The following is a 60,566-nucleotide window of genomic DNA, read 5'->3' as shown; positions in this document are numbered from 1 at the left end:
GGGTGACAGAGCGAGACTCTGTCTCAAAAACAAAACAAAACAAAACATGGCCGGGCGCAGTGGCTCAAGCCTGTAATCCCAGCACTTTGGGAGGCCGAGACGGGTGGATCACAAGGTCAGGAGATCGAGACCATCCTGGCTAACATGGTGAAACCCCGTCTCTACTAAAAATACAAAAACAAAAACAAAAAAACTAGTCGGGCGAGGTGGCAGGCGCCTGTAATCCCAGCTACTCGGAGGCTGAGGCAGGAGAATGGTGTAAACCCGGGAGGCAGAGCGTGCAGTGAGCTGAGATCTGGCCACTGCACTCCAGCCTGGGCGACAGAGCGAGACTCCGTCTCAAAAAAAAAAAAAACCAAAAAAACCCCAAAAAAACAAAACTTAATTTGGAAAACAAACACTTCACCCTGTTTTTTTAATGGATATATTAACAACTGAATTTAGTCACCAGCATGGATGATTTTTAATTGATTGTAAAGATATTGGTTGTCAGGGTAGCTAAATATCCTGTTCATTAATGAATTCAATGACTTTTTAAAGTCTAATATAAGAAGGAAGAAAACCATAGAAATTACACATGAGAAATTTTTGTGGGATATTAATTTGGTCTAGATTTTGTGTTTTGCTGAGACAGCATTGTAGATAAACAGAAAAAAGGGGTAACAACTTGGGAAATATTTCATTTTAGTCTTTTACTTTTTAAAACCATTTCTCTGCTTTAAGAAATAACAGAACCAGCCATTACAGTAAAGCACTCCAGAATGTTACCAGTTAGTCTATCACCATGGTAGCAGCATCTGGGGAACATTCAAGATGTATTATTTCAGAAATCCAGGGGTTGACTTCTACATTTGTACAAGAAGACTTGTTTATCTGAAGAAATATATAATCAGTTCTCTTTGTACTCCTGAATTGTATGTGATGTTAACTCTTCAGAGAGAAGATACGAGTGTGTAAAGTTCCAGAATAACCTAAAGATGCCCAACATCAAGTAGCTGCAGCAATAAAATCAGTGTTGAAAAGACAATAGGATGGAGAATTGATCATTTAAGCTTAAAAATTACTTAATGCTTTGGTATCATATATGATGCTGATGCTAGAAATGATGATGATGATGATGATGATGATAATGACCATGCTATTGTGAGTCAATAAGGATAGAATACTTAATGTTAGTATTAAACACAAGTGTTCAATCATTTCAGTGCATTTCTTGTTCATTCTTAAAGAACAGTACTATTTAATTTTCATGTGAGATTAATGCTACTTTATAGGAGTCATGTTTTTTGACTCATCTGTTGTGGTGAAACATGCCACAGAGTTACATAATTAATTTTAAAGAACTACTATAAAGTAGCGTTTTTGCTACCTTTTTCTCTGCCATTTGAGATTAGGGCTGAGATTATAGCATGAAAAATATTTGTGTGAAATATGAAAAATTCAGTCAAATGACAGTTTATCTTTATGATGTCAAAAGACTGGTTTGACTGGTTTCATGTTTTTGTTTTTTGTTTTTTGTTTTTTTCTTTTTTTTTTTGAGACGGAGTCTCGCTCTGTTGCCCAGGCTGGAGTGCAGTGGCTCACAGTCTCTGCTCACTGCAAGTTCTGCCTCCCGGGTTCACGTTATTCTCCTGCCTCAGCCTCCTGAGTAGCTGGGACTACAGGCGCCCCCCAACCACGCCCAGCTAATTTTTTGTATTTTTTGTATTTTTTTTTTTTAGTAGAGACGAGGTTTCACCATGTTAGCCAGGATGGTCTCGATCTCCTGACCTCGTGATCCACCCACCTCGGCCTCCCAAAGTGCTGGGATTACAGGCATGAGCCACCGCACCCGGCATGTTTTTGTTTTTATAGTAAGGATTTTATCGAGTGCTCAATATGCCCTGGTCACCATGCTGAGTACTTTATGCACCACTTCGCATTTAATCTTCAAGCATAGGAGGCTTAGGCTATGCCCAAAGCTATGTTAACTATGTTTAACTGACTTGACCAGTAGTTACTTGACCAAATTGTTTCCTTTGTTATCTTGTAGACACAATTTATAATAAATTTAATAACCAGCTGTGTGGGACTGTCTTTAAACTATTTGTTCTGGCAGAAGGAGGGAATGTGAGAGGTTGGTTAATGGGCACTGTTAAATCAAGATTAGCCTAAAGCTGCCTCCGTACATGTTTTAAGTTCAGCTTAAAGGTTTTTATGTACATCATGAACTATAACTAGTGGAGCTGTAAACAGACCGAAGCCTACTTGTGCCAATTACTGAGTTTTGGCCAATCAAATGTAGCCAACTGTTGGAACCATGTTCAAATAAGGTAAGTGCCAACCTGTAACCAATCCGACTGTTTCTTTACGTCATTTCAGTTTTCTGTATGTTACTTTCCTTTTTCTGTCCATAAATCTTCTCCCACTACGTGACTACGCTGGAGTCTCTGACTCTACTCTGGCATGGCAGGGTGCTCAATTTGTGAATCGTTCATTGCTCAATTAAACTCCTTTAAATTTAATTTGGCTGAAGTTTTTCTTTTATCAGTACAAACATTGAGTTAGAAGGAATAAGTTTTAATATTTGATAGCAGAGAGGGTAACTATAGTTAACAAGAACACAGTGCACATTTCAAATAGCTAGAAGAAGAGACTTACAATGTTCCCAACACATAAAAATGATATCCTGACTTGATCATTACACATTCTGTTCATGTAGCAAAATATCATACATATCCCATAAATATGCACAAATATTATGGATAAATAAAAATGATTCATTCACCCACTTTTAATAACAGAGTTTCAGTAATGAGGTTTTCCACTGAATATCTAGTCCAATTACTGTAAGGTAATAAGAAAAATTCACACAGTGGTATCAACTTTTAGTTAGGCCTTAATTTTGACCGACAAAATGAATTGTGAATGACAAAAAGACGGTTGAGAATTCTTTTCTTAATAAAGGAGATGATTTCTGTTTTTAATTTTGTAATTATAATTCATATTATTCAGAAATTTTATAGAACAAGTCACTATTATCTTACTTTGTCAATTCTTCATAAAAAAACACATTTTTATCTGTTAACATCCCAAATATCCAGAAGTGACAATATTAGATTATGCTAAGGCATACTTTAATTTTCCTTAGTGAAATAGTCACCTGGTGCTCTTAGAAACTTTATTAAGGGAGGAATCCTTTTTTTTTTTTTTGGACATTAATATTCCTTAAGTCTCTTACCTCCAAAACTACGTGCTTAGATTTTTCTTTACGATTTCTATAAGTTTGTAAAACTTCTTTCATTTTATGAAGTAGCATAGTATTTGGCCTCCTGGTCAAAAGTTTTATACTCTGTTGAAGTTTTCCAATCTTTAAGTGTTTTTTTTTTTCTAAAAAAATTTTAAGATGTACTTCCAGAATATCTATTTATCAACTTGAGGCCTAATTTAGAGTCTTGTAATATTATGATGTCTATTATTTTAGCAGCGATTTTTAACAAGTCACAGTCTAATGACATACTTACTTGTTTTATGTGTCAAAGTTTTGTGTATCCCATACAATATTTTCTCTATTATTATCATTATTATGGTAATAACTATTACTTTTAATAACATTAATAGAAATAGATATAGTAATTTTCATGGTTTTGAAAATTGTAATTCAAAACTGTTTCTCATATTATGATATGATTATTTTCTTGCTTGCCAACCAACTGAAATGTTTGCTATATACAATGCAGTCAAGTTGCTATCTCTTACTTTATATTTTCTATCTTTCAAATGTTGCATTTTGCTAACATTTATAACGTGTAGAAAGAATATTTTGTTCTTTTATTCCTTTTGAACACAAATATAAAATGAGTCAAAAATATGGCTTCCTTCTCATACATTACTGTTGGAAATGAAAATTGGTACAACTTTTTTGGAGGGCAATTTTGTTCTATTTGTCAAAATTAAAAATGCTCCTCCTCTTTGACCTAATAATATCAACTCTCAGGTATTTATTGTATAGATAATCTTGCATATGTGCAACCCAAAGTATATGCAAATAAAATATTTGTTGCAGAGTATTTGCAATAGTAAAAGATGAAAAAATGTCTAAACACTCATCATACAGACTGTTTAGATGAATTATGATATATTCATACACTGGATCACTATGCAGCCACTAACTTGAATAATGACTTTTATATATACTGATTTGGAACAAAGGCCAAGAGTGAAAAATCAAGGAACAGAGCAAAATATATGATACACTATCTTGTGCGTGAAAGGACAGAGTCAGGGGTGAGGGAGAGGGAGAGAAAAAGAGACAAAGAGGGAAAATTTATGCAGGTATGTTGGCAAATGAATAGGTTGTCACTGGAAGAATCTTCAAGAAACTGGGTATAGTGTTTGCTTCCAAAGAGGGAAAATGAGTAACTTTTTCCCTCTTTGGGAAAAGAGGAAAAAGTAGAGGAAAGGTAGAGAGATTTAGCTTTTATCACATATGCTTTTATATTTTGGTATCATGTGTATGTAAATATATATACGCACACATATAATTTTAAAAACTAAAAGAAATATGGCCTCATGACCTAGAAGTAACACACTGAAATGAAATTCATTTCCTCCTACCATCTCCATTACTTGAAAAAGACTTGAGTTATTTTATTAGTTGAAAAAGAATAGATATTTCTACCTTTACAACTAGTCTGCACAATCATTGCCAAGTAATTAGAGAAGACTTGGACCTCTCAACCTCAACATTTAAAAAGTGTTTGGCTTTGTAAATATGCCAATGTAATTGAGTCTCTCCGATCTAAAGAGAAGTGGAGATTTGATAGTTACTAATGTAGAAAAAAATCCCATTTGGAGGTTGCAATTGTTTGTGGTCCAAAGTGAGTACCTGCCACATAGCTTCAATGTACGATGTACACAGTCTCAGAATGATTATCTAATAGCAAATTGTAATTAAATTTCTGAAGATGATTAAGTGCGCACCATATAAAATATGTAAAACATTATAAAATATGCACTATATATGTAAGACATATTTAGAGATTAATGGCAACAGGTTTGAGAACTTATGTCAAAGCTTTAAAATAAGTTTTTAAACTTTACAAGTGGGCCGGGGCAGGGGCTCACATCTGTAATCGTAGCATTTTGGTAGGCTGAGGCAGGAGGATTGCTTGAGCCCAGGAGTTTGAGACCAGCCTGGGCAACAAAGTGAGACCCTGTCTCTACAAAAAATTTAAAAAATTATCCAGGCATGATGGAGTACATCTGTAGTCCCAGCTACTCGGGGGACTGAGGGAGGAGGATCCCTTGAGCTCAGGAATTTAAAGTTACAATGAGATATGATCATGTCACTGCACTCCAGCCTGGGTGACAGAGCAAGATTCTCTCTCAAAAAACAAAAACAAACAAAAAAATGAAGTAAAACAGAAAAAAATGTTAAAATTTCAATATGGAAAAAAGAATAACAAAGACACTATAATGCTTTGTAAAATGCTATCTTGCTTATAGGCAAAGACTATCTCAAATCCTATATTTTGTTGCCATCCCATTGACACTCAATGAGAAACAAGAAAAGTAAAACTTTTTTCCTCAAAATAAATCTTAAGGATACTAGGAAAAAAATCACATGCTCATATGGATTCTCACAACACAGGCACAAATGCATGCAGATCAGTTCAGTGCCAATTCACTAATGTTTTTCCTTCTCCATCCCCAGGAATTCATAACTGTTCCTCTTCTGAGGATGTTTACATGACTGGATAGTTATACAAATGAACTGGCACTTAATCTTCTAGAATGATTGTAATAATACATACCCCCAGGAGAAGGTCTTTGTTTCCTGGATCTTGGAGTCCTACAACATATGGTCTGACAGATTTTAAGCTCCAAGTATCTATTTTTAGACATGATGGCTCTTTACCCTTATCTTTTAATAAAAGAAAAAGTATTTATTGAGCAGATACTCGCTTTCACAATATCATTTTAGCTAGAAAGCAAGTGGCTTTGTCAGTCTAGAAAGTTTGGTGAGATGAATAATTTAGTCTGTAGGAATAATATGTCTAGGGTAGAAATTTAAGTAGGGGTTTAAATAATGCAGGCAATTAATTAAATGATTTTAGTATACTTGATTCACAATGGCTAATTTGAATATGTACTAAAAACACATACAGATCACAAATCATGATTGCATTATTTTCAACGGCAATACAGAACATATACTTCACTGCATAATAGAAAAAATTAATCGTTTATGTGCTTTCAAAGTTTTATTTTATTTTTTTGGTCTTCTGCTAATGTTCACAGAGGATCACACTGCCTGGTTAAAATAGAGAACAGAATCAAGGTTAGGTTTATATTTAATGTCAGGAAAAATGAACATACTTTGGAGTACTTATCTTTAATTAGACAAATATTTAAAATTTAAAAGCACCTTTCTGAGAATAGTTCCAGGCATGATAATAGGAACTGCTTCAACAGATTCTTTTAGTAATTAATGGGTTCACTGGTGCTATGTCTTAGTGCTTGGCACTAAGAACATCATATATGGCAGATTCTGCTAGGGCAAAGAAGAGAATAACTCCCTACACCTCATTGATGGCTGGGAAGTCATCGGTCTTTTTTTTTTTTTTTTTTTTTTTTTTTGAGACAGAGTCTCATTCTGTTGCCCAGACTGGAGTGCAGTGGTATGATCTTGGCTTACCACAACCTCCGCCTCCCAGATTCCAGTGATTCTCCTGCCTCAGCCCTCTGAGTAGCTGGGATTACAGGTGTGTGCCACTACTGCCCAGCTAATTTTTGCATTTTTAGTAGAGATGGGGTTTCACCATATTGGCTAGGCTGGTCTTGAACTCCTGACCTCAAATGATCCACCTGCCTCAGCCTCCGAAAGTGCTTGGATTACAGGCACGAGCCACTGCGCCCGGCCAGTCATCAGTCTTATCCACAGAAACATATGCTATTAAAGTCTGCCTTCATATGCATTCCTCTCCTTTGGCAAATCTTAAAGACAATTCCCTCTGACACTGGCAAAGTGGATTTCTTAGTTAATGTGGTGCCCAGCACACTGTTAGGCATATTCATGCAGTCCTCAATTTACAGATGAGCTGACTTCCAAAACTTTGGTACTTAGAGTAGAATTTCCAACGTAAACAATGTTATAGATAGTGCTAATGTTCTGAGAATAACCTACGCCAATGAAGTGTTGTTAAAAAAAAAGGGGGGGGGGGAAGTAGTAAAAAAAAACAAAACAACGATTGCCAAACAAGTGCCAAATAGTAGTACTTTTATGGACACTAGATGTTCTTTATTTTCATATCAAAATTCCACTTTTAAAAAATTTAGTTTTCTTTTTCTTTGGTTTAAATAAACCACTGATATTCCAGTGTATATGGGGTTCAAAAAAAAAAAAAAAGAAAAATATACCATTTTTACCAGTCTTATGCTTAGGCATGATACAGTCAGCGTTGGGGGAGAGGTTGTAAACATGAATTAAAGGAAAGGAGAAGATTCTGGAATTAACTAGGTACAAGTTAAAAGAGGGAAAAGAAAGGGAAGCGGATTAAAGATGAGTCATCTGTGGGAAAGAGATTATTAAGGTATCACTAAAGAGGTATGCAGTGAAATAAAGAGAACTATCTGGCAGCTTGACGTAAAGCATGGCTGAAGAGATGTTTGGTCAGATGATTTCCTATGCATGCTTGTCACTAAGTGACACTATTTACTCAGTACAACTTTGTTAAAATGTTGAGAATAGGGGATGGGGGGCAGAAAGAAGTGGGAGGGCATTAAACAACTGCCATTTTGTCTGCCTAGCAACTCTTTCTCCTTTTACCACTCATGTTCCTTTTGGGGCAGAGGCTTAGTCACAATGAACAACAACAGCCTGTAATTACTGCAATTGGGAGTCCAGGCCACAGTGGGATTAAGCTCTGAGGGTTGAGCTGCTGAGCTGCTGGCCTAAGAATCCTTGAATACTCCCTGGATGAGATCAGAATTGACCCCAGAATCCAGAGTAAGGGCTTAACCAGCAGGTAAAAATTAAGCAACTCTGGTTTCAAAGGTTCAGTAGTTCTCAATTCTGGCTACGTATTAGAATAATCTGCTGGAAATTAAAAAGAAAAACAATGAAAATCAGACCAGTATCTGGGCCTTGGGTCAAACCAATGAAATCAGAATCCCTGTCAGTGAAGAGCTGGGCTTCTGTATGTTTAGAAGCTCCCTAGGTAATGTTAACAGAAGCTAGGTTTGAGAACCACAGGATATGAAGTATACAGAGGTGAAAGAGTCAAGCATCCACCTCATGGGTAAAAGTGAAGAAGGAAGCTCTACAGGCAGTTCTGGAGTAGGGGACACTTCATGTTTGGCTGGCGTGGCTAGTGTAAAGTATATACAAAGGATCTGGAGGGCACTGGTTAGTACATAGTCGAGTTAGGAGTGCAGTGAGGAAGGCTGGCAGGGGGCGGTGCAGTAAATCCCCTTATTCTTTGTTATTTTGCTTTGAGGCAGCCCTACATTATTCACTCCTCAGTGGTTATATGACAAGCAGTACTTGTCTCCTCTTCAAGTGCCTAGCAAGGGCAGTAGTCATTTAAAATGTATCAGAATTTACTCTTTTTGCACTGATTTGTGCACTTAGGAGGGGAGGAAGTATGAGCCCTCTCCTTGCAATAAAAAGTCTACCACTTAGGTACAATGTGAGCAAATCTCCCACTAAATAGAATCTTAGAATTTTAGAGCTGGAAGGGGCCTTTGATATCACTTGGTTCATCCTTTTCTTTCAGACTGTAAATATCTCCACTAGACTTGTCAAAAGCAGGAAGTATTTCTTATACTTCATAGTTTCTCTGGCACCCACATGGTGGATATTATATAACCAACGATATAATGGTGGATGTTATATGACCAATAAAATAATTTTCAGATGAGGAATCTGAGTTCCAGAGTCAATAAATGAGTAGGTTCATTCATTCGTTCATTCATGTAATACTAGTAAAAACAGAAAGCTTTAGATATTCATGAATGACATAAAATGACATAATGACATAAGTTAATTAGAAATATAAGAGGCTAGAGTGTTTCTGATGCTCTTATGCAAGTAAATTTAACTCAATTAACATATTGATACCTTGCTAGGGAAGGCACTGCATTATGTTCTATAAAGGTTAGGGAGTACAGTTATTAGGGCCCAAGCTCTGGATTTAGATAGCCTGGGTTCAATTTCTGGTTCCTACTTCCTAGCTGTGTGATATGGGGCTATTTATTTAACCTCTTTGTGACTCCCTTTTCTGAACTGTAAAATGGGGATAATAAAACCTGCAAGGCTGTTACCTAGATGAAACTTTATTTTGCTGAGCCTGATGCTGGGTTTGGGGGTGCCAGTGTGAAGATGGGGCCAGGGCACAGCTAAATTGGGACAAAATAATGGGGAGAGAAGTCTGGAGGCTTGAGGACCAATTGGTCAGTAAGAAGAAATTGTGGGCCAGTGAGTTTAACAGGAGATCTCAATGTTGTTTTTCTATTTGGTATGGTATGTAACCCCTTGACAAACCAGCAGTGAGGTCTATATTGCTCACTAACGTTTTTATGTGATGTGGTTTACTTTAGCAGAACTCAAAGTGGTCCTAGATTCTAGCTCCAGGAGGGAGCATGTATAGCTGGCAGAGACAGAGGATGGGGGATGTTGACACCTGTATTCCACAAAAATGGATAAAAGTCTGTGTCCTCAAGGATTTTCTAAAAGTGGAGAAAATCGATACGTATGCAACAAATTAATTTCAACACATGGTAGAATGAATTCAGTGTTATAATGATTGAATAAAGTGCTGTATACATATAGAAGTGGGAAAGATTTATTCTGATTTATACAGAAGTGGGAAAGAAGTGGATTTGGGAAGGCTTCAGGGAGAGATGGTATTGCTCTGTGGGTTAAGTGATTAACAAGCAGAGATGGAGCGAAGAGGAGCAAACAAAGGACCAGAGGCAAGGAAGCGCAAGGGTGTGCTTGAGAAATGGTGAGACTACATAGTGTTAGAAAACAACATGAACAACTAACTGCTATCTCTAGATTTTTTGCTATGTAAGCCATCATTGACTGGAGATTCTGTTGCTTGCAGCTAAATAACAATTCTCATAGACTGCTCAGTAACTATGTGTTGAATGAATAAATAGAGAAATGGAAAGATGATTGAAGGAAAGATCAAAGACCCCCAACTCCAATTCAGGGTCTCTAGCTGTCCTGGTGGACAGTAGATGCTTTTGTCTGTCCAACCTCCCTTTCTTCATGCTAGTAATAGTGAGCGCCTATTTCCCTTAACTTCCTTTCTCCAACTCCAGATAGTTTTTCTGGAACTGCCAATTACATTATATCCTGCCACCTCCAAAATAATGGTATGGTCATATGACTCAAAGAAGCTAATCCGAATATTTATTTTTGATTTGATGTTCAAAGACTAATATAATTTCTTTCTTTCCTTTACATTTCCAGTAAAAAGGTTGCAACCTTAGAGATACTGGTAGCCATACACCTTGTTGCATGGGAGAGCCTGAGAAAATTAGGACTACGTATAGAAAGAAGCTAAGACGAGATGCAAAGAGAGCGGTGGGTCTAATTTAATTCCTGGATTAAGTCGTGCCTGAGGACACCTCTGCCTCTCTTTTTCCCATAGGAGAAAATAATTGTGCTCTTTCCCCTTTTGGGTTGAGTTAGCTTGAGTTGCATTTCTGTCACCTGCAATTGAAAGAATCCTGTGTAATAGTCACTAATTAGCAACATTATTTGTTAAATAATACTTTTTACCATTTTGGACCTCAGTTTCCTTATCTATAAATAAGGCAGGTTGGACAAGATATTCAGTATTCCTTCAGGCTCAGTTTCCATTTTTCACACTCCTATAACAACTGGAAAGTTTGAGCCAAAATATGCTTAACTAAATCCTTTTAATTTTTTAAAAAAGAAAAATAATCTATAAAGGAAAATTCTTAAATCAGCCGAAAACCTACTTTCCTTGCTTCATATCAACACTTAAGTTAGACAATCACAACAGACTTTGAGTAATATTTCCACAACTGGAATGCAGTCATCCAAAAATTGTAATAAAATATTACTTTATAATTTCGTATATGATACAGTAGTATTTCAAAGCAAAGGGGAAATAAAGTACTATTCATTAAATGATGTTAGGACAATTGACTAGCAATTTTGAAAAGAAACAAAAATAAATTTCTACTTCATTTCTCATTCCAGAATAAAATCCAGATGATTCAAAGATTTAAAGGAAAAACAAGAAAAATAATAATGAAAGTACTGGAAGAAAATATATGTGCCTGGGCTTTATGAACTTGAAGTGAAAAGGACTTTTAAAGAACAAAGTGACTTCTCTATAAGCTTGAGGTGAAAAGGACTTTTTATACAACGAAGTATAATCTCAAATGCAGTATAAGCAAGGGATTAAGAGTACAGGTTCTAGAAGCAGTAGCTTGGGTTCAGATCCTGGTTTCACAAACATTAGCTTTATGATCCTGACATAATGCTATTGCTTGGATGTTTGACCCTCCAAACCTCATGTTGAAATATGATCCTCAATGTTGGAGGTAGGGCATAATGGGAGAGATACAGGCTTGATGTTGTAATGAGTGAGTTGTCACTCTTACTTCCCATGAGAGCTGGTTGTTAAAAAGAGCATGGCATCCCCCACCCCTCACTTCCTCTCTTGCCACATGATCTTTGCATGCCCTTTTGCCTTTTACTGTGAGTAGAAGCAGCCTGAGGCTCTCCCTAGAAGCAAATGCTGGCACTAAGCTTCTTGTACAGCCTTGATATAGTTTGGCTGTCCTCTCCAAATCCAATGTTGAGATGTAATCCCCAGTCTTGGAGGTAGGGCCTGGTGGGAAGTGTTTGGGTCATGGGGGCAGATTCCTCATATTCTTGGTGCTGTCCTTGTAAGAGAGAGTAAGTTCTTGTGAGACCCTGTTGTTTAAAAGTGTGTGGCACCTCCTGTCCCCTGCTTGTTCCCTCTTGCCACATGAGACGCTTGCTCCCCCTTTGCCTTCCAGCATGATTGTAAACTTCCTGAGGCCCTCACCAGGAGCTGAGAAGATGTCAGTGCCATGCTTCCTGTACAGCCAGCAGAACTGTGAGCCAATTAAACCTCTTTTTTTAATAAATTACTCAGCTTCAGGTAATCCTTTATAGCAACACAAAAATGTACTAAGACACACAGTCACTTAATTCATCTGAGCCTAAGTTTCATCTGCAAAACTATGATACCTGCCTCGTAGGGTTGAATAAAGATATTCAATATACTCTATGGGTATATGTATATAGGCCAGTCTGATAAGACCTGCATTAAAGTATAATGAGCTACTCACATATAACTGTAATTTAGCTTCAGTTACAGTTACACAATATGTCACCCACAATGCCTAAAATACTTAGTGTATATATTTTATTTATATTCTTCTGGTTTATATTCTTTCATATGTTCTGGAAGGATATTAACCAAAATAATATAAATAAAATATAAATAGTGGTTATTTCTAGGTGATGGAATTACAAGTGAAATTATTACTATTTTTTTGCCCCTCTCTTATTTGTATTTTCTAACGTAAATTAAAGTATTATGTCTCCCTGAGTGTCAGCATAGCATTGTGAATACAGTCATAGACTCTGGAGCCTGACTTCTTAGGTTGCAATACTGGCTCCCTTACTTACTACCTGCGTGAGCTTGGGGAAGTCACATAGTCTCCATCTCAGTTTCCCCATTTGTAAAATGGAGATAATATTACTTCCATTATACAACAAAATGAGTTAATATAGGTGAAATGATTAGAATTGTGCATGGCAGATAGCATTACATAAATGTTTTCAAATATTATTTTTCTCTCCATGTACTTTCTCTTAAAATTCCTAGTTTTTGGATGTCTTTAATATAGCAATCAGCAAATGAAGTTACAGTTATATGTGAGTAGTTCACTATAGTTTTTAATGCAGGTCTTAGCAGACTATGGCCAGTGGCCCAGCAGCCCCCAAGCTAAGAATGGTTTTTATACTTTTAATGGGTTGTGAAAGATGGAAAGAAAAAAAAGAATTTGCAACAGAGACAGTATGTGACCCACAAAGCCTCAAATACTATTTGGTCCTTTATAGGAAAAGTTTGCTGACTTTTGGCTTAATATGCTTTCCCTTTCAAATACATTTGCAATTTTAAATCAGCACAGTTTATACCAAGGAATAAATCTCTAAAGGAGGAATTTCAAGAAACATCTTAAACAGAAAAGGAAAATAGTTTCGGACAATGAAAATAGTATTTCATCTTGTGAATGTTTGCTCCCCTCCTCTCTGTTGAGATTAATTTTTCTACCAATGATTAAGAATCACTTCGTGGTAATTAATTGAAGGTTTGGTACAGCAGAATCAAACAATCCAAAAGGTACTTAAACTCATGAGGCTAAATGGGATCTCAAATGATTATTGGGTTTCTTTGGCCAACTCTGTCGGGCTGATCCAACTACTATGGGAATTGCGATCATATCAGGTCTGGAATCAGCAAATTTGCTAGGCTAAATATCCAGTTCTTTGCCACAGACCCTTGTGGTAATGAGTGTGGGAACATGAAAGCTGACTCAGGAAGTCTTTAGGCACACTTAAGAGAAATAAAGTTGCCTGAAGTAAAATCTTTAGAAATCTTAAATTATTAAAAAGCAATTGTGAAAGGGGGGAAATTAAGCAATCTTTTTCATTTTTTGCCAACAAAGTGTTAACCTGAGATACTCTGGGTAATTTTATCTACTTCTTTAATTAGCCTTGAACAACTGGGAGACATTTTATGCTTTATGCAAACAAAACAGCTGCAGGCAAGAGAATGGAATAAGGCAGTCCTGGATAGAGACCTGATGTTTCTCTGAGGGCCCTCAAGTAAGTCACATAGGAAGCTAGCAGGTCTGTCTGTGAAGTTGATGTGGGGTGGGGCAGGCATTTGTCTACTGAATCCAGGAATCTGTGGGTGTTTATCGACTGAAGGTAAGGGTGGGAGGAATGAAGGGCAACTTTCTTTTTGACCTTAATTGGGCTTGCTGAGATTCAAACATGAACGAATGGTCAACTGAGGGGCTGTGGTTTGCCAGAAATCTATTTGCATGAAGCAAGAAGGACACTTCTAGGGCAGAGGAACAGGCACATTTGGCACAGTCAAAACATTCTTAATTGTAAAAGGCAGAGGCACTTCTGAATAGAGCACAGATTCTGTGTGCAGACTTGACTTTCAGCCCAGCTTCTGAGTATCTAAGTCCTATGTGTTGGGATTACAGGTGTGAATCACTACGCTCAGCCACTTTATTTTTCTTAATTACATCAACTTGGTAGGGACATGGGTCGCTATGGTCTTGGGGAAGGAGATGGAAGAGGCATGTAGAGGAGAAGACATTCAGGCTGAGAGTAAGATCCATCACTAGAAATAAGGTCCAGGAAGGCAGGGGCTTTGTCTTGGTTCCCACTATATCCCCTAACCTGAAAACAGGGCCTGGAATATGCAGGTGCTCAATAAATGTTCATTGAATAAACAAATGAAATACAGGCAAAGTATATACAGGTCCTATTGTAAAACATCATAAAGGATGATGAGGCAATAGTCATTTCTCTTACTGGAGGTAATGACATTTCAAAAATCATTGAAGAAATACAATAAGAAAGAAACCTAATTAATTATACAACATCCTAACACAACCATTATTACACTTCTATTGTTATACTTTCAGTATTTTATAATACACATTTAAAATAGATTTGTAATCGGAAAATTTCTGAGGGGAAATATAACTTATTTTCAAAAGAACCAATCTGCCTTTACCGACAAAATATCACTAAAAACCAACATGGGTGACGTTACTTAAGTAAGTCTGAAATAATTCTTGATAGCTAAGTCAATACAACAAAGTATGTGGTATAAATCTTAGACTTACTGGTAAAGGAAGTATAAGACATGCATTCTCTTGGTAGTTCCTACTCTAGGGGTTTCAGTGTTCCCATTTGTAAAATGAGAGGCCTGGGCCTCAATAATCTCAAAGGTTATTTTATTTAATTTAATCCCTAAATTTTATTTTTTTACATGCCGATTGTAAAGCAGTTTGTGTGTATGTATATACATAATATATAATAATATTAATTCAGACATAGGAGCTCCTTCCATGAAGAAGGAATATAGAGTTTAGAAATTCACATTTTAACAGCCATTTCCAATTTTTCAGGACTAATTTTTACCTGGATGAATTGCAGTAAGTAGTTTCACTTAATAGATAGACTGATTATTAGTATTTTAAATTCCCAAAGATAAATCTTTATCCTTCTAAACCAACAAAACAGAGAGTTAATTAAAAACAAAGTGACAACAACCACCCAGCTAGGAGTAGTCAAAGGGGAAGATTGACGGTAAAACATAATTGGTTCATTGGCATAGAAATGGGATGAAGAGGCCGGGCACGTTGGCTCACGCCTGTAATCCCAACACTTTGGGAGGCCAAGGTGGGTGGATCACGAGGTCAGGAGATGGAGACCATCCTGGCCAACATAGTGAAACCCCATCTCTACTAAAATACAAACAAAAACAAAAACAAAAACAAAAACAAACAAACAAAAATTGCGGGGCATGGTGGCAGGCGCCTGTAGTTCCAGCTACTCGGGAGGCTGAGGCAGGGGAATTGCTTGAACCCGGGAGGCAAAGGTTGTAGTGAGCCGAGATCGCACATTGCACTCCAGCCTGGCAACAGAGTGAGACTCCGTCTTAAAAAAAAAAAAAAAAAAAAAAAAGGAAAAAAGAAACGGCATAAAGAAAAATCTTTTTCTTTTTTGAGACACGGTCTCACTGTGTCACCCAGGATAGAGTGTAGTGGCACAATCACGGCTCACTGCAGCCTCAACCTCCCAGGCTCAGGTGATTCTCCCACCTTAGCCTCCCGAGCAGCTGGGACTACAGGCACCTTTGACCACGCCTGGCTAATTGTATTTTTTGTAGAGACAGGGGTTTCACCATGTTGGCCAGGCTGGTCTCAAACTCCTAGCCTTAAGCCATCCTCCTGCCTCGGCCTCCCAAAGTGCTGGGATTACAGGCCTGAGCCATCGCGCCCAGCCAGAAAATTATATCATTAGGCTCTTACATGGAGGAGTTAGTAATGCCTGAAATTTTTCCTCCTTGTAAAATTCAGGGTCAACCCTGTTGATCCTGTGTTTTTTTAAGGACCAAATCACCGTTGTCTCTTGAGGATAACTCGACGACACGATTAATTCATTAACGTAAATATTATCTTTCTTTTGATGGCCACAGTAGAAGTGCCTTGAATTGAAGCTTTATCTCCTCCATTGTCACCATCACTAGGCAGGTGAGGCTGAGGACTGCGTGGTTTAAGGCAACGCTTCAGGAGGGAGCAAAAACGCATCCACTGTGGAGATGAGGTTTCGGTTGCCTTCATTCTTTAAATAGCGCAAACCCGTCACAATGTCAAAAGAACCATATTTGAATTCGAGCTGCAAGCAAGTAAATCGAAGTATATACTAGAATTGATTCCCAGCCTGAAGGCGGATGCTGAATTCAGACCAGGAGTGACACTCTAGGATTTCCACGGTAGTCATGAAAGAAAGAGAATCTGGGACTAAACAGAGAGTCCACACCCGCTTTTCCTGCACCAAAACACGCCGAGATGTTGATCGGCATCGCGTTAGTCACATTAGGAGCAGCAATCGCATTATCAAAAACTGCGACATGGCATGCAAATAATAGCGACCTTCCTACCACGTGTCGTCGGCCGGCAGTGGATGCCACCATAGGATCCCTATAGAATGCCCTACAGTTCCCCCACGGCCATCTGCCCAGGCGACTCGGAGTCCCAGGCCCCACCGCGCCCTCCAAAACCCGTCTTGGGCGTTCAATACCCGGCGCTCAAGGCGGTCGCTTGCTGCCCCCTGCCAGACCCCTAGCTTCGGGCTACCAAGGGCTGAAGTACCGCCACGAGGGGGCGCAGGACCAACGACGTCACCTCTGCGCGCGACCCGAGGCCGGAAGTTAGTCTTTTCCACTTCCGCTTCTCCTCGCAGCTCCGGACCCCAGAGGCGGAAGTAAAAGCCGTTTACAGCGGGTGGATGCAGTTTAGGGTGAGATTGGCAAGCTGGTGAGGCCGTGCTTTCCTTTCTTTTTGTTAAGAAGTGGGTGTGGGTGACTGCTGTACAGTGCAACCCCTTGCAGAGTTGCCCTTGGGGGAGGAAGAGGGATGGAAAGAGCCTTCGGTGTGGAATTACCTTGGTTTTGAGTTAAGAAAGACCCACCTGGGTTCGAATCCTAATGCTTCAGCTAGCGAAGGCAGGCTAGTATGGGAGCTCGGCGCTGTTTCAGATTTTGTAATTTTAAGGCTTATGCCTACCTTCTAAATTGTTGTGGGGAGTAAAGCGAGACAATGTATATGAAGCACTTAGCTTTGGTTTTACAAAACATTCGTGATTCCGCTACCTTTTCCCATCATATGTAGGCATGTACTTGCCGTTTTCTTTTCTGTATGTCTGAGAGATGTTGTTTGCAAGAGGTAATGCGTCTCACGAGAACATAATGCAATGAGAACGTTAGCTGGGATCGAACTCTTATTTTGTATTAGGAAGGCCTGAAATATTTTGCCTTTTTTGTGTATGTGTGTCGTTTCTAGGGACAGCTGTTCTCCAGCCTTTCTAGAGGGATGCAGAGCCTTTCCTTAAGACAAACAAGGTGAGAAATGCATGTAAAGATCTCCAAACTTAGCTTGCTGTATCAAAAGAAGACCAGCTGGAATGTGGCATCTTAGGGCCAGTGATTATTTCCATTAACAGCCTGTTTAATAGGCCAGTTGTGGGGCAGAGGGGAACATAAATCTTTTTTTTAGACCGATCATACTACAAGCATAGAGATTTTCAGTGTGTTTGTTAAGTTTGAACATTAGCCCTTGGGATAATGGTTTTGGTTAACTTAAAAAGTCAATTTGAGAAATAGATTGAAGTCAATTTTGGAATAGGTGCCATTTCTGAAATTTGTACATGAGGAAAGTTGGCGACTTTCTTGTATTAGGCTATTTAGGTGTTCATTTACCCTACTAGATATTATGAGTATTTTGAATGGAGATCCGTTGCTAAGAGTAAAGCATCATGGAGAATTTTGAAGTGTGACTTTTTTGGTGCTAGAAACCGAAAAATCGATAAAGATAATACGTATTTCCCATTGTTTTTCACACCTAAGGCCATTTTTACTTGTTTAAAACTTTTTTGTCCGACTGCAAAGTAGCACATATTCATTAAAGTCCCAGTATTTCAGAAGTAGTACATAGCCTCCAATAATCTTTCAGAAATAACTGTCATTCCACCTCTGTATATATTAATGTCCCCCCACTGCCTTTAATATACATGGCATTATCCATACCGTTAGGCAGTTTGTCACGTAGAGTATCTTTGACATCTTTTTATTGCAGTAGATCACTCTTTATTTTTGGCACCTTTATAGTATACTGCCTAGATGTACCACAATTTATTAATCATTCTATTGGTGGCCATTTGAGTTTCTTCTTCTATGCCGTAGCTAATAATGTTATGGTGGTCTTCCTTTTTCTTTCTTTTTCTTTATTTATGAGACAGAGTCTTGCTCTGTCACCCAGGCTGGAGTGCAGTGGTGCAATCTCAGCTCACTACAACTTCCACCTCCCAGGTTTAAGCAGTTCTTGAGCCTTAGCCACTTGAGTAGCTGGGATTAGAGGCATGTATCACCATGCCTGGCTAATTTTAGTATTTTTAGTAGAGATGGGTTTTCGTTATGTTGGCCAGGCTGATCTCAAACTCCTGGCCTCCCAAAGTGGTGAGATTATAGGCGTGAAACCACTGTACTTGGCCTGGTCATTATTTTTCATAACAAACACATATTCTTGTTTTTTTTTTCTTTTTGGGATGGGCTCATTCTGTCATCCAGCCTGGGATGCCGTGGCTAGATTATGGCTCACTGCAGCCTTGACCTCCTGGGCTCAAGCAGTCCTCCTGCCTCAGCCTCCTGAGCAACTGGGACTATAGGTGTGCACTGTTACAGTTGGGTAATAGTTTGATTTTTTGTAGAATAAGGGTCTCACTTTGTTGCCCAGGCTGGTCTCAAACTCCTGGGTTTAAGCAATCCTTCCACCTTGGCTTTCAAAAATACTGAGATTACAGATGTGAGCTGCTGCCCCTGGCCCTTTTTATTCCATTTGGATAATCTCCAGGGAGTGGAAATGCTGCGTTAAAGGCTATGAACATTTAAAATTGTGGCAGCTGGTGCCAAATTCTGGTTCTGGCCCATTCACAATATTTGAGAATTTCCTCTGTTTCCTCATATGTTCATTAACAATCGATATTATTAATTACTGTTTCTAGGTTTAGTTGAGACCACACATGTCATTTTTAGAGTAAATTTATTGCATTTTAGTATTGTAATCAAGACCAAATTTCAGATGCCTGTTGTAAGTCCATTTCAGCTCTTGTTTTCTATAAATAGAAAGCTTAGTTTTAGATTCCTTAGTAATAAGTTATCATAAAACAAATGATTGACTTCAATTGTAAGTATTTTAAGGATTTGAGGGAAGATTATATTTGAATGGGACCTTGTCCTATGGATAGGCATCAGGAGGATGGGCCTTTCTAAAAGAAAGAGCAACTTAAGCAAAGGCAGGGAGACAGGAATGGGCAAAGATGTTTGGGATCAGAGGTTTGAGAGGCAGTAGTGCTAGGTATTGAGGTGGTAGAATAGAAGAGATAGCTGGAAAGGTAGTTAGAAGTAGATGGTAAGGTTGTTAGAACTAACTGAAAAGGTAGCTAGAAAAAGATCACTTTGAAGATTTTGTTTTTTCGGGGAGAGCTACAGAAGGTCTTTAATCAGAGAATGAGGGACATAATCACATCATTTTACAAATATCAGTATGGTGGCAGTTTTGAGTGATTGATGTCAGAGAAGCGCATCAGGTGGCTGTTACAGGCTGGGTAAAAGAGAATGAAGACTTGTAACAGAATGAGAATTACAAAGAGTAGCGAGGGTGGATTTCAGAGAGATGCCAAAGAAGTTGAATCTACTTGATTTGATGACTGGAGTTGAGGAAGAGGAAGAAAGCAAAGCTCACTTTTGGATTTTTATCACAAATGACTCTTAGGATAGTGATTGTGATAATGATATCTTTAGTCAGAAGAGGGCAACTTTGGGGACTGGGAAAGATACTCAAGTTTGGGGCATGTTAGTTTGTGTGGAAGATACTTCCATGAAGGATGAGTTATACACAAGACATCATATTTACTTGTGATAGATTTAGAAGAAACATTTATAGATTTGTTACTTTTTGTTAGGAATTTTGGCATACATTTTCACTTATTTTTAGTTTGCTATTAATATAATTTCTGTTGAACATTCTGTGGCTTGTTCAGCCTGTTTACCATGATGCTAATAGTCTCAAGAAAGTGCACTGTCTAAAGTAGTAGTCCACACTTCTTTGATTGTGTACATTGTCAATAAAAATATACCTACAATATATGTACATTTGTTTATTGATTATATGTCTTACAGTACCATCATATTGTTTATATTATAAAGCATACGTAGAAAGAATTTTCAAAGGCTAACACAAATATAAATTGTAGTTTTACTATTTTCTTCCTCCATCCCATTGTATCATCTTGGACCTCTCTAGAAAGTACTGGTCTGATTTCCAGCTGATGCATTCTGCCCCATTATTCCAGTAGAGGTCACTTGAGCATCTGGAAGAGAGAACAGGCTGTTGAGCTATGCAAGGAAGAGCCTTCATTCTTCAGTTAGAAGGATAATTGTATTTTAGTTTCGAAATTCATGCATTTTTGGAAGAGTATGTAGTTACAGAGTAGTATGTGGTATTATGGAGAAGTGAAGAATAGTGAGTTCAGCAGAGTATGGATCAATCTAAAATGTGCTTTTGTTGTTTGATGTTTATGTTGTGAGTGCTTGCATTTGGCTTTACACATTACTTGATTCTATAGTTTTGGGGTCTTTTCCCAATTCTGTGAGAATCTGTAGATTATGTGAGCCACAGGAATGTTCCCTGCCTGTAGGCATAATCAAGTTCTAGTTAAAATTGGAGTAATTGAAAGGACAGACACAAAGAGGCTTTCTTTGAAATTGATCTTGAAAGCAGTGTCTTTAGCCCAAAGAGTTTAGTAGTGGGTTGGAATCATCTATCTCTATTTTCTATTTTATGCTTAATTAGGAAAAGGAGAAAAAAGAATGCCTTTTCTAAGTAAGAGCCCATTGTAAGTAATTAGAAATCAAGCATGAACTTGTTACAGCTATATATTCTAAAAAGGCAAAAGTACAGTTTAAAAAAATATGTATGTACGTTATATGACTCAGGCACAAGTAGCTTAGAAACAAATCAGATAGGTTGAATAACAGAACACTTTTTCTGTTGCTTTTCTCATAAAATATTTCTTATAAATAGAGATGCTCATTTTAGTAGGGACCTATGATTATGATTATAAATAAGCTTGTATGTTTTGAGCCCCATTTCTAAATGATCAGGAAAAATGAGTTATTGAGGTTTTAGTCACATGCTAGAAGCTGCAAGTTGAAAGTGTTGTGCAACACATGCAAACAGCCCAAAACTAGTCTTGGTAATATGGTGATGGAGAAGGGGAGAATGGTGAAAGTAATGTTTTAATGTTTACATGCCATCTTTCAGCACAGTTTCACATGTGATGGGCTATGTGGATTTAATACCGCAACTAGATCATTTTGAAGATGAAAATTGGTTTGGAATTATTGGATTACAATGTAGGGAATGGTAGGGTAAACCAAATGATTGTGATCAAGAGCTGTTGACTAGAGCTCTATATAAGCTAAGAAAAATTAAGGCTTTAATGGTAACATGGATATAAAGGGTAGCATGAATCTAGAAAAAGATGTTCAAGATGTTGAGAATTTCCTCTGTTTCCTCATATGTTCATTAACAATCAATATTATTAATTACTGTTTCTAGGAAATTAATCTGAGGTGTTGGTTTTCAGGGCTAGATTTAGAGTTTGAAAACCAGGAGGCCAGAGGCAAAGAAATCTAGTATCTATGGGCAGGGCAAGGTCAAAGACCTGGAAAATTGAAATATAAGGCAATAAGCCAGACATGGCATGGTGGCTCACACCTGTAATCCCAGCACTTTAGGAGGCCAAGGCAGGCAGATCACTTGAGCCCAGGAGTTTGAGACCAGCCTGAGTGACATAGTGAAACGCTGTGTCTACAAAAAATAAAAATAAAAAATTAGCTGGGTGTGTGGGGGCATTCCTGTGGTCCCAACTACTTGGGAGGCTGAGGTGGGAGCATCACCTGAGCCTAGGGAGATGAGGTTGCAGCGAGCCATGATTGTGCTGCTGCGCTCCAGTCTGGATGACAGAGTGAGACCCTGTCTCAAAAAAAAAAAAAAAAAAAAAGTTTGGAAATCCGGAGGACAAAGCAGAGATGGAGAGGGTCAACTGATTTTAGGTAGCCAAGGCAGGCAAGGGTAAACAAAAAGAGCATGAAAAAAGGAAGAACAATTCTGGGTCACTAATGGTGCCCCATCCTGCTTTTCTTTATGTTAACAATGGAAGCAGCCCCATGCCTACAAATAACAGAAGCAGTGAGCTAGGGAGAGACAGTGCAGTGGCTGAATTATTAACACAGTTCTGTAGAGCTGGAACTGAAGGTAATATTCTCATAGAAATGACCATGATGCTCATAGGATCATAATATGGCCATTTAGTTGTTTAACACATGCATTTGTATAATATTTTATGTGTTGTTTTACACAGCATTTCAAAAGGTTTGAACTACCTAACCGTTATGGCACCAAGAAACCTCTGGCATATGAGAAGTAACTTTCTCTTTGGTTCAAGATGTTGGATGACCCGATTTTCAGCAGAAATCATCTTCAAATCAGTTTCATTTAGGCTTTTTGGTGTGAAGTGTCATAATGCAGACAGTGAGCCTTCGGAAAATGAGGACCTACTGAACAACTTACTTACTATGGGAGTAGATGTTGACATGGCAAGGAAACGACAGCCTGGAGTTTTTCATAGGATGATTACCAATGAGCAGGACCTCAAGACGTTCCTGCTTTCCAAAGGAGCTAGCAAAGAAGTGATTGCTAGCATCATATCAAGATACCCACGAGCAATAACACGTACTCCTGAGGATCTTTCAAAACGGTGGGATCTGTGGAGAAATATTGTGACATCAGACCTTGAAATTGTAAATATTTTGGAACGTTCTCCTGAATCCTTTTTTCGGTCCAATAACAACTTAAACTTAGAGAATAATATAAAGTTCCTCTACTCAGTTGGATTGACCCATAAATGCCTTTGTCGATTGTTGACCAATGCCCCTCGTACCTTCTCCAATAGTCTTGAACTGAATAAACATATGGTTGATTTTTTGCAGGCAACCTGTTTGTCATTGGGTCACAATGATCCCACAGATTTTGTCAGGAAGATAATTTTAAAAAACCCTTTTATCTTAATTCAGAGCACCAAGCGGGTAAAAGCTAACATTGAATTCTTACAGTCAACTTTCAACTTGAACAGTGAGGAACTGCTGGTTCTGATATGTGGTCCAGGAGCTGAAATCCTAGATCTTTCCAATGACTATGCCAGAAGAAGCTACACAAATATCAAAAAGAAGCTGTTTTCTCTTGAATGTACTGAAGAAGAGGTACAGAAGTTTGTCTTAAGCTATCCAGATGTGATCTTCTTGGCAGAGAAGAAGTTTAATGATAAAATAGACTGCCTCTTAGAAGAAAACGTTAGTATTTCACAAATAATTGAAAATCCTCGGGTTCTGGATTCAAGCATAAGTACTTTAAAAAGTCGAATCAGAGAATTGGTAAATGCTGGCTATAACTTGAGTACTTTAAACATCAGTCTTCTATCTTGGAGTAAAAAAAGATACGAAGCTAAATTGAAAAAGTTAAGCAGATTGGCCTAAGGATGCCAGTGTTTTTAATTCTCAGGAAATGTAAATATGTTATGCCACATTGCAAAAGAATTTTGCAGAAGTGATTAAGTTAAAATGTTATTAAGGGCCTTAAGATGGGGAGATTATCCTGAATTACTTGGGAGGGCCCAATATAATCATAGGGGTCTTTAAAAGTTGAAGAGGGAGGCAAAAGAGGAGGTCAGAGTGATCGTATATAAGAAAGATGACTACTTTTGAAGGAAGGTAAAAGGGGGCTTTGAAAGAGGAAGACACCTTGAGCCAAGGAATGAAGGGGGCCTGTAAAAAAAAAAAATGGAAGAGGCAAGGAAACAGATTCTCCCTTAGAGTCCCCAGAAAGAATGCAGCCTTGCTGGCACCTTTTTAGCTCAGTGGGATCAATGTCAAACTTCTGACCCACAGAACCATAATATGGTAAATTTGTGTTCTTTTAAACCACTGAGTTAGTGATAATTTGCTGCAGAAGCGAATAGATTAACATAGCAACTAAGTAGATGATTAGTTGCATTATAGGTGAAGTCACAAAATACAGTCCTTTAGTGTTAAGTCTGTTTCTTCCTTTTATAAGAGTAATTATATTTAAAAAATCTACCTACCCTTCTGGAATTGCTAATATTAGTGTTTATAAAGTCTTAAATGTGCATAAAAAAACTAAATGTGAATAATCTAAATAAAGGAATATTTTTGCCTAATATAGTTTAAGGAAATGGTAATCATTTCTGTGCATTTTTTTGGCATTTCAGCTAATATTGAGTAATTTTCAGAGGCATTGACTTAAAAAATGACAAATCAGATAATGTCGGTATTTTCAAGATACAATCTAGCTCTGACATAAACTGAAAGATATGGGACAAATTATATGACTTTTAATTATATGACTTTTAATTATTTTCCAGAGGCATTTGTTTTCTAGATGTCGTTTTTGAATTAACATAATGGCGCTCAACCTTTTAAACCTCACGTGCTATCAGTGATGCCTTAAAAAACCTTATTCCTACTATTGATAAAAACAATATGTCTGCTTTTCTAAGGCCATTTATATATTCAACAATACTCTTATTATAATTATCTTTGTTTATTTGATGGCAAGCATGGCACAGTTTAGAAAGCAAGAGCTTTAGAGTGATGTATCTGGGCACCATTCCTGAATAACTTGTGTTAATGTTTTAAATTTACTGAACCTGTTTTTCTCATCTGTAACACTAGAAATTGACCTTCCAGAGTTGGTAGGAATCAAATGAAAATGCACCTCTAAGTGCATATTCTTGCACATAGTAATGATGCAATCAGTGATCCCTATAATAAAAAGATAGTATTTTAAAAAGCAGCTTTATTTATAAATCACATACTCAATTTACCTACTTAAAGTCTGACACAGTTCAATTTATATATATACAGAGAGAGTTTTGCAACTTTATTTTCCATTGCTTATAATACATTTATAATTTATTGGAAAATCTATAAAAAAAATGAATTTCTTAAAGTTATGGAAACTGAGAAATCCTAGGTTGAGGGGCCATATCTGGTGAGAGCCTTCTTGCTGGTGGGGACTCTGAAGAGTCCTGAGGTGGCACAGCTTATCACATGGCGAGTGCTAATGTGCTTAGGTCTCTTTTTCTCTTCTTATAAAGCCACCAGTCCACTCCTGTGATAAGCCATTAATTCATTAATACATTAATTAATGAATAGATTAATCAATTTCTGATGACATAGCCCTTATGATCCAATCACCTCTTAAAGGCCCCACCTCTCAATACTGTCACATTGGGGATTAAATTTTAACATGAGTTTTGGAGGGAACAGAGAGTCAAACCATAGCAACAACCATCACCACAATCTAATTTTAGAATATGTTTGCAATCCTAACAGAAACCTTGTACCTGTTAGTAAGTCCCCATTGTTTCCCTCCATTTGTTCCCCCAGCTCTAAGCAAAAACGAATCTGTTTTCTGTCTCTATAAATTTGTTTATTCTGAACATTTCATATAATTGGAATCATACAGTATGGTCTTTTGTGACTGGCTGCTTCTTTTTTTTTTATTATCCCATTTTCTTTTTTTTCTATTATTATACTTTAAGTTCTAGGATACATGTGCACAATGTGCCGGTTTGTTACATATGTATATATGTGTCATGTTGGTGTCCTGCACCCATTAACTCGTCATTTACATTAGGTATTTCTCTGAATGCTATCCCTCCCCCCCCTCCCACCCCACGACAGGCCCCGGTGTGTGATGTTCCCCACCCTGTGTCCAAGTGTTCTCATTGTTCAATTCCCACCTATGAGTGAGAACATGCAGTGTTTGGTTTTCTGTCCTTGCGATAGTTTGCTCAGAATGATGGTTTCCAGCTTCATCCATGTCCCTTCAAAGGACATGAACTCATCCTTTTTTATGGCTGTGTAGTATTCCATGGTATATCTGTGCCACATTTTCTTAATCCAGTCTATCGATGGACATTTGGGTTGGTTCCAGGTTTTTGCTACTGGGAATAGTACCTCAGTAAACTTATGTGTGCATGTGTCTTTATAGCAGCATGATTTATAATCCTTTGGGTATATACCCAGTAATGGGATGGCTGGGTCAAATGGTATTTCTAGTTCTAGATCCTTGAACTGTCTTCCACAATAGTTGAACTAGTTTACAGTCCCACCAACAGTGTAAAAGTGTTCCTATTTCTCCACATCCTCTCCAGCACCTGTTGTTTCCTGACTTTTCAAAGATCGCCATTCTAACTGGTGTGAGATAGTATCTCATTGTGGTTTTGATTTGCGTTTCTCTGATGGCCAGTGATGATGAGCATTTTTTCATGTATCTGTTGGCTGCATAAATGTCTTTTGAGAAGTGTCTCTTCATATAGTTTGCCCACTTTTTGATGGGTTTTTTTTTCTTGTAAATTTGTTTAAGTTCTTTGTAGATTTTGGATATTAGCCCTTTGTCAGATGGGTAGATGGCAAAAATTTTCTCTCATTCTGTAGGTTGCCTGTTGACTCTGATGATAGTTTCTTTTGCTGTGCAGAAACTCTTTAATTAGATCCCATTTGTCAATTTTGGCTTTTGTTGCCGTTGCTTTTGGTGTTTTAGACATGAAGTCCTTGCCCATGCCTATGTCCTGAATGGTATTGCTTAGATTTTCTTCGAGGGAAGTCTTTAATCCATCTTGAATTAATTTTTGTATAAGGTGTAAAGAAGGGATACAGATTCAGCTTTCTACATATGGCTAGCCAGTTTTCCCAGCACCATTTATTAAATAGGGAATCCTTTCCTCATTTCTTTTTTTTGTCAGGTTTGTCAAAGATCAGATGTTTGTAGATGCGTGGTATTATTTCTGAGGGCTCTGTTCTGTTCCATTGGTCTACATCTCTGTTTTGGTACTAGTACCATGCTGTTTTGGTTACTATAGCCTTGTAGTATAGTTTGAAGTAAGGTAGCATGATGCCTGCAGCTTTGTTCTTTTTGCTTAGGATTGTCTTGGCAATGTGGGCTCTTTGTTGGTTCCATATGAAGTTTAAAGTAGTTTTTTCCAATTCTGTGAAGAAAGTCATTGGTAGCTTGATGAGAGTAGCATGGAATCTATAAATTACCTTGGGCAGTATGGCCATTTTCATGATATTAATTCTTCCTATCCATGAGCATGGAATGTTTTTCCTTTTGTGTCCTCTTTTATCTCGTTGAGCAGTGGTTTGTAGTTCTCCTTGAAGAGGTCCTTCACATCCCTTGTAAGTTGGATTCCTAGGTATTTTATTTTCTTTGAATCAATTGTGAATGGGAGTTCACTCATGATTTGGCTCTCTGTTTGCCTGTTATTGGTGTATAGGAATGCTTGTGATTTTTACCTTGATTTTTGTATCGAGACTTTGCTGAAGTTGCTTATCAGCTTAAGGAGATTTTGGGCTGAGGCAGGTAGGGTTTTCTAGATATACAATCATGTCACAAACAGGGACAATTTGACTTCCTCTTTTCCTAATTGAATACCCTTTATTTCTTTCTCCTACCTGATTGCCCTTGCCAGAACTTCCAACACTATGTTAAATAGGAGTGGTGAGAGAGGGCATCCCTGTCTTTAATCTTGAGTTTTCAAAGGGAATTCTTCCAGTTTTGCCCATTCATTATGATAATGTGGCTGTGGGTTTGTCATAAATACCTCTTATTATTTTGAGATCGTCACATCAATACCTAATTTATTGAGTGTTTTTAGCATGAAGGGCTGTTGACTTTTATCAAAGGCCTTTTCTGCATCTGTTGAAATAATCATGTTGTTTTTGTCTTTGGTTCTGTTTATATGATGGATTAAGTTTATTGATTTGCATATGTTGTACCTTGCATCCCAGGGATGAAGCCCCTTGATCATGGTGGATAAGCTTTTAATGTGCTGCTGGATTCGATTTGCCAGTATTTTTGTATTGAGGATTTTTGCATTGATGTTCATCAGGAATATTGGTCTAAAATTCTCTTTTTATTGTGTCTCTGCCAGGCTTTGGTATCGGGATAATGCTGGCCTCATAAAATGAGTTAGGGTGGATTGCCTCTTTTTCTGTTGATTGGAATAGTTTCAGAAGGAATGGTGTCAGCTTCTCTTTGTACCTCTGGTAGAATTCGGCTGTGAATCCGTCTGGTCCTGGACTTTTTTTGGTTGGTAGGCTCTTTATTATTGCCTTAATTTCAGAGCCTGTTATTCGTCTATTCAGGGATTCAGCTTCTTCCTGGTTTAATCTTGGGAGGTTGTGTGTGTCCAAGGATTTTTCCATTTCTTCTAGATTATCTAGTTTATTTGTGTAGAGGTGTTTATAATATTCTCTGATGGTAGTTTGTATCTCTGTGGGATCAGTGGTGATATCCCCTTTATGATTTTTTATTGTGTCTATTTGATTCTTCTCTCTTTATTAGTCTTGATAGCGGTCTATCAATTTTATTGATCTTTTCAAAAAAACAGCTCCTGGATTCATTGATTTTTTGAAAGGTTATATCTCTATCTCCTTCAGTTCTGCTCTGATCTTAGTTATTTCTTGCCTTCTGCTAGCTTTTGGATGTGTTTGCTCTTGCTTCTCTAGTTCTTTTAATTGTGATGTTAGGGTGTCAATTTTAGATCTTTCCTGCTTTCTCTTGTGGGCATTTAGTGCTATAAATTTCCCTCTACACACTGCTTTAAATGTGTCCCAGAGATTCTGGTATGTTGTGTCTTTGTTCTCATTGGTTTCAAAGAGCATCTTTATTTCTGCCTTCATTTCGTTTTGTACCCAGTAGTCATTCAGGAGCAAGGTTGTTGTTCAGTTTCCGTGGTTGAGCAGTTTGCATGAGTTTCTTAATCCTGAGTTCAGTTTGATTGCACTGTGGTCTGAGAGGCAGTTTGTTATAATTTCTATTCTTTTACATTTGCTGAGGAGTCTTTTACTTCCAACTATGTGGTCAGTTTTGGAATAAGTGTGATGTGGTGCTGAGAAGAATGTATATTCTGTTGATTTGGGGTGGAGAATTGTGTAAATGTCTATTAGGTCTGCTTGGTGCAGAGCTGAGTTCAATTCCTGGATATCCTTGTTAACTTTCTGTCTCATTGATCTGTCTCCTGTTGACAGTGGGGTGTTAAAGTCTCCCATTATTATTGTATGGGAGTCTAAGTCTCTTTGTAGGTCTTGAAGGACTTGCTTTATGAATCTGGATGCGCCTATATTGGGTGCATATATATTTAGGATAGTTAGCTCTATCTAACTATCCTTGTTGAATGGATCCCTTTACCATTATATAATGGCCTTCTTTATCTCTTCTCATCTTTGTTGGTTTAAAGTCTGTTTTATCATAGACTAGGATTGCAACTTTTGCTTTTTTTTGTTTTCTATTTGCTTGGTAGATCTTCCTCCATCCCTTTATTTTGAGCGTATGTATGTCTCTGCACGTGAGATGGGTCTCCTGAATACAGCACACTGTATTGGGTCTTGACTCTTTATCCAGTTTGCCAGTCTGTCTTTTAATTGGAGCATTTAGCCCATTTACATTTAAGGTTAATATTGTTATATGTGAATTTGATCCTGTCATTATGAGGTTAGCTGGTTATCTTGCTCGTTAGTTGATGTAGTTTCTTCCTAGCATTGATGGTCTTTACAATTTGGCATGTTTTTGCAGTGGCTAGTACTGGTTGTTCCTTTCCATGTTTAGTGCTTCCTCCAGGAACTCTTGTAAGGCAGGCCTGGTGGTGACAAAATCTGTCAGCATTGGCTTGTCTGCAAAGGATTTTATTTCTCCTTCACTTATGAAGTTTAGTTTGGCTGGATATGAAATTCTGGGTTGAAAATTCTTTTCTTTAAGAATGTTGGATATTGGCCCCCACTCTTTTCTGGCTTGTAGAGTTTCTGCCGAGAGATCCGCTGTTCGTCTGATGGGCTTCCCTTTGTGGGTAACTCGACTTTTCTCTCTGGCTGCCGTTAACATTTTTTCCTTCATTTGAACTTCAGTGAATCTGACAATTATATGTCTTGGAGTTGCTCTTCTCGAGGAGTATCTTTGTGGCTTTCTCTGTATTTCCTGAATTTGAATGTCTGCCTGCCTTGCTAGGTTGGAGAAGTTCTCATGGATAATATCCTGCAGAGTGTTTTCCAACTTGGTTCCATTCTCCTCATCACTTTCAAGTATGCCAGTCAGATGTAGATTTGGTATTTTCACATAGTCCTATATTTCTTGGAGGCTTTGTTCATTTGTTTTTACTCTTTTTTCTCTAAATTTCTCTTCTTGCTTCATTTCATTCATTTGATCTTCAATACCTGATACCCTTTCTTCCAGTTGCTTGAATTGGCTACTGAAGCTTGTGCGTGCATCATGTAGCTCTCGTGCCATAGTTTTCAGCTCTTTTCTACGCATCATTTAAGCTCTTTTCTACGCTGTTTATTCTAGTTAGCCATTTGTCCAATCTCTTTTCAAGGTTTTTAGCTTCTTTGCGATGGGTTCGAACATCCTCCTTTAACTCGGAGAAGTTTGTTGTTACCGAATGTCTGAAGCCTTCTTCTCTCAACTCGTCAAAGTCATTCTCTGTCCAACTTTGTTCCGTTGCTGGCGAGGAGCTGTAATCATTTGGCAAAGAAGAAGGCGCTCTGATTTTCAGAATTTTCAGCTTTTCTCCTCTGGTTTCTCACCGTCTTTGTGGTTTTATCTACCTTTGGTCTTTGATGATGGTGACGTACAGATGGGGTTTTGGTGTGGATGTCCTTTCTGTTTGTTAGTTTTTCTTTTAAGAGTCAGAACCCTCAGCTGCAGTTCTGTTGGAGTTTGCTGGAGGTCTACTCCAGACCCTGTTTGCCTGGGTATCACCAGCAGAGGCTCCAGAACCTCATGTATTGCAGAATGGCAAATATTGCTGCCTGATTGTTCCTCTGGAAGGTTCATCTCAGAGGGGCACCCAGCCGTATGAGGTGTTAGTCAGCCTCTACTGGGAGGTGTCTCCCAGTTAGGCTACTCTGGGATCAGGGACCCATTTGAGGAGGGAGTCTGTCCATTCTCAGATCTCAAACTCTGTGCTGGGAGAACTACTACTGTCTTCAAAGCTGTCAGACAGGGACATTTAAGTCTGCAGAAGTTTCTGCTGCCTTTTGTTCAGCTATGCCTTGCCCCCGGAGGTGGAGTCTACAGAGGCAGGCAGGCCTCCTTAAGCTGTGGTGGGCTCCACTCAGTTTGAACTTCTGGGCCGCTTTGTTTACTTACTTAAGCCCCAGCAGTGGCAGGTGCCCCTTCCCCAGCCTCGCTGCCACCTTGCAGTTTGATCTCAGACTGCTGTGCTAGCAGTGAACAAGGCTCCGTAGGCGTGGGACCCTCTGAGCCAGGTGCAGGATGTAATCTCCTGGTGTGCCGTTTGCTAAGACTGTTGGAAAAGCACCATATTAGGGTGGGAGTGACCCAATTTTCCAGTTGCCATCTGCCATGGCTTCCCTTGGCTAGGAAAGGGAATTCCCCAAACCTTTGTGCTTCCTGGGTGAGACAATGTCTCACCCTGCTTCAGCTCGTGGTCCGTGGGCTGCACTCACTGTCCTGCAGCCGCTGTCCAACAATCCCGAGTGAGAGGAACCTGGTACCTCAGTTGGAAATGCAGAAATCACCCGTCTTCTGTGTCGCTCACGCTGGGAACTGTAGACCGGAGGTGTTCCTATTCGGCCATCTTGGAACCTCCTCACTGGCTTCTTTTACTTAGCATATTTTCAAGGTTCATCCATGTAGCACATATTAGTATTTCTTTTTTATTGTCAAGTAATAGTCTATTGTATGGGTACAGTAGTATTATTGGAAATAAATTTTACTGTTATGGCTTAAAACAAAGTATTGATTTCTTAGGTCTTCTGAATTGTATGCGAGTATTTTCTGAGGTATTGCTTTGGAATCTAACAAGCTCATAAGGAACTTGAAGGAGGTGGGTAGAAGAGATAATAGTTTATTGACATCAGCAGATCATAGGATTGTAGCTGGGCTGATGAGAAATGGTATTGCAACGATAGTTGCAAGTGACCAGAGAGAATGTGGGTTGCACTGAAGTACAGTACAGCACTTGATCATTGGGCAGCAGGTGATGGGGGAAGGAAAACTTTGGAGAAACAAACAGATAATGCCTGTCAGGCAAAATTAACGTGTCACACTTTAAGGTTCGAGTCTGATCAAGGGAGAGTCAATTCTTTTTTTAAAAAATAGAATTATAGAAATATTGGCCAGGCACATAATCCCAGCTCACTCCTGTAATTCCAGCAATTTGGGAGGCCGAGGTGGGAGGATTGCTTGAGCCCAGGAGTTCAAGACCAGCCTGGGTAATGAAAAACAAGACAAAACAAAAAAAGGCCAGCCATAGTGGTGCACACCTCTACTCCTAGCTATTGAGAGGCTGAGGTGGGAGGATCACTTGAGCTCAGAAGTTTGAGATTGCAGTGAGCTACAACTGTGCCACTGAACTCTAGCATGGGCAAAGGTGAGAGACCCTGTCTCAAAAAAGAAATTATAGAAATCTTCAGTAATATTTTGTCATGAGTGAAAAAAATCCATGTTTATGATGGGAAAAGATAGAAAAATTCTCCAAAAGAAAATAGCTATAATCTTATCTCTCAGAGATTGTTAACATTTTGGTGATTCTTGCTATTGTTTTTGTTGATAGAAATATCCATACATGCATGTCATATGAAGAGATGAATGGTATATATATTTGAAACCTAACTATTTTACAATTTTTTTAACGTAATAGATCCCGAACATACTAAGTATTCTTTAGTAACTAATTACAGAATCAAGTGTTCACCTATAACATGATTTTTTAATGGCTGCATGAAATTCTGTTCTTTGGATAAACCATAATTTGTCACCATTGATCAGCGTGAGTAAATTTTAGTACATTAGTAATTTTTTGAAAATCCTACCTAGATTATTTCATTATTCCATAGTGTTAATGCATACTACCATTTTTTAATCGTTGGTTTACTTTATAACTTAAAATTTTGGTCTAGAAAATATAAATATTAAGTGTCCTGCATTTTGCCATTCTCCAAATGTCAGATGGATCTGTAAAACTTCATTTTTTAATGGAAACCATTCTAAATTATTGCCATAAATTTGAGCACTTTCAAATAACTGCAAGAATTTGGATAATATCACAGATTAAAAAGAAAAAAAAAGTGAGTTTCTTCCAGATGAACTTAGTAGGAAGGAATTTTAAAAGTGAATATTTATAGATGGGTTTATTGGGTTATTAAACTAGTAATTTCTCCCCTTAAATAATTTCTAAGGCTGGGTAGTACATAGTCTATGGCTAAAGATCCAACAATATAGCTTTCCTGTAAAAAAGCAAAACAAAACCCTGACTACTGGCTCCTTCCTTGTTAGTCTGTAATGCTCCCTTACTTCCTACCATCTAGTGGAGATCCAGTAGAGAACTGTTGATGGCAGAACCCTAGCCACAAACTTTGGTAATAGTCCATTGTTATACAGTTCAGGAAAAGTTTGGCACAAGTGAGGTAGAATAGCAGGACTGTATTATTAGATTTTGGGAAGAAATAGAAGATACACTGATGGAATTTCATTTTCTGTCTCAGCTTCACTATTTTTCTGATCAGTACTTGGAATTTATTTGTCCTTAATAGAAATATCATGTGAAGATTGATGAACTTTTATACATGAATTGCTTTATGTTAATTACGAACAATTTTAGTATGATGATATGCTAATTCTTTCATTTCCATTTTGAATATCCCAGTGCCACCTTCACCAGCTGTCAATGTACCTTCAAATTCTGCCCACCATAATTTTCTTTCTTTTAAAGTTTACCGTGAAAATGAATTTATTCTTTGGTAATAATCATTGTAAAAGTCTTTGAACAATACAAAGAAACAAAGTCTCAGCTAACCTGTTTATCATGAGGTTGAAGAGATATCCTTTTATTCTTAGTTCACAAAGAGGTTTATTTATTTAAATCAGGGATGAAAGATGGTTTTGGAAAAAATCTTTTAAAAATAATCTCTTAACCCTTTAATGAATGACATCAGTGGATTTCTGCATATCACTTTTTGTTTTTACTGAAATAAAACCTATGCCCTATTCAATTTACTAATATTTTACTTAGATTTTTCATTAGTATTCATGAGGGAGATTGGTCTACAGATCCTTCCTACCTTTTATTATGCAAGTTTTGGTGCATAGATTTTTTTTTTTAATGGGGGAGAGAGGTTGCCACTTTGTCAGGTTTTTGCATCAGGGCTGTGCTAGCCTCACAAAGTTAATTTAGAAGCTTACTATTTTTTCTCTATGTTTTGGAACTGTTTGAAAGCTGTGGACATGATCATTTCTTTAAAGTCTGGCAGAACTTTGAAATTATCTGGGCCTGGGGTTTTGTTCAGGATAGATCTTTTACAACAATGGAAAGTTGTTGTAAAGACTTATATAAAAGTTTTTGACCTGTATCTTTTTGGTAGACAGCAATATAAAGCTCTCTCTTATTGTAGTTAATACATTTTGGTTTGAATTCTTCATTGAAATTAACATTGCCATGCTTTATGTCTATTCAAATAATTGTACATGTTCAAACAGCTTTACTTGGAGTAACCAAAAACTGGAAGTAATCCAATGGACACTGGAACAACATGGAATGGAAAAGTACATTGTGATATATTCAGGCAGTGGAATATTACTCAGCAATATGAAATATTGATACATGCAGCTACATGAGCAAGTCTTAAAATATTCTGAATGAAAGAAGCTAAAGAGTAAAATCTTTATTATTCAATTTATATAAACTTCTAGACAATGCTCACTAATTTGTGGTGACAGAAAGCAGATCATTGGTTACTGAGATGGGGTGGGTGGATGAAGAAGGCCACGAAGAAAGAAAGGACTACAAAAGACTACAGGGAAACTTTTGGGAGTGATGTATATATTCATCATGTTGATAGTGGTGATGGTTTTGTGAATCAAAATGTATCAAATTATATGTTTTAAATATGTGCAGTTTAGTACACTTCAGTTATACCTCAGCAAATTTGAAAAATCCATTCAACTCTGATTTGAAATGCCATCTTCATCTGATACTAAATTTCCCTGTCGCTGAATGTGTTTCTAGGCTCTCTTCAACTCTACTAAACAAATATATTTGACTTTATGTTTCTATATTGATATAAAGAATTAAACAGTGTCTTTTCAGTAAAAGTGTTGGGAGACCTGGGAAGCCACCTGAAAAAAATATTGATAGATTCATACTTATACACCAGGATAAATTCCAAGTGGAACAGTCATGAACTCCAAACCACTCAAGCCCCTGCCTTGGCCTTACACTTAACGACCTATACTTAAGTCAGGCCATGACATGAATTAAACACTGGTACTAATATCAAAATCTTTTCATTCTAGAGGGCTTCCTGGAACTTGACTGGGACCTATGCGCTAGAATTTACCGAAAGCAGCTGACCCCTGCTTTGCTTTTACTATTCCAGCAGTGCAGATAAAGTCTCACTTCCAGCTAGGCATGGTGGCTTGTGTCTGTATTCCTAACTACTCGGGAGGCTCAGATGAGTGGATTCCTTGAGCGCAGGAGTTTGAGTCCAGCCTGGGCAACATAGGAAGCCACCATCTCTTAAAGAAAAAAAAAAAAAAGGTAGATTTTGACCTTTTTGTCACAAGAAAACAAAGGCTCTTATGAAGTCCCATGCTTTGTTGAGCACTGGTTTATTTAATTAGTTAACAGATTGGATTTATGCTTTCACACAGCTACATATAGTGTCCTTTTCTAAGGAAAAAAGTAGGCTGCAACCACACGAGTCAGAGGCAATTTTTTTTTTGTTGTTGTTCTTTTTTGCTTTCCTGCAGTTAGGGAGAACTGATTGTCATATTATACCCTAAATATCAACTAAAGTGTCTATGACAAAATTAGTGCAGTTAGGTCAGCATTATCCCACTCTGTATGTTTGAATTTCTCTCTCTGACCTGCACAGCTACTTCAGAAGCTCTCTCTTTCTTTTTGAATGTACCAGCTTTATGTCATGCAATTCATTGTCTAAGTACAATGATAACTGGCATACTTAGCTTACTGTTTTAGCTTAATGTGATAAGTTATTCACAGAATTAAAGTTTACCTGTGTGATAAAAACATAATTAAATATATAAATTGTATATAACTGATTAGAAAGATTAAATAGGTCTTAATCTGTGTTTACTTGTATGTAGAACTTCATGAACTGTAGGGGGAACTGTAGATGGAGGTTTTGCTGTACAGTTTTCTAAAGCCAACTAGCTCTAAATCTGGGTGATAATCCAAACTAAATAAAGCATCCTTTAAATGCCAAAAGAGGTTGGCAGTGTGCCGTTTTTTTCTGTAGGTTCTGTCAGCCTTAAGCTGTAAGAAAATAAACAAATACTGTTGTGACACTATATATTATATTCCCTGTTAGTTTAACTGTCCTTGATTCCTCCATCATTTAGAAAAAGTTGCAAACAAATGCATGTGCTTTTGAGTCTCCCATGGCATCTAATAGCTGCTTTAATGACCTTGCCCACTTAACTATGATTTGGTAAACAGTTCTAGTCTGAGGATTGATATGTGAGGGAAAATGGTAGAATTCGAAAAAAGTAAAATAAATCCGGTATAAAGCACCATATGTATAAAGCATGCCCTAGATGTTATGGTAGCTACAAAAGAGGTTGAAATCTCTGCAGTTAAATGATGTTATGTCTTTATTGTCTGTATCATGCCCTAATCAAATTGAATTCTGGTTCAAATTCTACCTGACATCTGAAGATTTGACAACAGACTCTGGAACAGATTTGTCATCAGATAGAGAAATTCTCTTCCTCTCCCACCCCTGTCCCCCAGGGTGAAGTTAATACTTCTTTAGGTAAGTTTTGCCTTGTGCTCCTTTATTTTCTTCCCTAGAGTCAGTGAGCAAGGGTGACACCTTGGCAATGGCTTGGTCAATTAGGACCTTCAGAGAACCTAAGTACACCCTCTCCTCCTTTCCTAATCAAACTGCTGTTTATATAAAGACCACATTCTGAGTTACTGCCAACATTGATGCTGTTGGGAGCATGGAAGAGCTCAGCAGTAGCTTTGATAGTTTGTTGGTTTGTTTATAAAAATAACATTTTTTTCCTGATTGCAAAATAGTAATATAATTTCTCAACATTGGAAAACACAGGAGAGTGCACACATAAAAAGTACTTATAATTCCAATACCCCTGAGATAGTACTTGTTAACATTATTTAATATAACTTGCTAATTTTTTTCCTCCATGCATATATGTTTTGTATAGAAAATAAATACCCATTTTCTGGCTAAAATTAATTAAATTATTGAATGCGTATTTGTTGAGCACTGACTATACACTATTGTGCTTGACACTGGATTCTTATGTAATAACTATTTTAAACCTGTTTTTATAAATATATGATCAGCATTCTTCCACATCACATATATCATTTATGACTGGTCTTTAGGTAAATTGGAGACTTGGCAAGCCTGGTCCACCGTGGTTAAGGGATGTGCCATTTGAGACCTATAGGGAAAAGACTGGCATTCCAGGGGGTCTCTTGTGGGCTCAGGAGGTCACCATATAGAATTAATAGAGCTCAGAGCTTATACAGAGAATCCCATTTTCTTTCCATTTAGCATAATGGAACTTCCTGGGAAGGTTATCAAAGACTGATAGGACGTGCAGGTTTGTTACATAGACAACTGTGTGCCATGGTGGTCTGCCGCATCTATCAACCCATCACCTAGGTATTAAGCCCCACATGCATTAGCTATTGATCCTGATGCTCTTCCTCCCCCAACCCTTGCCGCAGTGTGCTCCAGTGTGTGTTGTTCCACTCCCTGTGTCCATGTGTTCTCATTGTTCAGCTCCCACTTATAAGTGAGAACACGTGGTGTTTGGTTTTCTGTTCCTGTGTTAGTTCGCTGAGGAAAATGGCTTCCACCTCCATCCATGTCCCTGCAAAGGACATGATCTCGGTTCCTTTATATGGCTGCATAGTATTCCATGGTATAACTGTATTTGAAGTGACAAAAGTAAAAATTGTGTTTTTTTATGGTGTACAACATGTTTTGATATATGTATACATTGTGGAATGGCGAAATCAAGCTTATTAACATATACCTTATCTCACATACTTATCTTTTTTTGTAATGAGAGCACTTAAAATCTACTTTCTTAGCAATTTTCTTTTCTTTCATTCTTTTTTTTTTTTTTTTTAGACAGGGTCTTACTCTGTTGCCTAGCTAGAGTGCAGTGGTGTGATGACAGCTCAGCTCACTGCAGGCTCGACCTTCCTGTCTCAGGTGATCCTCCCACCTCAGCCTCCTGAGTAGCTGGGACTACAGGTATGTACCACCACGCTCAGCTAATTCTTGGAGTTTTTTGTAAAGACAGGGTTTCGCCATGTTGCCCGGGCTGGTCTCGAACTCCTGGGCTTCAGTGATTTGCCTGCTTTGGCCTCCCAAGGTGCTGGGATTACAGGCATGAGCCACTATGCCTGGTCAGCAATTTTCAAGTATATAACACTTTATTATTAACTATAGTCACCATGTTGTACAGTGGATCTCTTGGATTTATTCCTCCTGTCTAATTGAAATTTTGTATCCTTTGGCCAACATTTGCCCAGTCCTCCCCCGATTCTACTCTGTTTCTGTGAGTTTGTATTTTTTATGTTCCGCATGTAAGTAAGATAATATATTTGTCTTTCAGTGCCTGGCTTATTTCACTTAATATAGTGTCCTCCAGGTTCATCCATGTGGTTGCAAATGACAGAATGTCCTTCTTTTTAAGGCTGAAGAGTAGTTGCTTGTGTATATATACCACATTTTCTTTATTTGTTCAGCTGTTGATGGACGCTTAGATTGATTCCATATCTTGACTATTGTGAATAATGCTGCATGAGCACAAGAGTGACGACATACTGATATCTTCTTGTTGATTTACTGATTTCATTTCCTTTGGAAACATACCCAGTAGTGGGATTGCTATCCATCCATCAGAATGGACTTTAATTGCTCTTCTTGGATTCTTTTCTTTTGCCTCTTTCCTTTTCACTTCTAATTCCTACTCCCAAATATTCTTTTTTTTTTTTTTTTTTTTTTTTTTTTTTTGAGGTGGAGTCTTGCTTTATTGCCCAGGCTGGAGTGCAGTGGTGTGATACTGGCTCAGTGCAACTTCTGTCTCCCAGGTTCAGGTGATTCTCCTGCTTCAGCCTCCCAAGTAGCTGGGACTACAGGTGCTTGCCACCACACCCAGATAATCTTTGTATTTTTAGTAGAGATGGAGTTTCACCATGTTGGCCAGGCTGGTCTCAAACTCCTGTCCTCAGGCAATCCACCCACCTTGGCCTCCCAAAGTGTTGGGATTACAGACGTGAGCCACTGCACCTAGCCCCTACTCCTAAATATTCTATTCAGTGCCCCTAAAATAATTTCCTGACCAACACTGGGTCTATATTGCTAGGCTGAGCAGACCTGGTCCCTCCTATCATGGAGCTTACAGTCTAGCGGAGGATGATAGAGCAATTATCAGCTAAATATACAAATAAATAAGTAACTATAAATTGAGAAAAGTGTTATAAGGAAACAGTTCTGGGTTGGAGAATGAAAGGCAGAAACAGACTGGCCAATCATGTAAGCTGAGACTTGAAGGATAAGAAGGAGATAGCCAGTGAGTGAGACAGAGCATTACAGACATAGGAAATGGTTGGTGAAGGCCCTGCTGGGTATAAGTGTGGTATGTCTTAGAAATGGAAGAATGCCCAGTGCTTCTGGAGAATAGTAAGTGGTGGGGCAAAGTGGCTTCAGATGAAGTCATAAAGATGAGTGGGGATGTCGGGGGGCTGGAATCGTATTATATTACATGCAGGGCATCAAAGTCCATGAAAGGAAGATTAGATTTTAAGGATGATGAGAAAATCATTGAGACCTGTTAAGCAAATAGGAAAATATAATGGAATTTACATTTAAAATGGAGTCCATAACTCGTGAGAAGAATCATTTGGAATGGGACAAGTGAGGAAACATGTAGATCAATAAGGAAGCCATTGTAGTAGTTCAGGCCAGAAATGATGGTGAGTTGGATTCACGTGGTGACACTAGATTTGGGAAGAAGTTGGTAGATACACCTGACAATAGCAGCGCCCAATACATTTTATTTTGAGTCAGGAATACAAGCCATATGTATATTTTAAGTTTTCTTGTAACCACATTAAAAAAGTAAAAAGGAAATAGGTGAAATTAACTTAATAATTTAACCCAGTATATACAAATGTTTTCACAAACACATAATCAATATAAAATTTATTGAGCTATTTGACATTCTGTTTTTGTACTACATCTTCAAATCTGATGCATATTTTTGCTTAAAGCACACCTCAGTTTGGGCCAGCCACCTTTAAGTGCTCAGTTGTCATATGTGGCTAATGACAGCCATATTGGACAGTTCATCCTTGTAGAATATGGTGATGGATTAGATGTGAGGAATTTGGGAGAGGGAGGAACTAAGGATAACTCCTTAGTTTTTAGCTTAAGCAAGAAGTATGTGGCAGTACCTTTGGAGATGTAATAAATTAGAGGGAAAAGGGTTTAGGATACAGGTAATAAAACATATAGCTTTGGACATGTTAAACTTGGGATGTATGAAGAGATAAGAAGGATGATGGATGACCCTGACACCTGTGGATTGTCTGGCAATGAGATATCACTGATGGCCCTTTTCCCCCTGGTGTGAGGGCCTGCACTTCATTACCCTTCTCAAAAAGATTTTCAGGTATCATCAGCACTGTTCCCAGCACTGGCTGGCACCTTTTATGAGAAAGAGGTGACCCAAATATAGTTTCTCTTTGCTCACAAAGCTCTGTAAAGACCAACAGCAATAGAAGGAAGGGTCATTCTGTTTGAGCGTATACCAGTGGTGTGTCCAGTTGCATGCCGGCCCAACCATGCCTCTCCACAGGATGGCTAGAGGACAAGAGACTCATGCAACCTGCAGACCTTCTGTCTGTGAGTTAGCTCTATTGTGTTCTCAGTGATGCTTGCTGGTATCTGTCAGAATCCCTTTTCTGGACAAGATGCAGGTGGGACATTTAAGTAGACATGTCAAAGAAGCCATTTAGATATATGAGTAGAGTTTAGAGGAGAATTTTGAGGTAGAAATATAACTTCTGGGATTAATGGCATACAAATGATACTTAAAATTTTGAGAATGCTTTAGAGGAGGAACAGACAAGAGAGTCTAGGACCCAGCCTTAAGTTCTCCAACATTTGGAGGTTGAATGGGAAAAAAAGGTAGGAATGAATGGAGTTGTGGAAGCTAGGAGAGGATAGTATTTCAAGAAGGAGGCAGTGGTCAACTGTGATGATACTGTGGTGAAAAGATGAATAGGAGTTCTATGGAAGTTTCACTGTTCCCTTGTGATGAAATGCAAGCCCTCCACCAGCTGCCTCCCATCTACCACCTTCCTTAAACTTTTTTTTGATTTTTGTTTCTGTTTCCCTAAACCGAAACCCATTTTTCTTGCTTCCATCCCTGACTTGAGCTATTTTCTTGTGCTTTTCCCCATCTCCGATTCTAATATAGTGCCTTTGTGTTTTTCTTTTTTTATCTTCAAACCTTCCCTCAAATTGTTTAATATAGTGTATATGGAATAACCATTCTTTGGTTTGCTGTATACCACCCATCTGCTGTACTTATTTGAATACCTATGTTGATCATGCTTTTGATGTCCAAGAATAAGAATTTCGAATATAAGGCTTATATCTATGCTACATGTACTGTTTAGCATAATGCATTTATTCACTGCTGGATCCTAATTATTAGTCTAAATTCTAAAGGGGTTTATCAATAATAATTAACAATAAATTAATAATAAAGGTTGGCAAAATTAGAGTAACAGTTTAGTGGTGATGCTATGTTTTAGACTAGTGCTGCCCAACAGAACTTTCTGCAGTGATGAAAATTTCTCTCTGTTCTATCCAGTAGATAGCCATTAGCCTCATGTGGTTATTGAGTAGTTGAATTGTGGCTAATGAGGAACTGAATTTTAATGAAAAAAAACCCTAAATTAGTTAGAATTAAAATTTAGATAACCACATGTGGCTAGTGACTACTGTATTGGAAAGCACAGCTTTAGACAACATGATCTGTTAATATAACTTTTCTATTCCTTGAGTTTGGGCACAATAGGACCATGTTGATGCTTGATAACTACCTGCAGATGACACCTTTGTTTTGTTTTGTTTTGTTTTTAGGTCTTTGGTAGCCCCCAGATTTCTATATTCTATAAATAAAGTGGTCCTGAAATTTTTGTGTTCAGTTTACGTATGTCCTTTACATCTGAAAGTCTGCTCAGGAACTATTGGAAACAGTGGTTCTAAAATCTGATCAGTCAGATCATTACAATCACCTAAGTGAACTGTTGCCTAGTTATTTCCCTGTTACAGGGAATTTTTCACTGTCTCTGCCTCTTCATAGGTTTTAGCTTGCTGTCATGTGGCCCATGTCGACTCTTAGACTCTGATTTCATTTCTTTTCTTCTGTCTTTCACCACTCTTCAAAGCACCAGAGGACAATGCCAAAATTCCTGTTATTTGTTATTTGATCTTGAACATCTAAAATCATCATTGCCTAAACAACTTCCGATCTAAATTATGCCTAGAGGATCTCCACAATAGCCCAAAATAGCCAAAAATGCTCAGTAAAGTGTCTTCACAAATAAGGGGCAGTCTTTTCCTTAGAGGTATTCTGATCCTCCAAGGCCATGTGGCTCAAACGGAAACCAACATTGATAAATTTTTTCTTTCCACTGGGCAAATTTCAGTCTTTTTTGAGGTACTTTCTGCTGCATTTGATACTGTTGAAATAGGCAATTACTGCTCATGGAATATAGTTCTTAAGATACAAACAAATTTATCTAGGCAATTACTGCTCATGGAATATAGTTCTGAAGATACAAACAAATTTAGAATGCAAAGTAAATCTCCCACACTCCTGTACTCACCTAATTTATCTTTCCATAGACTATCTCTAAGAGGCCCCACAATAAATTAATATGTTTTCCTCTCAGAGACCGTCTATGTTTATATAAGACATATGTACATATATGTTCCTCTATTGTTAAACCCACATTGTAGCATAAAATATATACTGTTGTTTTAACTTGCTTTTTTATAGTTTAGGGATCATTCTTTGTCAGTACACAAGGAGCTGCTTCATTCTTTTTAATGGCTGCTTAGTACTCTTGTATGAGTGTACCACAATTTAACTAGTCCTAATTGATGAGCATTTAATCTATTATAAAATTACTATTATATATTGTTAAATAACACATTATAAAATTGCTATTAAAACAATCCCTGCAAGAATATATTTATTTTCATATCATTTTTCACATGTACAAAGTATCTGTAGGACATAGTCTTAGAAATATAATTGTTAGATCAAAAGATATGTACATTTAAGTTTTGATATATACTGCTAAACTATCTTCCATTGATACTGTACCAATTACACATCTACTAATAATGTATGAAGATGCTTGTTTTTCCTTCACTAATGGCAGATTTTAAATTTTTCGATACTTGTCAACCTGATAGGTAAAGTTAGTATCTCCTAACTTCAATTTGCATTTAATTTACTGTGAATGAGGTTGAGTATTTAAAAAATATGTTTAAAGCCTCATGTATTTTTTTATCTCTAAATTGTCTTTTTATGCCTGTTGCTCATTTTACCCCTAACTGAGCTATTTGTCTTTTTGCAGGAGCTCTTTATATCTTGAGGAAATTAGCCCATTGACTGTAATAATGCTGTAACTTTTTCACATAAATTTTAACTTTTAACTTTTCTAATGGCATTCTTTGGTCATGCAGAATATTTTAATTTGCATATGATTGGACTTATTTATCTTTTCTTTCCTGATTTAGAAGGACTTTCCCATTCTAATGTTATAAAATAATTTACCCATATTTTCTTCTAGTAGTTTTATGATGAAAAAGTTCAAATGCGATATATCTCAACATTCAATAATCTTTTTCTGTCTGTCTACTGAGAAATATTTGTTTTATTTCTTTTCTTTTCTTTTTTTTTTTTTTGAGACAAAGCCTTGCTCTGTCACCCAGGCTAGAGTGCAGTGGCACGATCTTGGCTCCCTGCAACCTCCACCTCCTGGGTTCAAGTGATTCTTGTGTCTCAGCCTCCTGAGTAGCTGGGATTACAGGCACCTGCCACTACGCCTGGCTAATTTTTGTATTTTTAGTAGAGAGGGTTTCACCATTTTGGCCAGGCTGGTTCGAACTCTTGACCTCGTGATCCACCCGCCTTGGTCTCCCAAAGTGCTGGGATTACAGGTGTGAGCCACCACGCCCGGCCTATTTGTTTTATTTCTGGACTCTATCTGTGGTACCACATTGTTTGAATTTATTTGAGTGTATGTGTGTGTGAGTGTGACCTGCAGTAGTAACATTTAAAGGTTTTCTTTACATAGTTCTGACATATTTCTTGCTAAATTTATTACTAGGTATTTTTACCTTATTATTGGTATTGTAAATAAGGTATTCTATCCCATTGTATTTTGTAACTGGCTGTTTGTATACAGGAAGGCTGTTCATTTTATGTTAAAGATTTTTACCCATTCCTTTTTCTAATCTAATTATTATGTCAGCTGATACTTCTATAGCAATAGCATTAACAATGTAATTTACTATTAATATACATTCTTTTCCTAACTTTAACAGAAATGTGTATAAATGAAATTGAGAACAACAAAAAAAGAAAACATACAAAGGATTGAGAAAACAAAAACTTGGTTCTTTGTGTTGGATAAGCAAAATTGAGAGACCACAGAGTTATTTCACTTAGGGTGATGGCTTCCAGCTCCAGTATGGTAGTTCTGTTTTTAGTTCTTTGAGAAATCTCCATACTGTTTTCATAGGAGTTGAACTAATTGACATTCCCACCAATGGTGTATATGCGTTCCCTTTTCTGTGTGTCCTTGCTGACATCTGCTTTTTTTTTGATTTTTTAATAATTGCCATTCTGACAGGTATGAGATGGTATCTAATTGTGGTTTTAATTTGTGTTTCTCTGATGATTAGTGATGGTGAGCCTTTTTTTCATATATTTATTGGTTACTTATATATCCTGTTTTGAGAAGTGTCTGTTCTTGTCATTTTAACCCCCCTTTAATGGGGTTGTTTTTTTCTTGTTGATTTGCTCCTTATAGATTATGGGTATTTGTCCTTTGTCAGATGCATAGTTTGTGAATATTTTCTCCCATTCTGTAGGTTACTTGTCTTCTCTGTTGATAGTTTCTTTTGCTGTGCAAAATCTCTTTAGTTCAATTAGGTCTCATTTGTCTATTTTTGTTTTTGTTGCATTTGGGTTTGTGACCTTAGTCATAGATTCTTTGCCTAGGCCAATGTTTAGAAGAGTTTTTCCTAGATTTTCTTCTAGATTTTTATAGTTTCACATCTTACATTTAAGTCTTTAATATATCTTGAGTTAATTTTTGTGTATGGTGAGAGATGGGGGTTCAGTTTTATTCTTCTGCCTGTGACAAGCCAGTTTTCCCAGCACCATTTTTTGAATAATGTGTCCTTTCCTCATTGTTTATTTTTGTTGGCTTTTTTGAAGATCATTTGGTTGTAGGTTTATTTTTATGTTCTCTAGTCTATTCCTTTGGTCTGTGTCTGTTTTTGTATCAGTACCATGCTGTTTTGGTTACTATAGCTTGTAGTATAGTTTGAAGTCAGGTAATGTAATGCCTACAGCTTTGTTCTTTTTGCTTAAGATTGCTTTGACTTGGGATCTCTTTTGGGGCCACATGAATTTTAGAATTATTTTTTCTAACTCTATCAAAAATGATGTTGGTAATTTGATAGGAATTGCATTGAATCTGTAGATTACTTTGGGAAGTCATTTTATCGATACTGATTAGTCCAATCCATAAGAACTGGGACTTTTTCCATTTGTTTGTGTCATCTGTGATTTCTTTCATCAGTGTTTTATAGTTCTCATTGTAGAGGTGTTTCACCTCCTTTGGTAAATATATTCCTAGGGTTTTATTTATTTATTTATTTTTGGTACTATTAGAAATGGGATCAAGTTCCTGATTTGGGTCTAAGCTTGAGAGTTATAGTGTGTAGAAATGCAACAGATTTTTATGCGTTAATCTTACATCCTGAAACTTTACTGAAGTTGTTTATCAGGTCTAGGAGTCTTTTGAAGAAATCTTTAGGATTTTCTAGGTATAAGATCATGTCATCAGCCAACAAAAATAGTTCAACTGCCTCTTTCCCAATTTGGATATCTTTTATTTCTTTCTCTTGCTTGATTGCTGTGGCCAGGAGTTCTAGTACTCTGTTTAGTAAGAGTGATAGAATGGATATCCTTGTTCTGTTCCAGTTCTTAGGGGAAATGCTTTCAGTTTTTCCTCATTCAGTATAATGATGGCTGTGGGTTTTTCATATATCTTATTATTTTGAGGTATGTTCCTTGAATGCCTAGTTTGTTGAGGGTTTTTATCATGAAGAAATGTTGGATTTTATCAAATGCTTTTTCTGTGTCTATTGAGATGATCATATGGTTTTTGTTTTTAATTCTGTTTATGTGTTGAAATACGTTGATTGATTTGTGTATGATGAACCATCCTTTCTTCTCTGGAGTAAAAGCTACTTGTGATCATGATGAATTATCTTTTTGATGTGCTGCTGAATTTGGTTTGCTAGTATTTTGTTGAGGATTTTTACATCTATGTTCATCAGGACTATCAGCCTATACTGTTTGTTGTTATTGTTGTGTCCTTGTCAGGTTTTGGTATCAGGATGATACTGATTTAGTAGAACAAGTTAGGGAGGAATTCTTCCTCCTTGATTTTTTGGAATAGTTTCAGTAAGCTCTTCTTTGTATGTCTGGTAGAATTTGGCCATGAATCTGTCTGGTTCTGGGCTTTTTTTGTTTGGTAGGTAGATTTTTTATTACTGATTTGATCTCATAACTTATAACTTGTCTGTTCAGGATTTCATTTTCTTTCTGGCTTAATCTTGGGAGGTTATGTGTTTCTAGAAATTTATTCATTTCTTTTAGGTTTTCTAGTTTGTGTGCATAGAAATGTTCCTAGACATCTCTGAGGATCTTTTGCATTTCTGTGGTATCAGTTGTAATGTCATCTTTATCATTTCTGATTGTGCTTATTTGAATGTTCTCTCTTTTTCTCTTGGTTAATCTAGCTATTGGCCTATTAATTTTGTTTATCCTTTCAAAGAACCAAGCTTTTGTTTTGTTGGTCTTTTGTATGTATGTTTTTTTTGTTGTTGTTGTTGTTTTTTTTTTGGTCTCAATTTCATTTAATTCTGCTCTGATCTTTGTTATTTCTTTTCTTTTGATAGCTTTGGGTTTGGTTTGTTCTTGTTTTTGTAGATCCTTAAGGTGTGATACTACGTTGTTAGTTAGAAGTCTTTTCTTTTCTTTTCTTTTCTTTTTTTTTTTTTTTTGGTAGAGATGGGGTCTTGCGTTGTTCTCCAGGATGGTCACAAACTCCTGACCCCAAGTGCCCTCCTGCCTTGGCCTCCCAAAATGTTGGGATTACAGGCATGAGTCACTGTGCCTAGCCTTTCTTTCTTTTTTTTTTTTTTTTTTTGATGTAGGCATTTAGGCTGTAAACTTTCCTTTTAATACTGCTTTTGCTGTATCCCAGAGGTTCTGGTATGTTTTGTTTCTATTTTCATTTGTTTCAAAAATTTTGTTGATTTCTGCCTTAATTTAATTGTTTACCCAAAAGTCATCCGGAAGCAAATTGTTTAGTTTTCATTTGCTTGTGTGATTTCAAGAGTTCCTCTTGGTATTGATTTCTAGTTGTATTCCACTGTGGCTGAGAATATGCTTAATATGATTTCAGTTTTTTTGAATGTATTGAGACTTGCTTTATGACCAAGCATATGGTCAGTTTTAGAGGATGACCCTGTGAAGATGAGAAAAATGTGTATTCTGTGATTGTTAGGTGAAGTGTTCTTTAGATTTCTATTAGGTCCAGAATATTCCAATTTAAGTCCAGAGTTTCTTTGTTAATTTTCTGGCCAGGTGGGGTGGCTCACACCTGTAATCCCAGCACTTTTGGAGGTCAAGGCAGGCAGGTCGCTTGAGTCTACAAGTTTGAGACCAGCCTGGGCAACATGGTGAAACCCTGACTCTACAAAAATTAACTGAGAGTAGTGGTGTGCACCTGTAGTCCCAGCTACCCTGGAGACTGAGGTAGGAGGATTGCTTGAGTCAAGGAGGCAGAGGTTGCAATGAGCCAGGATCATGCAACTGCACTCCAACCTGGGCAACAGAGTGAGACCCTGTCTCAAAAAAAAAAAAAAAAAAAAAAATACCCCAAACAAACCAGAGTTTCTTTGTTAATTTTCTACCTTGATAATCTGTCTAGTACTGTCAGTGGGGTGTTGAAGTCTCCCACTGTTATTGTATGACTATCTCTTTACTTAGGTCTAGTAGTATGTGTTTTATAAATCTGTGTACTCTGGTGTTGAATGTGTACACATTTAACACATTGTTAAATCTTTTTGTTGAATTGAGCCCTTTATCATTATATAATGTCCTTCTTTGTCTTTTTTTTTTCACTGTAATTGAAGTCTGTTTTATCTGATATTAGAATAGCAGCCCCTGCTCTTTTTTGTTTTCCATTTGCATATCTTTTTTTACCCCTTTACTTTGAGCTTGTGTCATTGCACATTAGGTAAGTCTCTTGAAGGTAGCAGATGGTTGAGTCTTATTTTTTTTTATCCTATATGCAAATCCATCTCTTTTAAGTGGAACATTTAGACCATTTATCTTCAAGGTTAACATTTATATGTGAGGTTTTGTTCCTATCATAGTGTTGTTAGCTAGTTCCTTTGTATTCCCAATTGTGTGATTGCTTTATATGATCTTTGAACTTTATACTTATGTGTGCTTTTATGGTAGCAACTATTGTCCTTCTGTTTCCATGTTTAGAACTCCTTTGAGCACTTCTTATAGGGTCGGCCTAGTGGTGTCAAATTCCCTTATTGTCTGCTTGTCTGGGAAGAAAGACTTTATTTCTCATTTGTTTATGAAGCTAAGTTTGGCAGGATGTAACATTCTTGGCTAGATTTTTTTTTTCTTTAGAAAGGGTAAAAATATACCACCAATCTCTTATGGCTTGTAAGGTTTCTGTTGAGAAGTCTGCTGTTAATCTGATGAGATTTCCTTTACACATGATTTGACCCTTTTCTGTAGCTGTCTTTAAGATTTTTTTCTTAGCATTGATCTTAGATAGTCTGATGACTATATCCCTTGGTGATATTCATCTTGTATAGTGTCTTGCAGCTGTCCTCTGAATTTCTTGTATCTGGATGTCCACCTCTCTGGCAAGATTAGGGAAGTTTTCCTGAATTATTCCCTCAGACATGTTTTTTAAGTTGCTTACTTTTTCTTCTTCTCTCAGGAATGCCTATAAGTCATAGGCTTGGTTGATTTACATAATCTCATATTTCTTGAAAAATTCTTTCTTCTTTATTTTTGTCTAAGTTAATTAGAAAGACCAGTCTTCAACCTCTAAAATTCTTTCTTCTGCTTGCTGTAGTCAATTTTCAAAGCTTTCAACTGCATTTTGAAATTCCATTAATGAATTTTCAAATTCAAGTTCTATTTGTTGTTGTTTTTTAATATAGTGATCTCATGTTTCATATCTTGAATTGATTTTCTGGTTTCTTTTTGTTGGTTTTCAACTTTCTCTTAGATGTCATTGAGCATCCTTGAAATTCGTATTTTGAGTTCTTTTTTTGTCATTTTGGAATTTTCATCTTGGTTAGAATCTATTGCTAGGGAGCTGGTGTGATCCTGTGGAGAAGTTAAAACACTGTCTTTTTGTATTGCTGGAGTTCTTGCACTGATTCTTTCTCATCTGAAGGAGGTGTTGCTACTTATTTTTTAATTTTCCATCATTTGGATGGGATTTTTTGTTTTTTTTTGTCTTTTTTTCCTTGAGGGTCTGGCTGTGGTGTATGTTGCATATGATCATTTGGCTTCATTTCCAGGTGTTTTCAGGGGGCCAAGGCTCTGTATGGGTTCCTTGGTTGTGGATAGCTTTTGTGTGGTGGCTTTCTGAAATGCTGCTTGTTGTAACAGTGTATTGGATGTATGAGTCAACACACTGTCTCCTTCAGGGCTGAGAGTACTGAGGTCTCAGGAAGCTTATCTTGTATACTAGTGCTATGCCCTTCTGACAGCAGGTTTTTTTATTTGGTGGTGCTATTTGGTTGCCAGTCCAGTAGGTGGCACTTAAGAATAAGAACGAGCTCACCCTGGAGTGATATGAATAGAGTGATAATGAATAGAGGCAACTTTCCTGACTGGGGAGATCCTTTTTGACTGCACTGAGGTCTCTTGGGGAAGGAGTGGTGAGGGGGAAGTTCCACTAGCTTCTCAATCTGGGCCGGCAAGAATGTAATCCACTTCCCTATCACACCCTAGTTACATTGGTCATGACCTTCAGTTCTTATAGACATTTGCCCTTTGACTCCCTGCTACAGTGTGGCTATGGACTGCGAGAATGCCCCTTCGGCAGCTACCACCAAAATGGGTTCAGTGCAGAGCCTCTTATCCCAGTCCAAAGCAGATAATTTTGTACTTATGTGCCTTGTGTTGCTGGGATGCTGCCATTCTGTGCAGAGATGGGCCCTATCCTTTGTGGTAGCCCCTGCTGTGGGGGATCACTTTCATCAGGGATGCAGCTACCATGAAAAGCACTGGAAAGCAACCCTAATGAGAGTGGCAGTCAGCAAGTACGCACACATCATCTCCCAGCTGGGAGAGCCTCTCCTGTGTCTGCAAGAGTAGATGGGGGAGCGGGAGATGACCCCCTGTCCATGTCCATTTCTGGCCACTAGTATCTTCCCCTTTAGCAGTTGGTGCCATGCCTATGCTTTCTTTGTCCTAAGTGGGGCTTTGGTGGGCTGAATTCTTCCCTTCCCTTGGGGCAGCCCAAACTGAGTGCTGGATCTCCAGAGATTCTGCAGTTCCCTAGAGACCTGCTGGCCCCCTGTGGTTGTGAAGGTCAAAGCAGGTTGTGGGGTACATTTGTAGGGGGTCTGGTGATGTGGCAACTCAAAGGCTGAGGTTCCCTGGGGAGGGCGGTCAGCCACAATCGGTGAACAACCAATACGACAACTGCTGTCTCAGTTCGGGCCTAAGGGGTATGCAGGCACTTCTGTGTGAGTTGGTACCTGGTTCTCTATCCCCAGGAGGTTCCTAGATTGCCACCAACAGCATTTCCTGGGGTCATGAGAGCACAGGGACTCCTCAAAAATTTGGTGGTCAGCAAATTGTTACAGGGGTAAGAGGAGCAGAGAAGCCCTACCCTTTCCGTAGGGCTGTGGGTTTCTTAGGGGTTGATCTCTGCTGCACTCCTGCTGCTTTCCTTTTCTGCACTACAGCTTCATTCTCTGGACTCTCTGACAGATCTGGTTCTCTTCCCTCATTTTTTCATTCAGATTTTGACCATTCACCTATAATTTTGATCTTCTTTCTGAGGAGAACTGGCATCCGACATCCCTAGTTAGCCATCTTGGGAAAAAAAAAAGCAACAAAAACCTGATGCTCCTTTTATGAGAATCCATGGTTAAATTCTCCTTAGACCACTAAGACAGGAAAGGCTTACTTCTGAGCAGGTGGGCCATTTTCTCTCTTGTAGAATCACGGTCATCCTGACCACATGTAGGTGGTTGTGCTTCTGTTATTTCCCTCCTGTAGCTACCAGGAAGCTAAGTCTTTCAATATAATATTTTTCCAAAATTTTATTCTGAAAATTTTAAACATATAAAAGTTGAAAGAATTTTACAGTTAACATCTGCCTGTCATCTATATTCCACCCCTTACATTTTATTATACCTCCTACATGTCTTTCCATGTATCTATACATCTATCAAAAATAGTTATTTTAAAGTTCATACATGATAAATTCAATATCTGGAGCCTTTCTTAAATTTGTATTTTCTGTTGTTTTGGCTTTCATTCAAACTGTCTTGTTTCCTCATGTGCCTGGTTATTTTTTATTGTGTACCTGACATCATATTTGCCAAGGTTTAGAAAACATTTGAGCCATGGAATGATACTAACTTCTTCCTTAGAAGATTTATGTTTTCTGCCAAATACCTATGGGCCTTAGCAATCTGTGACTCACCTCATTCCAATTTCAGGGACTGAAACAATTTAAAACTGTATAGGTCTGTCTACTTCTGCTTTACCTTTCCTTCTAGGACATCTCCTTGGTCTGAAGTCAAAATGAAGGGTATTTATGAGTCCTCCTTTTCCTTCAGGATCTATAGTTTAGTCTGTCCCTCACCTAGTGCTATCAAAAGCCTTGTTTAGCCTCTCAACTGCCCCTTTCAGAATGATTAAATGCTCCATGGGGATGAGCACCCTCAAAATAAGCAAAGCTCAACTTTCTGAGTGAGGCCATCAAATCCTAGACCACCTTTATTAAAACTGGAACTCTTTTATTTAAATAGAGTTTATCCCATATACATTTAGTTATATGACAGATATTTTTTGCCTGTGTGTTAACATCATATTTTAGGTTATAGTTTCTGTGTTTATTGATTTTTAAAAATTTCACCATATGGTGTATTTTCTTTGATTTTTGTTGTTTTGTCCTTTTGTTCTGATAATTAGGAAGTCTTATATTCTCTTTTTAGCTACAAGTTCTTTGTAGCTATAAATGCATATAATAATTTTTTGAGGATTGTCAGTTTCCTTATCTGTAAGTTGTAATAATAACCCATTTTACTGAATTGTGAGAATTAATTAAAATAATCACACTAATCATTTATTTGTCATACCACCTGGTATATGGTAAACCTGTTATAAATGTTGGCTTTAGAGATTATATATTACAAATGAATGAATGACAAGATCATAAAGCAGAGAAAAAAGAATACTGAAAAGAGAAGGGGAGAGTAAACATCCCCTGCTACTGGTGGGGTGTTCTCTCAGGCCCATTGTACAGGTCTCTTTTGTAGCATCTTCATTCTCCATGCCATTTACTCAGTACCCATATCTAAGGTCCTGACGTGGTCTTCACAGCAGACCTATCATGAAATAACTGGATAAACTTGAGCCCGAGTGTTCCTCTCAAATGTATTTGTCAGGGTAATTTATGAACATTTTGTTGTTGTTGTTTCCATTGTCCCTAGAAGCTGTTATGTTCTGATTCTGGGATTCCTAGCTTCAAGGTATTATAAACTGCCTTTATATGGCAGGCCTGAAAAATAACATGGATGAAAGTGGAAGTTTCTTGGTCTCTGGAATAAAACCCTATCACCCATGTTATCGTTTTGGGATTAGAGATGTTGGCGGAGGGAGGCAATGGGAGCATGAAAGTGAGGGGTTTTCTGGGGAGGGCAGAGGAAACAGAACTGGCAGGAGTGGAAATAGCTTTCAGAGATTTGGGGGGAGTACTAATATAGGTGATAGCTTTATGAATGGTTGGAACCTGTCCCATTGCCTTTTAATAAGTCTTTGGATGGGGAGTTGAGGTGGTTCATGTTGATACTGTGAACAGTAAACATTTATAACTGTCAGGGAAGCTGGCTTAAAAGATCCCTGGCACAGAAGAATGGTGTGGTCCTTCTTTGAATGGACTGCTGGACTTAGGCAATTAACATCTCATGGGTGATCATAATGGCCTAAGAATCATGAGAGATTTACTTTGTTTTCAGGGCACCATCCTGCTTCCCCATGCTGGTGGGGAGCATTGAAGAGGAGAAGGCAGTCACCCAAAAGTAAATCGGAATATCTTGATACTTCTAGCTGGTGAGGGCAGAGCCAGATGTTTTTTTTGTTTTTTTTTTTTTCTTTTTTCTGAGTAGAACATATCCATTTAATGTGAGCTGTCTTGCTCTTAAATGTTGTAAAACAAATTTATACCTTTTTTGTCCCCTACCCCCACCAAACAGATTGTTATCATCCAAGTGTGCTTTTTTCTCAACTTAGTCTAAATTAATAAAGAAAAGATGTGGAAGGTAAATTTGGAAAAGCACTTTTATCTCTTGACCTCCTTTGTTAGCAGCTGTGACAATCTTTAGGAAACTTCAAAAGGATACATGGAAACAAAGGGGAAAAGCCAAGACTGCTGTTCTGTGATGCAGTAGACCAGGAGGAAGAGTGAAACCTTGGTGGAAACAACAGGTGGTTGCAATTGGAGGGGAATCAGAACAATCCCAGGGCTGCTGGAAGAAAAGAATGATGGTGCACAGGCTAGACCAAGGAGTGAGGCATCAGGTGTACCCTGGCAGGAGACTTTTGCCGATTCCTAACTTCCTGGACCCATCCCACACTTTCACCCCTCAGACCCAGTTTCCACCTTCATCAGCCCTTATATAAATCTTCCACTGTGCCGGAGCCCTGGCTCCAGATGATAGTGGCCAATACTAGTGGCTTATATTTAGGGCAAGGAAGTCAAACTCCTGTTGCCCAGTAGCAGGGGAGGTCTGCAAGAGGGAAGTGAGGATGATGTTACCAGAAGTTGTGTCACAGGCATAAATGGTCAGAATCCTTAATGAATTTTCTCAGAGATATTATTGTACATCATTCCATAGGATTACTTAACACAGGTGCATTTTATTCCTATTAAACTATTAGCACAACTATATGTTGGGTTAAATAGGCTCTTAATCTTTTAAATAGCCTTTCTTAAGAACCTAACCAGTGGGTATAACATTGTTTCTGTGGTAAAATGCTTTTAAAATCCTGCAATGGACTGACAAAAGAGCCTTTGAATACAATCTGTTTGTAAATTGGATTGGCCTGGCTGGGGTAAGGAGGCCCACCCTGTTCTTTAGCTTTAATGTCTACTACCCCTGTTCAAAGAAGGCAAAGCTTTTATAGTGACAGGCCACACTGAGTTTAAATAAAGATTGGCTCCTTGCAGGAGAGCCTGTCTGATTTAAGACAGGTCATATTTAATGAAATGTGGCATTAAAGAGGCCTGCTTCAAATGAGGCAGCTTGTGTAAAGTTCACTACTATTATCAGACCATCTGTGTTTACTTTTGTGTGAAAGCAAAAGTTTCAGTGTTATTTTGGATCAAAAAATTGCTCAGTGTGATAAGGGGTGTAAAAAGTAAAAAGTAAATCAAAATGGGGGTTTTGTTTTTTATTGGTTGCCATTTTCAATGGAGAATAAATTAAACAAAAAGTCAAAAGAAAGGTACAGAGGAGGTGATTGACAGCTTAGTCATGTTTTATGTAACACTTGTTTTTCTTTTACATGAACACGTTATACCATCCATCAGGATAAATTAATATGTCGTGGGCCTTTAAAAACTGTAAAGAAAATAATTTTAATGGTTCCAATAACAGCTCCAGATGAATGCTGGAAAACAGATATTCCAAACTGTCAAATAGCATATGTATTGCTTGGCTCTGTTATAACTGCAAGTAAAAGCTGCTTTTGTATGAGGTTTCCTTGACTGCCAATGGAAGAACTGTAACACATTTATTGTGAACAAAATTGGAATGGAAATGAGACATGTTACAACAGAATGGCACCTAATTCCTTCTTGCCAGTTGGCCTGAATTAAAATAATAAATCATTAGGACAGTAAAAGGTTCTTGGTTAAAAAAAGAATAATTTAATTAAATAGATTTACAAAAATGACAAGTTCATACATGTATCACTTACGATATGGAAACTTTGTTTGAAAATATGGTTGTCTTATGTGAGAGAATAGAATTATACCCCATGTAAATGTGTATGTTCAATGGAAAAAAAATCATAAACTTCAGAGGAGAATTTAACAGTGGTATGGAAAGCAACTGAAAAGTGTTTGCAACAAAGGCCAGTTCCGACTGCTGTTTACTGCAGGTAAGGGTCTTCAGGATGCTGCCCTATGTTTGAAGGGGTGACTCATGCCATTATTTATTGCAGTTAATTGCTAATGTTTGTGAAGAGCACAGTATGTTGCAAAGCAGGACCAAGTAATCCATGGTGACCTTTTGTGCTATCAAAGCTTTATCAATTAGAAGCTCTTGATTAGAAATTCATAGGATACCCAGTGAGTGCCATCAAAGAGAGATTATACTTGGCTTCTTATATAATCTGATTTTTTTTGTTGTTGTTGGCTCCTCTTCGTTCAAAACTGAACCCTCACCAGGGAACTTTTCTAAATCTGCAAAGTGAAGCATATTCAAAGGGTTTTCAGACCTCAAGGAGTATTGTGGTTTTTATAAGCAATGACAGTAATTTTATAAAAATAGTAGTTATATTTTCCTGATAAATACCTTTCTTCTAGAGACTCCCACACTGGCTATCCTCCTGGTCACTTTTTTCCCCATCTCCTTTGTTCTGTTGATACTAGGCCTGCATGACATTTACAAAAACTTGTTAAATATTTCAAAATTATAAATTAAAGTCCTTATTTTACCATAATTCTCACTGTCTTAAAATATTTGTTCATTTTCATTCACCAATCCCCTGATAATAGGAACTTTGAGTTCTTATTTGCCTTCATGTTGCTACAGCTCTTGACAGTGTTTAATGCCCCACTTCTTGAAATTATCTGCTCTCATGCCTTTTAAGACACTGCAGTGTCCTGGATTTCTTTCTGTTTACTTTGTCCTTTTTTTTTTAAAATTGACTCTTCTTCCCGTTTGTTTTCTCTAATTTAGCCTTAACCAAGGCTAAAGCATCAGCCTTTTCTCTCCTCTAATCTCATTGCTAGCTCATCTACCGCCAACTGTTTTCCAAACCCTGGGTCCACATTGCCAACTGTTGTCAAACATCTCTACCATCTCCATCAAAATTGTCCAAAATCAAAATCATGGTTTTTCCCTGATCATATTCAGGATCCTAAATTATGATCTGAATTACTCCCCTAAATCTCCTTGCCAGTTCCACTCTTAGGATTACCACTACTGACTTCTCATGTTAGCACTAAGTTGTAGTTCTGCTTTCCCCCACCTCCCACCATCATGGTCTAGTCTACAAGACTGTGTTTCTGCTATGGTTGCTGTTATAATTGGATCAGGATCAGTGGAAGTCTATGGACTATGGTGTAGTTATTCTGGAATTTATAGATCAATCGGATAGTTATTCTGGTCTTAACTGGGCTCACTTATGCATCTGTGGTTAGCTATGGGTCTGGAAGTTTGCCCTGCTGATCTTGGCTGGACTTGTTCACATGTTTGAGTATCTGCTGGCTGTAGGTTGGTATTTCATCCTCAGAAAGACAGCTTAGATTTGTTGTCATGGCAGAGACAGTGCTTAGAAGTTATAACCCTCTTGGAACTCATCTGAACGGTAGTGGGAGCCCCAGTGGTTCATTCAAGGCAATAGGAAATGGAGTTGAAGGAAGTAGATGGAATTTAAGAGGTGGTATAGAAGGCAGGACAGATCTTGAGAGGAAGGATCCAGCTGGAGACTAACTCTAGAGTGGCAGCTTCCAGTGAGGAAGCAGAGCAAGTCAGGAGTCTACACACACAGGTGGTAGCTGAGGTGAGTTGAGTGTGTTGATGGCACAATTAACAGCCTCTCTGTACTCACAGCCATTTCAGACTTTGCAGCTTTTTCCATTTGTGGTGGAGTCTATTTTCCCACTCCTTGAATCTGGGCTTGTCTCATAACTTGTTTTAGCCGATAAAAAGTAGGTAAAGTCACAAGGTTTTGGCACTCCAGTCTTGAAAGCCTCTGTGGTCTTCCCATTCTCTATTCCCACTGACAGGAGAACTGGCTAACTGTTATCTCTTCAGTAATGCCATCCCTAAACATCTCATTTAGAGTTGTTTTTTCTGTTTTTATTTTCTTTTTTCTATTTTCAGTTCTTTTGAAAAATATATTATTACGATTGATAATTATTTTGTTTACTTTTCTTTTCTTTTTGTTTCTCTAAACTGTGAGCTCCATGAGTATAGGAAAGCTGTTATCCTAGTGACTATCACAGTGCCTGGCATAAATTAGGGACTCAATGAATATTTGTTGAATTAAATTCTATGAGACCTGGTGAATGAATTTTTAAGAAGCTTTTCAAGTTATTCAGATGTGTGATCAAGTTGATGACCACCATAGTATACTTCTTTTCTTTTAGCTACCTCACAGATTCATCTTCTGAGTATTATCTTGGCTGTGTGCAGTGGGTCACACCTGCAATCCTAGTGCTTTGGGAGGCAGAGGTCAGAGGATCACTTGAGATCAGCAGTTTGAGACCAGCCTGGTAACGTAGTAAGACCCTGTCTGTAGCAAAAGAGCTGAGCATGGTGGTGCATACCTGTAGTCCTAGCTACTTGGGAAGCTTAGGATTACTGAGCCCAGTAGTTCCAGGCTCAGTGAGCTATGACTATGCTATTATACTCCTGCCTGGGCAACAGAGTGATACCTTGTCTCTAAAAATATAAGAAAACAAACATTTTCATACCCTCTCTTCTGCTTCATGTCCTTTGTTTCAGTTTCATATCTATTATTTGTCTATTCTCTATAGTATTTTGCAACTCGAATCTTTAATAAAAAGACTCTGATTGGTCTAGCTTGCCTCTGTTTGAGTAGAATTTTCCCACATCAGGACTGGGTGTAGTTAGATGGTCAGTCTGGGTATTAGGTGCCTTTGCTTCTCTCTAGCCCAATGATATGTAGCCACAAAGGAAGGAAGTAGAAAGAATAGAACCATATGACACAAAATATGGCAGCTTAGCAGGCTGTAAGTGTGTCAGGTAATATGATTGGTTTGTCAAGTACAGAAAACTTAATTGTATCTCCCTGTTTTTACCAATTACAATCAATTGATTAAATATTGTTGAGTATCTTATGGGCCAGGTTTAGGGTGCCTTACATGTCAGGCACAGGAAATAAAGTAGTAAGCAAGGGAAACATGTAGTCTTTCCTCATTGAACTTATTCTGTAGTGGGAAAGATAGCCAATTACTAAAGTCATCAAAATAAAATATTAAAGTATGATGTTAAAAAATGGATAAATTGAGCCCCAATAAAAATAAAATATTTTGCTCTTTAAAAGTTGCTTCTAAGAAAACGAAAAAGTAAGCCTTGAACTGGGATAAAATATTTCTAAAATATATATTTAATAAAGGACTTGTATCTGATTATATAAACTTGTAACTCAATAATAAAAAGTCAAATAATCCTATATAAAAGTGGGAAAAAGATTTGAACAGATATTTCAAATCAGGATATATAAATGGCAAATAAGTGTATGAAAAGACATGCAGCACCATTAGTCATTAGGGAAATGCAAATCAAAGTTACTATGTAATATTACTGTACATTCACCTGAATGACTACAATTAAAATGACCATACTAAGGGTTGTCAAGAAGATAGAGCAACTAGAGCTTGCATATATATTGGTGGGAATGCAAAATGAAACAGCCACTTTGGAAAGCAATTTGGCAGTTTAAAAAATAAAGTTATACACTTACTGTATGGTCCAGCAATCACACTTGGAGGTCTTAACCCAAGAAAAATGAAAATTATGTCCACACAAAGACTTGTAAGCAAATATTCATGGCAATTTTGTTCCTAATAGCCCCAAACTGGAAGCAGGCAGTTTGGAAACAACAAGTGAATGGATAAACAAACAAGTACATCCATACAGTGGAATACTGCCCAGCAATTAAAAAGTAAGGAATGAATTATAGTATGTGCAATAACATAGAAAGAAGCCAGGAACAAACGACTGACCTATGTATTGTATGATTATATTTACGTAATATTCTGGAAAAGCTAAAACTGAAAGGACATTTTCCCTGACCCCTTCATGGGCCTTGTGACAGGGGTGCCTCACTTATTCCAAAGCTCTTAACCCCTTGTGAGAGGGGGAGCACACAGGTGAGTGGTGCAGGAGGCAGGACTGGTGCTTCTGGGTGCAGGCAGGAGCAGAACTCTGTGCGGCCCCATGGCAACATCTAGGGGTGTACCCTCCGACCCCTGGAGCCCCAGAGGGCATGTGTTACAGTGCTCTTTTAGCTTTGCTATCCTCAGACAGCTTAAGTGTTAATCAGCTCAAGCATCTGCCCCTGTGGCTACTGAGCTCTGTTCAGTGTCCAGGAAGAATCAGGATGCACAAATGAATTGGAGGGTGGTGAATACAGAGGATTTTATT

The 60,566-nt window shown here is 37.8% G+C and overlaps 1 protein-coding gene and 1 long non-coding RNA gene across 5 annotated transcripts; both read left to right on the top strand.

Annotated features, from left to right (window-relative positions):
* The first annotated feature begins 17,029 nt into the window (after positions 1–17,029).
* MTERF1 (mitochondrial transcription termination factor 1) lies at positions 17,030–24,674 on the top strand. Of its 4 annotated transcripts, none has more exons than XM_003896348.5 (3): positions 17,030–17,133; positions 17,659–17,717; positions 22,799–24,674. In XM_003896348.5, the coding sequence occupies exons 2-3, from the start codon at positions 17,689–17,691 to the stop codon at positions 23,967–23,969; spliced, it is 1,200 nt and encodes a 399-aa protein (XP_003896397.1). In that variant the 5' UTR covers positions 17,030–17,133; positions 17,659–17,688; the 3' UTR covers positions 23,970–24,674. The 4 variants fall into 4 exon arrangements, with proteins under 4 accessions (XP_003896397.1, XP_003896396.1, XP_021791779.1 ...); XM_003896347.5 differs by having other exon boundaries at positions 17,035–17,116; XM_021936087.2 differs by lacking the exon at positions 17,659–17,717 and having other exon boundaries at positions 17,053–17,133.
* Positions 24,675–38,751: 14,077 nt separating this feature from the next.
* Positions 38,752–59,922, top strand: LOC108585089. Its single transcript, XR_001901022.3, has 2 exons — positions 38,752–38,792; positions 54,180–59,922. It is a non-coding gene; the product is annotated as an uncharacterized LOC108585089 (long non-coding RNA).
* Positions 59,923–60,566: the final 644 nt, after the last annotated feature.

Source organism: Papio anubis, chromosome 4, assembly GCF_008728515.1.
Source record: "Papio anubis isolate 15944 chromosome 4, Panubis1.0, whole genome shotgun sequence".
Lineage (NCBI taxonomy): Eukaryota > Metazoa > Chordata > Mammalia > Primates > Cercopithecidae > Papio > Papio anubis.
Note: the sequence above shows the minus strand (reverse complement) of the source record. Positions and strands in the feature narration are given on the sequence as shown.

Bases quoted from the DNA above. Each gene is read 5' to 3' on its own strand.
- MTERF1 (XM_003896347.5), top strand. The intron at 17,718-22,798 runs GTGAGAAATGCA...TGTTTTACACAG, and splicing joins CTTTCCTTAAGACAAACAAG to CATTTCAAAAGGTTTGAACT.